The sequence below is a fragment of the Podarcis bocagei genome (assembly GCF_964188305.1).
Source record: "Podarcis bocagei genome assembly, chromosome: 3".
NCBI classification, from domain to species: domain Eukaryota; kingdom Metazoa; phylum Chordata; class Lepidosauria; order Squamata; family Lacertidae; genus Podarcis; species Podarcis bocagei.
The window spans coordinates 47,823,732-47,890,432 of record NC_138127.1 but is presented as its reverse complement, the minus strand read 5'-3'; the positions used below and the strand labels follow the sequence as shown (position 1 = coordinate 47,890,432).

Below are 66,701 nucleotides of genomic sequence, written 5' to 3'. Positions count from 1 at the left end.
TCTCAGTTTATACCAGGAGCCACTGTAGTCTAAAATGATCCTGTTTAGGGATGTATTTTATGCGAGATTCTCATTCTTGTGACCCAGGTTTGATTCCTGGGCGGCGCAAAAAGCATTTTAAGTGCTGCCTGGATAGTTCAGTTGGTTAGATCATGGTGCTGATAATGCCAAAGTTGCAGGCCTGATCTCCAGCTGCATATTCCTGCTTGGCAGGGGGTTGGACTAGATGATCCTCAGGGTCTCTTCCAACTCTACTATTCTATGATTCTACTCCATAAATAGAACCAAGAAAAAATGTGTAGGATTGTAAGCTTTTTGGAACAGGGACTTACCCCATTATTCGCTGGAGAGCATCGTGCACATTAATGACACTATATATATAAAATTGACACCATGCAACAATTATAACAGTAACCTACGTATTTATTTACTGTCCCAATAAACTTTCTAAATTGGTTTATGTAAACTCAATTGTACACTAGATGGCAGTGCTAAGAAAGAAAACGGCAAAATGCACCAGGTAAAGGATGGCGTCATCTTCCTTGTCCTAAATGTCTTTGTGTCATATTTTATCCAAACAGAAGGTGGGTGGGACTGGAAAGAAAGCACTAGTGTTGACATAAGTTTTAAAAAAAGCTTGTAGAATGGAGAAGGAATAAAGTTGCCATCCTCTCCCCACCCCCGCTCAGAAATTCAACTAGGGAAGCTTTTCCTATCACCGTATTTGCATAGCTAAAAAGACTCTGTCTTCTGGATTTACACTTGTCCTGCAGCTACTACTACAGACACAGCAGCAAGGCCAGGGAAAAGAAAGTAGACAAACCTAGGAAGAAGCTAACATATGAACTGTGGCTGCGATCATATCTGCAGTTATCCATGAAATCTCCAAGACAGCACAGCACAGCCATTCATGTGTTCTTGGTGCTGGTGTTTCAGCTGCATTTGGGAGACAGCTGGAATATTTGATCCAAACTTTGCCAACCTGGTGACAGGTTGTTTTGGATGCTGTCCAGACGTTTTGGACTCTTAACTCTCATTAGCTGGAAAATGTAGTGGGTGGGGCATGGGGAGGTGGGAAAGGGTGAAAACAGCCTTGCAGATTGCATTGATATGTGGGGAATTTAAAGACATTTCAAATTGTCTTTCTAAAAAAGCCTGTGGATTCAGCCATCTCCTCCTGTCCCCCTCCCTCCCCAGAACTGACCTGCTGTCTTTTTACAAGATTTCCCAGGACCGCATTATGCTGGAGATGTGGTCAGGACAACACTGAAACATACAGTGTTCTATACTTACTAAATTTTGGGAGAAACTGCTGGATTGTATAACTATGACTGATCAGAAAAAACCTAAAATTTTCAGCAGAGAATATTGTTCTGAACTATATACCTACTATGTGGAAGTTAACAACTGAACAACAAAAATGGATTTTACACGCTCTAATGGTAGCCAAGAGGCTGATATTGATGAACTGGGAAAGTAAAGACATTATCTCATTTAAACAGTGGATTGATAATATGATAACACTTGCAACCTACGAACGGACTGCTTACAGACGTAGACTCCGCTTGGATAAATATGACAATATTTGGAACGAATTCATACAAAATGTAGCAGGCTATTAATAGTTACATTAGTAGCAGGCTAATACCATCAAATTTATAAAAGAACGTATGGGTTTGGGTATTTTTGTATTTATTCATATAATGAGTTTCCCCCCTTTACACAGTTGTGTGTTTTGTTCTTTGTTCTTTTCTTCCTTTTTGTATCACTTTACTGCTTTATATTTGAAAAATGTTAAATAAAGCATCAATTAAAAAAAGAAAAGAAATTTGACTCCCCCCCCAAAGGTATTTTATTATGAAGGTTTTGATAATATGCATGGATTGGGCACACAGAAGAACTCCTCTAAATTTGGAGACATTTTTCGCATACAATACTCTTCTGCTAAATTGGGAACAGCCTTTCCATGAGTAAGAGAGGCTTTCAACTAGCGGAAGAGCACCTTTAAAACCATTCTCTGTTGTTACTGTACTCATGACTCCTCCAATAAATGTGGTTTCCAGGAACCTACGTTTTGGGACAACTCACCAGGAAGTTCCCTTCACAGATCCCATGGCACCAGACGGGGCCTTTGTAAGGCCATTGTGCCATTTTTCTTTTGTTTCCGTGGGGTTTCCACTTGGAGTACTGCCAGGTCAACTGTTTACTTTTGCTATTTTTTCCATTGTCACCATCATTACGTTTAATGGCAATAGAATGTTGACACATCATTCACAGCATAGTATGAGAAACCTGTGACTTGAAGTCAAATTTTAAGGACTTCACGGAAAATGGGGCCCTAGTGTAAAGGCAATTGCCCTGTGATAACTATCAGAGCCAGACAAATCAGAGTACACTTAAGATGATGTAAACTGGAAGTCACAACATTGCTCTGGTGTTCTAGGGAAATTTCTTGGCATTGTAGTGATTTTGTTTTTAATAACATTTTGTCCTTTTATTGCTGTCTGCCAGTAAACTCCAGGAAAGTCCAATACTAGAAATGAACTGGCATGCCGAGACATTTCACCGAACTTCCCATTGCTAATAAGGCAAGTGACCCAATGAAAATATTTCTACCCACTGTCACTTTGTGAGGAAAAGAAGCAAAGAGTCTGGAGGGGTTTTGCATACATTTGAGTGCAAGGCTAAGTCATTTGGGTTCTGAAAAGGCAGGGTGCTCATCTGCTTCCTGAGGGGAACTTTCAGGAAATCCTTTCATTTCTCAGTCCTCACAATGAGCTTAGAGCCTTAGACTATGCAAGCATTTATATTATAAACCTGTGAAGCGCTTTCTGCTAGGTATTGGAACCTGGGCTTAGCAACTTGATCATAAATAAGAAAGAGGTAGGGGGTGAGCAGACAATATTACATTCTTCAGGGTGGTTAACGAAAAAAGGATTGTGAAGAGCTCCAAAAGGATTTCTCCACACTGAGTGAATGAACAGTAAAATGACAGATGCAACAGAATGTACACATGTGTGAAATGATGCAGGTTGGGGCAAAAATATATATCTTAATTTCCCATATACACTCATGGGGTCTAAACTGACAGTGCCAGATCAGGAAAGGGAACCTGGGGTCATAGTGGATAGCTCTTTGAAGTTGTGGACCCCATATGTGGCAGCCATGAAAACAGCATATTCCATGATAGGAAACTTCGGGAAATAGAATGAAAATAAAACTTGCTGGTGTAATGCCATTATACAAATTTATGGGACAACACACTTGGAGTACTGTGTAAAGGTAAAGGGACCCCTGACCATTAGATCCAGTCGTGGCCGACTCTGGGGTTGTGGCGCTCATCTCGCTTTATTGGCCGAGGGAGCTGGCGTACAGCTTCCGGATCATGTGGCCAGCATGACTAAGCTGCTTCGGCGAACCAGAGCAGCACATGGAAATGCCGTTTACCTTCCCGCCGGAGCGGTACCTATTTATCTACTTGCACTTTGACGTGCTTTCGAACTGCTAGGTGGGCAGGAGCAGGGACTGAGCAACGGGAGCTCACCCCGTCATGGGGATTTGAACTGCCGACCTTCTGATCGGCAAGTCCTAGGCTCTGTGGTTTAACCCACAGCGCCACCCGCGTCCCGGAGTACTGTGTACCACACCTCAAAAAGGATATTGCAAAGTTGGGGGAAAGTTCAGAAAAGGGCAACCAAAATGATCCAGAGGGTGGAGCAACATTCCTTTGAGGAAGGATTACAACATTTGGGTGTGGTTTTTGTTTTTTTAGTACAGAGAAAAGGTCAGTAAGAGGGACATGACAGAGGTGTATAAAATTACCCACGGTGTTGAGAAAGTGGATAGAGAAAAGCTTTTCTCCCTCTCTCATAATGCTAGGACTTGGAGGCATCCAAGGAAGATAAAGGTTGGAAGAACCAAGACAGATCTTCACACAGCGCATTGTTAAATTCACTCGCTGAAAGACAGTGATGGCCGTCAACTTTAAAAGAGGATTAGACAAATTCATGGGCAACAAGGCTCTCGATGGCTGCTAACCAAGATGGCTATGTTTTATCTCCACTGGAAGAGGGAGTGTGCCTCTGAATACCAGTTCCTGGAAACCACAGGAGGGGAGGTTGCTGTTGCACTCAGGTCCTGCTTGCGAAATCCACACAGGCATCTGATTGACCACTGCGGGAAGAGGATGCTGTACTAGCAAATAGACTCCAGCAGGCCCTTCTTATGCTCTTAATTCTGACAGCAGCTTTAGGTTCTATGCACTTTGTTCCAGAATTAAGGCACTGACTCTTGATTGCTACAAGGTGCCTTCAAACGTGTTGGGCCTTAACTACCACCAGTCCCAGCCAGCTCAACCACGATGGGAATCATGGTTCAAAACATCGGGGGGGGGGGGGAACCAGGTTGACACAAGCTGCTTCAGAGGTAAACTTTTTACGAGCCTGTTGAATTTCTTTTTGGAGGTTGTTTCTGGAATGTCACTGGAATGCAGTCTTTGATCTCACAATGCACCCAGCCTACTTCAAGATAGTCCTGAAATATCTTCTCTTCCCCAGGGTAGGTCTATGTATCTAAGGCATGCAGGAGGTAGTTCCCCTGATTAAACCAGAAGAGGCATGCTGATTACCAGAGGTAGGTACCTCAGGGTGAAAACGCTCCCAATATTATTTTAGTTAATTAAGATTATTTACTTTATTCCTTTGCGTTCTTAAAGTGACAGCATATTCCTGGGGAAGTAAAGAAAATGGTTGATGGGGCCTCACGGGTACCCAGGAGTCACCAATTATAGAGGACACATTGAGCAGAGGAAGCAATCAAAAGTTGCTGGTTGGTAAAGCCTAGCCAAGTCATCATCAAGAATCTACACCCATAGAGTGACTGAGTGAATTTAGCATGTGGCTTCACGGTTGATATAATCCGTTCAGTGTGAGACTAAAAATTATATGACCCCCCCCCAAAAAAAGTATGGCTGCTACACACTGGGAGATTTGTGTGAGAGTAGGCATGGAGTTTCTGTCATAAACTACCTATTACACCCAATGTTATGTCTTCGTTCTGCATTGCTGACAAAAGAAACAAAGGCCTGGGTTCAGACACTAACAAGGTCAAAGTGAGATTTATTTATATTATTTATTTCATATCTATTTTACCCTTTATTCCAAGGAGCTCAAAGTGGCATACATGCTCCCCCCGCTCCCCATTTTACCCTCACAACCATGTGGGGTAGGTTAGGCTGAGAGAAGATGACTTTCCCAAGGTCAGTCAGTGAGCTTTGTGTCTGAGTGGGGATTTGAACCCAGGTCCTAGTCTAGCACTCTAACCACTACACCACGTTGCGTAGGATGGGCACATCTATTATAATTTGCTCCACACCAGCAGCTGTATTCTTGGTGTGTGGTACAACTGTGCAACCCTCTTACCTATTCTGAGCGAGAATTGTGATTCAGGCCTCTGCATTTGAGATCCCTCCTGGAAAATACTTGTCAGCTTGAAACCTGGTTATAGGCTATGCTAGTGGTCTAAAAGACAGCCACCCCCAAAGAAGTCAGGGAAATACCAGTGTGTTTAAAATGCTTAATTTGCGGTTCACACAGAAGGCTTTGTCATTTGCATGAGGTACTTCAGCGTGATATAGAACACCTCTTGTGACCGAAAGATATGAGTAACAGCTTTGCAATGCTGAGCAGATAAGAATAAAGGAGAATTTTCGTAATGGACATTCTTTGACCATTGACATATCTGCATTCAACGATGCTGCCTCTTGAGTGTCTGCATATGATAAGGGAATGCGACTTTGAAATCTGATTAAAATCCAACCCAGTCACCATTCTGGCTCCGATATTTAAAGCTGCCAAACAGCTGCCATTGTAGTTTTAGACTGTCTGATGTGCTCTTCAGAGCTAAGTGTTTAGTACCTAAGAAGGTGATGACCTTTGTCTTATTACCCTCCGCTTCGAAATTCAGGTTGCATCTGCACCATACAGCTAAAACATTATTATACCATTTTATTAGTCATGGCCTCCCTCAAAGAATCCTGGGAACTGTAGTTTGTGATGAGACTTGTTAGGAGACCTCTATTTCTCCCACAGGGCTCAAATTCCCAAAGTTCCATGGGAAGAGGGATTGATTGTTAAAACTACTCTGGAAACTGTATCTTTCTGAGGGAAATAGGGGCCTCCGACAACTCTCAGCGTCTTTAACAAAGTACAGTTCCCAGGATTCCTTGGGGGAAAGCATGACTTGTAAAGTGGTATGATAGTGCTTGATGGAGACAGCTTTCTGTCTGAAGCTGGCAAATCAATCCAGAATGTGCCAGAGCCAGAGCCAGTTTAAGATTTTGGGGGGTGAGGCTTGGCAAAGATCCCTCTCCACTATTGGTGCTCCAAGTGCTTCTGGGTCTAGCTACCATTTTAAGTTCCCACAAAGGAGTTTTACTATGGGGCATTGTGGGAAATCCAAAATGGAATCTAGACCGACCCACTCTGTACTGATTAGAGCACAAGAAAAATAATGTGGAGCCCAAGTTGAGCACAGTGGTAAGTGCAGAGAGGGAACTGCCAGGTCAGTGATACTAGTGTGAAAATGCCACCCCTGTGCACAGATACCTCTTTCAAAGACTTTCCAGTGGAAATTATTGTTCAGTGGAACGTATGCAAGTTATGTTTGGTGGTATGTAGTGATGTGCCTGCAGGTATTATTATTGTTTATTGAATTTATATACTGCCCTATACCCAGAGGTCTCAAGGCGGTTCACAGAATAAATACAATAGCACATCACTACAACATTGATGATATACTAGCACTATCCAAGTGTTCAAAGATGGGGATATAAAGTACGGAGAGCGGGCAGAGACCCACCCACCTCTGAATACCAATTGCTGGGATTCACAAGTGATGGGGGGGGGGGAGCTGTTGCACTCTGGTCCTGCTTGCAGGCTTTCCATAGGGATCTGGTTGGTTATGAACAGGATGCTGAACTCTGTGGACTTTTCACCTGAGCCAGCAAAGCTCTCCTCATCTACCTGCACTTGTTCCACCCCTAACCTTCACATATTGGGGCCAAAGGTCTTAAGGGGGAATCCTAGCAATGACTGCGAACTTTGCACAATCAAGGTTTCTGATCGCATGGAAGATTCTAAGCATACTTAGCTGAATGTGTGAAGAATTCCCCTTTGGGCTTCCCACTCAGTGTGGAAAAGTTGAGGTGGAGCCAGCAGAGACAAGGATATTGAGAAGCAGAGGCACATGGCCCATTTTACTCTGTATTGCTTCCTTCTGCATTCTTTGATGCCTAAATAGGGCTACTGTAATTGGTGCAGGGACAAAAGGTCATAGGTTGGGTTATATCCCCCAGGGTTATAAACACAGCTTTATCTCAAGGTAGGAGGGAGTGTAAAATCTCTCTCTCCCCCAGTATTCCTAGCATGGTCTGCTGCATACCCCTCTCCCACTTTCCTCAACCTCTGGGAAAAGAGGTGAATAAAGCCGTTAGACCCAACGTTCCTGACAATCTGTTAGGAGGTGGTCATGTTGTGTGGCTTGGTGCTTCCTCTCCTGGTAGGGCAGCTGTGTGAGCACATTTATCTACTCATGGACAACAGCTGCTAGACTGGAATGACAGTTCTAAGAATAGCAATTGCAATAACTACAAGAATAAAACAACGCTAAGAACAATGAATCCTTAAATAATTTATTTTTACCATTGGATTCTATCCCTTCCGCCCTCTCCCACAGTTATACACTTGCGCAGCTTTGGAGGTAAAATGAAATAAAAAGTAACCATACTTAAAAACAAAACTGTGCAAATTTAAAAATTACACTTCTGAAATACATAATATAAATATTTTTAACACGTCTTCACATTTAACAACGTTTACAAAACAGGGTGTAGGATTTTCACAGGAAATGGGGCTGGAGAAGAGAGCGCCATGGAAGGATTATATACGAAAGTAGAAGCACAAGCAGCACAGCAGAAGCAAGAGACTCATCAGGCCAGGTGGGGAAAGAAAGGACGTTCTAGACTGCGGGGCTTCAGGTGCCATTTTATTTAGTGCCTAACTCGTGCAGATCTCTTAGTGGCTTTGTGATAATGGCAAGGAGAAATTCTCCGATTGAAAAGCTGGTCCCAAACACTATGGAAATAAACGGGGTTTCTGCAGAACTTTCCAAACTGTACTCCATCCATTCCCTTTCACTCACTCACAGGTCCTTTGCAACAGCAATCAGGGAAGGAGAAAAGGGAATGGCTGAGCCCAGCTCTTCTGCCAGCTCCTGCTCCACATGAGAATGCAGGAGCTCAATTAAAGCCTCATTTCCCACTCAGTTCTGTAGAGATTTGGACGGCTTGGCTCCCATTTGGATCTAAAATGCACTACCAGGCGAGTTGAGCAAGCGGCTAAGTGGGCCCCTGGTATGTTCTCTTTGGCAGAGAAAAAGGGACATACACTGGTCACAGCAGGCACTGCAACTCCTCCACTGTTTAACTTCACCACTGTAGGTGCCCTCTTGCATTGTCCCCCAAGACAGACAGATGCCAGCCACAGTTTGCATGGAGCACAGGGTCTTAGCGTGCCTAAACAGAACAATCCCAACCATGTCCACCTGGAAGCACATTTGAAGAAATTCAGTGGGACTTGCTCCCAGGTAAGTGGGGTTAGGATTGCACCCTTGGGCATCTTCATTATGCTTTCGTTATGATTCCAGCCTAAGCCCTGTCCTATGCCAGCAAGTATGTATGAACAACATGTATTTAGGGGAACTTTTCATATCGGAAGAGATGCGTACCCAGCTGTTTTCCATATTTCTAAATTATGACAGCAGGGTTAGTAGCAAACAAGCAAACACAGATTATGAAATGGAGAAACAGTGGCCAACGGGCCCAAGTTGTTGATGGTGACTGCTGTTTTACATGCATGAAACTCTGGTTAAGAACAAAGAGAGAAAGAACAAAACCAGTTTCTTTAAAATATTTTTTTTAAGCCTAACAATCAAGTTTTAAAGGCTTCTACCATGACTTGCTAATAACCTTGTTTCATTCACGGCTTCCAGCAGACTCTGTTGGGTAGAGAGATGAGCATTTTCAAGGAGAACAAGCCCCAGGTTGTGTGGTAGTTGCAGTGCAGGAAACCCTTCATCTCAGGCAGGTTTCCTTGGATTTTGAACGCTTAGTATTCAGACAGTGTGCAAGAGAAGTATCAGCAGAAAGAGGGGTGCAAGAAACACAGTCTATTCATCTCTTATGGTTGCGTATTAGCATAGAACAAAGTCAGAGTACTGAGAAAGGAGTTTGTAGTCAAGTATTTGGCATAAGCATCCTGCATCTGCAAACTGTGTTTCTGTCCCAGGATACAGAATTCCAGAGAGCATATTGTTCTTTGTGCCACAATGTGCATTTGTACGTACACGCACAAGCAGGTGTACATGTACAATTCAGCTTATTGTTTTCGCCACAAAGTCACGTGTACTTTTTCCACAGACTGTGAATGAGACTGGGTTGAGTGTTTTGGAGGTTAGCACCATTTTCCTTTCACAAGGTAAAAGCCGGCGTTTATTCTCTCTTGCTAGCCATAGATCTGCTTGAACTGGAAGCACTCGTTGCAGTAGCCGTTGCACTTGTTATTGCCATAGTGGTCGCAGGCAGGGGCTCGGCAGCGCTCCTTGGGGAGCTCAGCTGCTGGAGGGTCCCCCCGAGGTCCCCCAAACTGGGCCTGCTGACCAACGTGTAGGCACTCCGGACACAGTTCCCCGTTCCTGGAAGCTAAGTTGTTCCTACAAGAAGCTGTGGCACACTTGTGCTTCTGAGAGCTTGGGAATGTCTGGCGTAAATCTCTGTGTTGTCCTGTTCGCTAAAAACAACGGAGAACATTGTCAGGTTTAATTGTAACAGTCACAGCCTTTATCTGAGCTTTAGTTACTTTTATTCATGTCATATTATTGACCAGAAGTTCCCAAAGGTGAAAACCAAAATGAAAACAAGCAGTGGTGTGCTTTTTAAGTTAGAAAACAATCATGCTGCTTCTGTGCAAGCGCCCTGGATAAGACACTGACACAGGCTGCATGAGAAGTGGCTTGCAGAGTGGATCACTGTGGCTTACAGGAAGAGGGCAGGACACAAGCCAAGATGACCCATTGCTCCTGCTAGCGCATTTGCACTGCGCTGACCTCTTCACCTCCTCTCCCTTCCCCATAAGCAACAGAGATGCAAAAGCTAGGAAGCAAATGCAGCAGCATATCTCCACCTGGTAATCTGCTTCTGGCTTGCATAGAACTAGTAGACTGCTCCCTTCTAGTTACAAAAGGAAAACTATTACAAGTATGTAACACTTTCTTGACAATTCTGATGGTTGCAAAATGAAGAATGGATGAAAGAATAATTGCCCTGTGACTTGGGCTAGGTCTTCTAAAAGAGTTTGGTGTTAGGCTAATCTAAAAACTCAGGTTTTCCAATTTTGGTACAGGCCAGATTTCTCTCTCCCTCTCCCACCCACCCCTCTCTCTCACACGATACAGATTATGTACGTTTTCCATTCCACTGTACTGTGACAGAGCAGCACCAGCACTAGGGTAATTTCTGAGATGTTAATATCAACAGGAGTTAACACTTCCGAGAACAGCTACAGAAATAACCCCCTGTTCCTTTGAATGTAGCATCTTTCTGGTTAGATAATAAAAGCAGGTTTTAATTTTTTATTGTTATTCAGGGGCCTGTATCTATCATCTCCAGAATCCTAGGCAATAAACTACTAACATAAAGGGATGATAATGGGAGTGTATTTTCCCTTCTTCTTAAAATGGACTCATAAAGACTTTTCTAGGAAGAAAGGCAAAAAGTTAAATCGGGGGGAAAGATTTTGTTATGTTGACTGACCTCTGATTGTCTCACTAGCTGGTCTTCGGTTCTTCTGGCTTCACGCAGCCTCTTGCTCTGTGCTTTTATAAAGCATTTCTGGCAGTAGCCCTCGAGCATCGTGCTCCCGATTGTGCCACACTCTCGTCCCAGGCAGGAAACGGTGTTCTGGTACACGGCAGCTGAGGCTCCCGAGTGCCCTGAGGCAGGAGAAGTCCGCTGAGACCTTCTGTGATGGGGCACCGAAGTATCTATGATGAGAACAAAGGAAGAAAGTGGTCACTTAGGAATGCAGGATGCTGCCATCTTCCTCAGTCTATTCTACAGTAATTGGCAGTGGATCTCCAGAATTTCAGATGGGGGACATTCCCAGCCCTACCTGGAGATGCCAGGGAATGAACCTGTGACCCACTGAAGAATGATGACTGGTCCATTAGGGTGAACAGGGTACTGCCCCACCAATCTCAGTCAGTCACAGCCAGCCCCAACCACCCTGCCTTCCTAGTTCCAACCAGTCCAGGGTGTGGCCCTGGCTGTCAGCTTCCACCTCCTTTGTCCCAGTGCTGCCACTGTAGAACTCAGAAGGGATGGCATGGAGGCAAAACTAGAAGTAGCTTGCTCTGCCTCTCTTTAGCTCTGCCTCCACCTATTGTTGGGCTTACCGCTTTCTGCCCCACCAGTCCCAATGGTCAACATCAGCCACTGAGCTGTGACTTCGGCGACCAAACTTTGAAAACACAGAGCGGGAAAAGAGACTGTTGTCTGTGCTCTACCTTACCCATCACTTGGCTATTACCGAATGCAATGTTACATGAACAGTAGAGGCTAAAAATGGTCCCTTTTGAGATATACTAGCAAGGGAATAGCTGAGCCCAGCTCTTCTGCCAGCTCCTGCTCCACATGAGAATGCAGGAGCTCAATTAAAGCCTCATTTCCCACTCAGTTCTGCAGAGATTTGGACGGCTTGGCTCCCATTTGGATCTAAAATGCACTACCAGGCAAGTGGAGCAAGCGGCTAAGTGGACCCCCTGTAACATGGAGCAATTTTCAGCAGGTGTGCCTTCTAGCACTGGGATACGGCAAGGGGAAAGAAGGACTGTCTGAATTTCTGCATACCACACAGCAGCTGGACGCAGAGAACAAATGACAACTCTAAAATTGAACTGTGTGGATTCATTTTTAAAACACTCAGTGTTACAGCATGGCCTGCAAAACACCCCAGGAACAATCCCCAGAACCTGAAGCCCCCCCCCATTGACCCCTAATTGAAAACCTGGAGAGCCACTGCCAACCAGTTACAATAATATTGAGCTAGAGTGACCCCACAGTCTGACTTCGTATATGTCCAAGCAAGTTATTCAGCTGCTCTCATATCAGCTGCTCTAGTCTATGGCTAGAATTTTCTCCTCTTTAACCCTTACATGCCCCCCCACTCCAATCCAGACTATACAATTTTTCCAATGCAGTTTAAATTGTTCGTTCAGTGAACATGTACATTTTGCCATCCTGGAGAGTTGCTTAGAAAACTATCAAATTTGTTCTATCGTGTTTCCACCCGCACCCTATAGTGAACTTTTAAATTGAATCTCTAACAGGATTTGAGAAAGGAATCTGGGGACATGCCCCAGTAACCAAATGCATTCCCAATACAGCAAACCCTTGAGGTTAGATTGCTGTTCTACATACTTCAGCAAAACATGAAAAGTGCATTGGAATTCTTCAATATTGTAAGTGACTAATGCAGCTGGAAGTAAGCTGAGCTTTTCCACTGCAGGCTTGCATTCAGTCTTGCAGTTCAGCATTACTAATGCTTTACAATTACACTTCATCTCAGTGCTTCGTCCTGTTTGCATCTTACATCTCCTTGCAAGCTGAGATTGAACATGAGCACCTTCTGTTCCACTGCTCGCAAACACCCCTCTCCCCGCCAGCCCAAATCTCTGGAAGGGAGAAGGAGAAGAGAAGCACATTCCCTTACACTCACCTTTGTTTTCCTGGTACTCAAAATAGCACAGTGTGCAAAAGCCTTCGTTTTGAGGAGTCCCGAAAAAGCTGCAGCCGGGCTTCCTGCACTTCCTGCTTCCCTTCTTCCACTCTTCTGGTCTCTGGGGCGGAGGGTGCGGCGGTGGCAGCTCTGCTGCGCTGCTGCCACTTGCCGTATGGCAGGCCTGCTGAAGGAGGCTCTGTGACAGATGGGTGGGGTCCGATGTGGACCTCTGATGGCCCGAAGGTGCAACACCTGAGCTGCTGGCACTTGACAAATGGTCTCTAGTCCTTTTGAAGCAAGAGCTGCACATGCCATTAAAGGTCCTATTGGCGCCCTTGAGGCAGAACATGCAGGTCACCTGGTCTGGCAGCCTCTGGTCGCCTGGGCTGTTGCAAGGGCTGAGCTCTGCAGTGTTGTTGTAGCAGCGTTCACAGAGCCCGTTGTATTGCACGTTCAGGGTGAAAGGACAGCCAGGGGTCCTGCACTTCATGGCAGTGGTTTCGCTGTACAGAAAAAGGCTGGGGGCTGTGGGGGGTGCAGAGCGAGGCCCTGACACTAGTTCTTCAGATGCCCGTGCAGCAGGCTCGTGGTGTTCGCTCTTAGGTGAGCTGGATTTACTTGTCCGGGGCTTCTCAGACCCCGTCCGGAAGTTCTGCCTCCTTGCCTTGCTCCCTTGCTGCTTCTGCTCAAAGCACTCATGGCAGTAAGGCTGAGTGCTCACAGACATGTAGAAAGGGCAGTTGGGAGTCTCGCATTTTGCCTCCACGAGCGACAGCTGGGGCAAGTTCAGCTCCACCTGATTCCTCTGACCCGGTTCCCTCCCAGCGGGCCGAGCATTTTCTTGCCACTTCTTGTATTCGTGCTGCACCAGCTGGAAGTAATCTTCCACTAGGTTAATCTCTTTGGGCAAGTTTGCTTCATCCAACCTTCAAGGCAAAAGAGACAAAGGAATTGGTATCACCAGGTGGGGAAAAGACAGCAAACCTTCTACAGTTTGGGATGACATAATAACACTGGAGAGCAGGAAGAGCTGCCATCCTACATCAGCAAGAGTGCATAATTGAAAGCAGCACAGCCTACACTTATGAAGCTGACAATGGTCTTTAATGTCTCTTTTAGCAAGATAAAGAGGCACTGTCTCAGTCCTAGTTACAGGACTGGGCTAGGCTGAAAGAGAACAAGCAAGCTGTAGTTTCTTTAAAATTGCCTCTCCTTCTCTCCCTGTGCAGTGCCAGATGTCTTCCCCATTAAGTGGGAAAGAACTTGACTCTCAGTTTTGACTGACAGCTATTCTGAGTGAAATTCTACACTGTGCTATTACAAATGTTCCACCTGTCCAAGCACATCAGCTTGCCAAACGGAATGATCTTCCCTTCCATCTTCCTGGGCATAGGTTTTTTTTTTGGGGGGGTCTCTTGACCCCTTCCCCCAAGCCAATTTTGGGGAGCACAGGGGTAGGATGAGGGAATGCCTGTTGTGCAAATGGAATTCCTTTTCTGAAAATTCATTTACTGGTTTTCTAACAGAAGATGTTAGGATCTTTATCAGTTCTGTACGTTCCAGAGCCAGCCTGGATGGGTTTTTTTGTTCTTATAGACATCTTTTAATTGTCCGGGATTAAATGCCACAGTAAAAGCAGAGAATGCACTCTTTGAAAAGGGCATCTGAAAGTGAGAGGCTGAATACATTGCCAACTTAAGAATATCTGTTATCAAGTTAAGTGCTGGACAGTGAGAAGATGAAGACTCACTTTGCAGCGTTAATGAGATGTGTTGTCCCAGAATCCCAGCCTTGCACGGGAATTTCTATCACCATCAGGTAATCTCTTAGCAGCTTTTCTTTCTCCCTTTCTTCAGAATCTGTTAGAAAGTGCACCTTCAAGTCTTCAAACCTGCCTCTTTCACAGCTGACCAATGGGACTGCCCGGATCTCTATGGAAAGGGGGGAAAAGAGGATTGTTGTGAATTAAATGGGAAAAGACAGGCACAACACAACAGTGAGCAATATTAAGACCCTAAGGCTGATAACCGAAAACCACCACCCAGAGAGGTAATTATGGAAATTGACTGGAATTACAAAAGAGCAAAGAAAGGGACGCGGGTGGCACTGTGGTCTAAACCACAGAGCCTAGGGCTTGCCGATCAGAAGGTCGGCGGTTCGAATCCCCACTACGGGGTGAGCTCCCGTTGCTCGGTCCCTGCTCCTGCCAATCTAGCAGTTCGAAAGCACGTCAAAGTGCAAGTAGATAAATAGGTACCGCTCCAGTGGGGAAGGTAAACGGCGTTTCCGTGTGCTGCTCTGGTTCACCAGAAGCGGCTTAGTCATGCTGGCCACATGACCCGGAAGCTGAACGCCAGCTCCCTCGGCCAATAAAGCGAGATGAGCGCCACAACCCCAGAGTCGGCCACGACTGGACTAAATGGTCAGGGGTCCCTTTACCTTTATAAAAGAGCAAAAGGTATGAGCCACTTCAAGGTGATTAAATTGCCCAAACGAAGTATTTCCTATACAAAAGGAGTAGATAATCCCCACTCCCCATTGAAGGCTGCATTACCTTGGGGGTAATCTTTTGGGGACTGTATGCCAATACAGTGGTACCTTGGTTGTCGAATTACTCGGCTCCTGAACAAATCAGCTCCCGAAAGCCGCAAACTCGGAAGTAAGCGTTCCGGTTTGCGAACGTTTTTTGGAAGCCAAACTTCCAACATGGCTTCTGTGGTTTCCGATTGAGTGCAGGAAGCTCCTGCAGCGAATCAGAAGCCCCGCCTTGGTTTTCGAACAGTTCCAGGAGTCGAACGGACTCCCAGAATGGATTAAGTTCGACAACCAAGGTACCACTGTAGTAGACAGTCTGCAGAATTGCATTGCGTGCTCTCTCTCTCTCTCTCTCTCTCTCTCTCTCTCTCACACACACACACACACACACACAATGCAGAAGAGAAAGCAATTCCCAGAGGGGTGGTCTGGAGAGCAAGAGTAACTCCCAGACTGCATCTGATGTATAACAGCATGAGAGAAATCAAAATGGATTTGCTGTTGGTTTGAAGAGAAGAAACAGGGAAACACCAGCGCAGAACACAATATACCGGTAATGTCTGAGACCTACCTGGGCCACTCTCTTTCAAAACAACCAGAGGGGTGAAATGCATACTGTCATAGGCCAGGATGATGGGGTATCGATAACACTCTTCTGCTGGCCAGTGGAGAGGCAAGTAAATTCCACCAACATTCAAAGGGGAGAAGCTTGAACCTGACTGCAAGCTTCTAAGCATTTTATCTGTTTCAGGGAAAGAAAAGCAAGGTTTAGTTAAACAGAGCAAGGGAAACATTTCCATTTTAATTTCCAAACTATCAGAAGAATATCAATAACTCATTGTGAGGAAATATTCAAGCTGATGTAAAAACAAATAAACCCAAACCCTAAATCACTTTCATAAGTGAGGTCATCAACACTTTTTGTGTCATAAACACTGTGTTTTCTTAAGTTGTAAATACTGTTAACCTGGGGGCGGTGGTAAATTGCCTCTTTCAGAGGATAATTTGTAGAAATGTAGAAATTTACAGGAAACAGTCGCCACGAACAGAGGTGCTCTTCATGTTATTGGTTGCCTACCTCCACTTCCATGACACTGAAAACCTTCTGAATGCTCTTCATAGAAGCATGGGTGTTCAACACTAACATTGGATTGCCCACTGCAAACAGTACTTCAAAAGCAAAAGACACATTCCTACCTGCGACAACTATGATTGGGCGCCGTAGGATGTTAACAAGGACAAATATGTGGATTTCTTCCAATGAGTTATACTGAAGGCCTCTGTGGGCGACTGATGTTTCTGCAGATGCCATTTTGATGAGGTTCTCCCATTCGTCCTCCCAATTCTAATGGAGAAAAAGAAAATACATCTATTTAGCTTTGGGTTGGTATCATGCAAGTTGGGAGGCCTTGCATGCAGATTATTTTTCCTTATCCAAATACTGAGAAAGTTAATTCATACGATATGCATTCCAGATGTATAGAACCTGAAACACTAACTAATTAAGGGCAGGGCTGCAGCTGATTTGATGTTGCATTCTCTCTTCTGATTTACAAATGCTCTCTTGCCTAGCAGGCAAGTGGTTACTTGCAAGCCTGCAACTTGAGGACTGTGAAACAACGCGGTTGCTTGAATCTTATTTTCTCGATATTTCCGTGAGTTGGAGGCACCAATGCAACTGCGTTGCACCACTCCACTCTTACCACCACCACATCCAAATAAGCAGCTGTGACGGCAGTGTAAAGAGGCAGTTTCATCTTAACATGTGAAGCTAGTATTGGCTGTTTCCAGGTTTGAGAAGACTAGTCTATAGCCTGCTTGGGCTAGCAACTAATAGAAAGGATAATTTATCCTTTCAACCAGCAGGTTCCTGTAGAAAGAAGCAAGAGCAGAGGCCCCCACATGACGTAGATTCTTGGATGGGAAGTCTATGTCTAGCTGTATGTTTCTAAAAAGCAGGATGGGTGTTTTTTGTTTTGCTTGGGTGGTAGCAGCGCCTCTTCATAACAGGAAGAGCAGAGACATGCCAACTTTTGGAGATGTGGGTGGTCCATGGAAATAACCCATCTCTGAGGAGATTACTTGAGTTGGAAACTCCACAGTAGTGAAACGCTTTGTTAATAAATTGGGAAATCCAGTAAATTTAATGGACTAAAATGTTTTAACTAGTTGGCAGCTCTGAAATTTTACTTTCTTAAGCTCACTACCATAATTGCCTCCCATCTTGTGTAATTATACACAGGAAGTCACGATCCGCCCAACCATACCAAGGTTTGAAACGTTATTCGCTACATAAATCAGTCCAAAATACCCTGGTGTCATAGCAGAGTCCCGTTGCCACAAATTCCTGCGATTTCAGTGTTTCTCGTTGCCAGCGCAGTTTAAAGTTGCGCGTGTCCACTTCCCTGAGTGCACTAAACAATGTTTTTCTCAGGACTAGGTCGACATCTTGGACGCCCCACATGTACTGGGATGCAGCATGCATCAGGCAATTCCCATCCCCTACAGAGAAATGAAATGGGTTAGTTGTTTCATACACACAAACACAAATAAATAAATAAATAAATAAAGACCAAAACATAATGGACAGCATACATATTTCAAGTTCGTTAAAAATAAAATATCTGGTTCTCCACGAACCAGTAATACTTTGGAGAAGCAATTAACGCCTCTTAGAAATCTCCCCTCAAGCCATCTACTTTTACCTTGGCTTAGTATCCTTTGAATTTTGGGAGTGTGGGATAGTCTGTTCTCCTGCTCCCGGTCTGAGTAAGTGAACACTGCCAAATAGCTGTATTTTTCTAATCCAGCATTCCCCCACCAAGTATGTGTGCGTGTGTGTGTGTGACGATAATTCTGAATGTGCGACTCCAATGGGATTATGCTACATGTAGAAAACAAGAACAGATCCAATGTTCTGCCTTTCTGCGCAGAAATCTTGTTGGTGCTGAAGGAATTCCGCGTAGGTTGGTAGAACAGCTTTGATCCTTAAAACACTGAGAGCGTCAAAATAGTGTTTATATAGTGTGGACAGCTGATATGAATGAAAAAGTTGACAATCTGCCCCTGAATGGAGAAGTGACTGAATATAAAACGCAGATGAAACTATTCATCCTATAAAAATGTCAATATAAAAATAAACTCACGCCACTTTGAGTGCACAGTTCCCATTTGTGCATGTGGATCACGCTGTATGAGTTTAATTTTCAACCACTTCCCAATAGCTAGTGTTCAAGGGTAAAAGGATATTAGAGCTTTGACTAAATCTACAAAGCTTAAGAAAGTCCATTTAATTAATGATACAGCTAGAGGAGATTTCCCTATTCCAACTGCCGTTTGTTGTTGTTGTTTAGTTGTTTAGTCGTGCCCGACTCTGTGTGACCCCATGGACCAGAGAATGCCAGGCAGTAAATTGCCGTTTACACCGGTTTAAGGGGAAGTACAGACTGAAAATACTCAGTTCAATTGCTGATTTTACTTTATTTTTTTGCTGAAAAGGCACCATTCTCTATAAAGTGTTCAGAGCTGACATTAGTCAACACTATCAGCACTAGATTTTATGGGCACAGCCTTTTCCTTCCTAAACAAGCTACTGAAAATTGAGAAGCAAAAGAGAAAGTGGATTTATAAGAAATTGTTTTACTATGAATGTGGTTAGTTGGGTTGTGTAAAACATACAAGTTTCTGGCACTCATGGAGAATTCTCACAAAAATATAGCAATGCACGCAGCACTGTGTGAACTTTCTAGGCACAGATCACTCCAGCCAATTGTTTCCAGACATGGGCTTTGCGGCAGAACGCTCTCATTGAGGAAAAAGCTGCCAGGATTGCTATAGAGCAGTGGTTTTCAGCCAGTGTGCCGTGGCACCCTGGGGTGCCTTGAATGATGGCCAAGGGTGCCACAGGCAACACTGGCCTCTGTCCCTCTTTCCTTCCCTCCCTCCCTCCCTCCTCTGATGCCCCCTCGTGTTTCTGCCTCCCAAAGGCTTGCAGAGCTGTTTGTTGCAGCAGCCCTGGCTACAAGCTCCTGGTGCCTCTGAGGCTGGCAAGAGGGTGCTGGTTGCCGAGAGGTGAGGCGGCCTCGGAGCAAGCAAGCAAGTGGGTGAGGGAGCCCAGCCTGCTGATCCACGAGCCCTTGCTGTTGGGAATGGATGGACAAGTGGAAGGCCGGGCAGGCAGGCAGGCACTGAGCTGGCCTTTCTTGTGCTTGCTGTGTGTGCAAGGCCTGCCTGGGAGCTGAGTGCCCAGTGTTGAAGGGGAGCCTTTCCACCATCCAGGTCTGGCAGTGCCCACTGCTCCTGCTGCTGCCTCCCAAGGTAAGGTGCTGGCCTCAAGTTCAGCTTTGGCCAGCCTCCACTGGGCCACTAAGGCAGGGGGCATCTTCCTCCCAGGCCCCTGGGGGGCAGTGTGAGGAGACACATCTCTCTGGGGCAGGGGCGGCGGCAGTAGCTGCCCGGAGGGCTCCCAAGAAGAGGGGAGAGGAGACTGAGAGAACATTCCACAAGGGAGGGTGTTTGAAAAAGGGTGAGAGGCTGCCAGCTGTGCAGGCAAGGGGTGACATAACTGGGCTCCTGAGCCCCACAGGGGTGCCGCCGAAAGAATGCAGTTGGTCAAGGGAGCCATGGACTCAAAAGGTTGAAAACCTCTGCTTTAGAGAGAGGAACTACAGTAAAGCACAGGGCTTTAAACTTTGCACTCTCGGGCGGAGGGAGGAAATGACTTTTGTTGAAAAATTAGTATCCCTTCCTTTCATTCTTGGCCCAGAAAAGGGGATGGATCCTGCAGCCAACTGGCTAGGAAAGGTGGGGACAGAAGAATGTCAGGAGAAGGATGGGAGTGTCAAGCAACAGAAGGGACCCTTTGCCTGGTTTTTAAAGAGATATTTGTTTTTGTCGTGGTTACACCAAGGTTCCATTCCATTTTGAAAAATGGCACCAAAGGCCTAAGTAAACAGTAAACAGTACCCCAACCAAATCCCAGTTTCACAGTCCTGACTAGTGCTCTTTTTGTTTGTTTGTTAGAGCAGGATCCTTTCCTCCACTCTACCAAAATCAAGACCAGTCCCAATGTATTCTGCTGCCAGACAAAAGGAAAAAGACAAGATGGTGAGTTGTATCCAAATGTTAGTCCATCTCAGAGTAGAACCACTGAAATAAATCGGCATGACTACCTTGTTTGTATTAATTTCGATGGGTCTGCTCTGAGAGAAACTTAGTTGGATACAACCTGACATCTCACCCCATTCCATGTACAGAAGCCAACCAGACTGGCAGCTCCTTCAACCTGACTGGCAATATTATTTAAACCCTGGCGAGGGAAGCAGGATAGCTTTGGGGGTGCAGGACAGAGCTATGTGGCATATACACCCTCTGCCCACCCGAGTGCTAAAACAGAAGCATTTCTTATAAAGGGGTAAGTCCTCACTTTTCTTTTTCTTTTTCTGCTTTAAACAGAATTATCTAACACAACTCAGAAAGCTGGCTTGTCTTTGCATAATCATATTTAAAACCAACAAAAAATAGATATTAAATGCAAGGGTCAAAAAAAATATGCTTGCAAGGCTGATTTATAGTCTTCTGGCTTTACCAAGCATAAAAAAATATGGCATACAAGTAGGACAATTATTACATCCTGTAAAGAATTTCCCTTTGCAAAATCTAGAGCAAAGATAAGAGGGTTTTTTTTCCTTGTGTGCGCTTGCTTTCAGTTCTGCACACTGAACCGCCAGTTCAAAATTCCCTAAGCATTTGGAATTCCCCAGTGTTAAGCTATTTGACTAGTAGTTGAGTAACAGCTATTGTACTTCTTGTTCCGATGAAGAGACATTTGAACTGTGAAGTACACAGTGGACTTTCCAAGTAGGCGTGGCTAGGGTAAGTTGGAATGCCTATTCATTAGAGAAGCGAAATTGCTAGTCAGTAGATGTTGGAATCTTTTTAAAATGAGATGTTTCCTCCAATCTTTTACGTTAAAAATACAATCCTCAAATGCATGTCATGTTTGAAATCAAATTCCCAGAACTGTATGCAATCTTTCTACACTTTTGCTAAAATTATTTGTGATGAAATAACAGATGCATTTATTTCTTGGGTCTCAAAATGGGCACAGAGCTAAACCCCCTACAAATGGATCTATGACTGTAAGAACAACCAAATGCAATGCTATTGGCTATGATGAAACTGCTGTTTCTTTTCTTATTAGTTATTTTACTATTTATTTAGGGCACAAACCACCTCCTCCATGTGGAGAGAACCCTTTGTGTGCATGACAGGGGTCCCGTCTATATCATTCTGCAGAGCCATTAGCTCAAGGACTTCTGTGTAACATGCCCACCCACTGTCAGTCAAGTGAGGTTTCATCCAGGCTTCTGATGGGAAGCACAGGAGGGACAGGAGTCAGCAGAACGCCTGTCGAGATCCATTCCATGCTCACAAAGATGCATGCATGTGAAAAGGAAATGGATCGGGTTGTTTTATTTTGCAAATTTCCTTCTTTATTCTTGGGGGAGGGGCTGAATAGGGCGTTCCTTTAAGTCTTGTGGTGGAGGTGGGGGAAAGGTTGGGACTGGAACTGTTCCCCGACCACCTGACAAAGTAACAAACCCATATGGGTCTGTGCTTTCCAGGATCCATTATTAAAAATCCAGTAGTTGGGTATTAAAAAAACAAAATCCAAGTCCTTCTCTCTATTTCTCTACTTTGAAGTGATGCAAAGTAGAAGATCTTTCACTACTGTTACACTCTCATCTAGTACGTTTGTAGTTTAACACATTGGCTGTGTTCACACATTGCGTGTGGATGTGTGGGCTCCTGGGGAGAAGGTGACAGCAGCTTTGCTCCTCTCTGGTCCTTTTATTGGCTACAGCTCATGAAGGAAAAGAGAGATTACCCACAAGACAGAAAGAGCAAAACTACCCAACACATTGCAGAAGCCATAGTTTGGCTTACTGCGCTGTGCAAGCCAAGCCACTGAAAGAAAATGCAATAGTTCAATAGTTCACACGATCAGAACAGAATATACACATTGGAGATAAGGAAGTGTAGTCCAGGTTTTAACTCTGTTTCAGGGCTCTAAGCGAAAGGATCTCTCAGAGAGGGAAAGTAGAGGAATACCAGTATAGAACAGCGACTTGTCTACTTTTAAATAAGACAGCCCATGCAAAGATGTTTGCCTTTCTTTGGATGCAACTGAAGCATCCATAGGGACAACATGGGTGCTTGCAGACTACCTGTTTACCCAGCATTCATCCTGATGTATTTGACGAAGATTAGATGACATTCAATAAATTTATTCATTTAATAAATGAGTAAATTTATATCCCACCCTTCTTCACAAAGCATCACACGTGGCAAACACAGGAATAATAAAACAATTAAATTATCTAAAAACAATTCCAGTATGGATGCAGATGACCAATCACTCTGATTTAGAAGACTAGATGACACTGCGTAAGCAAGTGTCGCCCCACATGTTCCAGTGCATTTTCCTGTCACTTTCCTTATCATAAAGTTCAGTCTTTTGGGGAAGTTGGTTTGTTGTGCAAGAGCTACAAGCAGCTTGAATTGCACAACCTGGATTTGCTGGGATGTGACGGAATCCCACACAAAAACAGCAATAGTCTGGAAGGGCCCCAAGTGACCCACTCCTAAAGATCCCACAGTCCAGTGAGAGGTCCTGATCCACCATTTGAGACCTAACACTTACTCTCTTAAGTTTTTGAATGAACTGTGCGGTTTTGATTTTAACTGGTCTCAAGGTCTTGAGTTGCCGCTCTGCCCTTTCACTTGATATGATTTTATAGTAATTCTGCTATAATTATCTAACTACCGTATTTTTTGCTCTATAAGACTCACTTTTTCCCTCCTAAAAAGTAAGGGAAAATGTGTGTGCGTCTTATGGAGCGAATGCAGGCTGCGCAGCTATCCCAGAAGCCAGAACAGCAAGAGGGATTGCTGCTTTCACTGCACAGCGATCCTTCTTGCTGTTCTAGCTTCTGAGATTCAGAATATTTTTTTTTCTTGTTTTTCTCCTCCAAAAACTAGGTGCGTTTTGTGGTCTGGTGCGTCTTATAGAGCAAAAAATACGGTAAGTTTCTATCCTACCATTTCTCCCAATGAAGCATATCAAATAATTGTATTTTATGATGTAGATATCGTATATGTTGAAAACTGTCCAGGGATTACTGTGTACTGAAGGATGGTTTATAAATCTGGCAAATAAATAAAAAGAATGCACAAATGTTATCACTCTCATCTTCTGGGAGCATATGTGTTAAGTTTTATTTTAGTCCTGGTAACAGGAGGTGCTGTGGAGCTGCCCTCCGTATGGTTGTGTTGCTGCTGCTTACCTGGATAGCACAGGGGTGAGGTCAGGGCTCTGTGCAGGCAGCAGCAGGAGCACTAGACTGGCTCTGCTGGTGCACCTGCATAGCCTGACCTTGCTGCCGCACTGCACTGTCCAGGTAGGAGGGAGCAAAACTGCTCTTGAGAGGACACCTCATTACATCACTTCCTCTTGCCTAGCAACATTTAGCCCATATTAATTTAGACAGAACAACTTGTACAATGAGGAGAATTCAGGAGATGTAAAAAGTTATAAAAGCTGTTGGTGGCTCTAGACATTGCAGGAAGTGTCAAAAAGGGGATGTGTGAGCGACGTACATCCTCTTTCCACACTACTGATGTCATATCTGAAGCAGCAACTTGTGCTTGGGAATTCCAGATGTTCACCTAACTCGTTCCTTCCCACAGAGTTGTGCTAATTGCTGCTTCAGACATCACATTTATTACGTTGGAAGCAGGGCCCAAGTTTAGAAATGAGCTTGGAACCCACTGAAGTGGTGGGCACCACCAGTGAAGAGATTTGTCAGTGCCCTGATCTGTAATTATTATACGGAAGTCCTATCAGGACAGGCATAAAGGCGGCACAATTCAGGATTATGGAGACAGAGTCTTCGCCATCAATCCTAGAATTAATTTAATACCTGATTGGGCAAGAAGCATGTAATGACCCAATGCACTGCAGAAGGCAGTCCATGCCTTGAGGGCCACATTCACAGGGCACATGAAACTGGTTTCACTGTCTCTTTAATTGTGTTGAAAATTTATACTCTGCCTTTAAAGCCCTCAAGATAACTGAAATCAGGATATCTTAACAAATACAGACATACATGAATATTTGCATTCTTATATCACAAGGCCAATGGTTTGCATGGAGTGGCTCACCATACAAAAATGGCAATTTACTCCGCACAAGAACAAGGCAACAATATAGCGACCCAACTGTGTGAATGTGTATCAAACAATACTTGCTATCATGTGGAGCAATTTAAAGTTACCTTTAAATTGATAAAGAGTGGGTGGGCCACTCACTGGCTCACAAACTGACTTGAAAATTTAAATTTTCTGAAATTAGGCCCCAAATATATAGTTTTTAAAACCCTCCAAAATGAATTATGCAGCATTCACCATGTCCTGAGTAACTTGGAAGAAGGGTTTCACAAATATGTAACCTGATACACATCTAATAGTTGCATGGATAAAAGGTAACACTAAGAACCAATTGATTCCAGTTCCTGGTTCAATGAGAGCAACTCTGGAGGGTAAAAGGAAGTGTCATAAATAACAAGTGGAGGAAACACAAAAAGAGGATGTTCCAGTCGTTTGTATATCCTCTTTGTATGTTCCACTGAAATATATACAATCCAGATCAGTGTCTTTTTGTTCACATTCGGCAGCATTGTTCAGAAAGTATGCAAGCATTGCCTGTGAGCCAGGAAGGTTCTTTAGGGCAACAGTACATAAGTCCCCGAAGTTAACGTAATATACATCTATGCCCTAGTTTGACATTAGGCAACCATTTCACTTAAAAGAAGAGAAAAATAGCCCCTTCGTAATTTAATTTTAAATGCAATTTGAACTAAGCACACTCAAGGTCCATTGAGGTAACAAATGAAGCAGATGCTATTTCTGTCCTGCCAGAACAAGGAGAAAATAAGCCCGGCTTACCATTTGTCTTCAGGGGCACAAGTTTTTTAACTTCTCGACACCAGTTCAGTTTCTTCTGACGTTCTAGTGAGGTTTGAGTTGCTTGGTCAATAAGGGCCTTTTGAAGAATCTCCTGGAACTGTAGGCAAAATTGACACATTCTGAACATCTCTATGGTGTATCTATGCATAGTCTTAAAATGCTGGATTATTCCACTGGTGCACTTGACAAGGTCTTCGGGCATTCTCTCCCTTATCTTCACAGCTTTCAGCATGTTGCTCAAGTATAAAGCTTGAGGAATGATTTGCGAGCCAGCCATTTTGCAAGAAGAAACCTGAAAGAGGAAAGAACACTAGTAAAAGAAGGGTTTTTGAAAAAAATTATCATTAAATCCTCCTTCGCCTCCCTACCCCAAATTCGGCACAAAACACAGACCTTTTTCATAAATTACATTAAAACAGGAAGTTCAGCCTCAATAGCTTCTGTGACACAAGTGCATCAGCAACAATGAGAAGGTTCTTTGGTACGGATGTCTTAAAATTACCACTCACATTTACTACTGATTTATCAGAAATTCTAAGCAAACAGGCACCTGCTACTGAAAATGAAATCTGCATCGGAGGAGTGCCCTATGTTAATTCTAGAGCTAGTGAACTGCGGTGTGCCCAATGGCGCAGAACTGGAGAGCCTGGATTACTCAGCTGTAAATCTATTGAGATGACAGCAGAATTTCCTCTTAGCTCAGAATCCCCCCTGTCTGTTTCTCCATTCCATATTCCCCTTATGATCAAACTAACTAGAGCCTCTGGGTTTTTTTCTGCTGGATTTTTTTCGGGGAGTGGGGGAGCTTTACTTGTAGCACATGGCATAGGTTGGTTTCTTGAACAGTCTTACAATATACAGCATGAAACCCCACACACAACGAACTCATTTAGACGACATGGATAATTACACGTCATAGTTTAGAGAAGTAGGAAAATACCCACCTAGTATTTGAGTAACTGGTTCAAATAACCTTAAAAAATGTTCAGTCCTACAGTTCTGGAGCAGTGCATAGGCAATATGGATTATTTTAGTCAAAACTGTCTTCTTTGTTCCTCAGTTTTTTGTTTTTAGCCTGTCTACTATTTTGTCCTCTCTGTGGTTGGTTTTTTTTAAAATACTGTTTTCATATGACATGTGAATAATTCTAATTCACACTTATCCACACTGTCCTGGAATCTTCTAATGAAAGGTAGTTTAAAAATATTTTAAATAAATAAGCAGGTTCCTTGTTTAGGCTACTTATTTAGTCTAATAGGCCAATGATAAAGGAACAGTGAGAACTCGCATTTTAATTGGCCTTGCATTTGCTCTCAGCAGTAGCACTCAAGACTGCACAACAAATAATGCACCTAAAAGGTTGCGTTTTCACTGCCTCCCTCATTTCTCCTCTTTCTCTAGGTTCTGGAACTTTCATTTATTTATTCTGCAAGCCTGCAAAGCTTAAGAGCAACAAAGGCATTTTTGCTACTAAAAACTTAGCAAAATGTATTGTTGCACACCACCCCAATCTCCGAGCAGTGTGAGATTCCATGGGTTCCAAGTGCTTATCCAGGCTTCCATTTCCTTGGAATGAGGGACAGTGGAGACTGGGATGTCTTTATTATATATGGTTTATTACACATAAATACAAACTAAACCTACAATGGAGGGGTTCACAGCATTAACACCCCTGAAGGTCTTTCTTCTTCCATAGCCACAGCCTTGGCTCCAAGTAGAAAGCAGGCACCTTCCCCCGCCCCCAAGCTTCTGCCTGAAGCCTGCTTCTAGCTTCGCTCTCTCACGCATACCTCTGGCCCTTGTCCTCCTCACCAACAGCTAGGCAAGGGAGGGGAACCCACTCTTTTGCCCTCTGGCACAAAACCACTTTGTTACCCTAAGGACCCATACTTAGGGAGCTATTAACTCACCAAGAAGCTGGCTATTCCAAGATTTTCATCCTCCTGGATCCAGGAACTAGAAGGGACCCAGATATATAGCCTAACACACACACACACACACACACACACACACCACCACCACCACCACCACCACCACCACCACCAACTCAGAACAGCATTACTTAGAAATGGTGAAAAGTTGCTTTTTTTACTTTAAAGAAAAGCATGTATTTCAAAACAAGGTATTAAGGATAATGGGATGGAAGGCAGCTGAAGATGGACAGTACCTGCCCTAAAATGGAAAAATAGTTAAGAACTGTGCAAACTACTAATCCAAAGTCACTTGGAAGGAAATAATATAAATGTGACTTTCTTCTGAATAAGCTATTAACAAAAAAATAGGAAAAGCATCAGTAACCAATAGCTTGGGTTTGATCCAGATTCAATCATACTTAAGAGTAAATCCACTGACAGCAGACTAACCACTGATTTTAGGGGGCCTACTTTAAGTACAGTGGTGCCTCGCAAGACGAAATTAATTCATTCCGCGAGTTTTGCCGTCTAGCGAATTTTTCGTCTTGCGAAGCACGGTTTAAACGGCTTAACAAAGTCGCAAGACGTTTTCGTCTTGCGAAGCAAGCCCATAGGGAAATTCGTCTTGCGAGGCAAATCGCGGACGAAAAAACCTTTCGTCTAGCGAGTTTTTTGTCTTGCGAGGCATTCGTCTTGCGAGGTACCACTGTATGATCAAATCCACATCCTGCCCCATAACAATAATGCCAGTGCTAGTTCCCTTTCCACAAGAGTTTTTGTCCAGGAATCTTATGCACATTTAGACTCCCTGAGCTACAAACACACATTACATTTCTCTGTGCATTTTGAACTGTAGAAGTGAACAGATGTGTATGCAGTTAACATGTTCAAATGAAAGATGTGATCCTGCAAGTACTTAACACAAAAGGACAATTTTGAGTCAGTATTGTCCCTGGTAAAGTTTGTATGTGTAAAGGATGATGACATCAGTAAGGGATGCTTAGGACAAGCACTGGTTGTTTCCAGTGTTAAGTAATAATAGACTATCCAATTTGTTAAGCTCAATTAGAACACTACATAATTAACATTCCTATTCTGCCAACAGCTGTTCTCCTCCTTAGTGCAGCATGTGCTATGGATTGGAGCACGTCTGCCCATTTTGAAGTTATCCAACAATCAGGGTTATCCTGCACATGTTTACTGAGGAGTAAGTCCACTGATTTCAATGAGACTTCCTTCCAGAGACTTACCCTCAGACTCTCAGCCAATTTTACCAGCTTACATATCACCAACTCGTCTACAGAAATCTCACTGATATGAATGTTTTAAAACCGTGACTATAAGAACTACTACAATGATAACAACAACTTAAAAACCAAATCAAGCTGCAAAGAAGTTGGACTACAATAATAGCATCCCACAAGGAGAGCAGCTTTTGTTTCTAGTGGATGGCTCTAAGAAGAGGGGTGACCATTTTTCCTGAGCCCCCCTTCCCCCTGCAGCTTCCCATACCACCTTCCAGACATGGTCTCTCAACTCTTTGGAACAAAATTTGGTGGCGGCGGCGATGAAAGTGGGGAAGAGGAATTAGCTAAAATGGCCTCTCCCGCTCCTACATTAGCAAATGTGTCCACTGGATCAAAAGCCAGGACTGCAAAAGCCAGTTTAAGCAGGCTGCCCAGTAACTCTGCGGAAGACAGTCTGAGTTCCATGGAAGAAACCAATAAACCAAACAAAAGCTGCATAGGACTGGAGCCTTCGGAAGCCATAAAACAACAATCCAACTCTACTACTCACAGATCATGATGCCCACAAAGTAATGTGGGCAAGTAAAGAAGGCAAAATGTTATACAGCTGGGCAGTTTACTGTGCAGCTCATAAATGGAGGCTTTGTGCACTGTCCCCACAACATTATCCTCATCAAATCACCACCCTACATTATTTCCCCATTTAATCTGGATTTTATGGATTGGAATTTTGATAAGGGCAACACCATGCAGATGCTGGGAGAGAAAAAAACACCTCGCAGGTACAATAAACATGCAAAGGGCCACTGTCATTTTGAAAGGGAGCACGTTCAATTTTTGAAGCACCGGTCAATATTTCATTGCTAGGGTCCACAGTGTACAAACAAAACAGCATTTACTGCAGAGGCTCGCAGTGGTTTTTATTAAGCAAGTCCACTAGAGAATTATATCTTTTTCTGCTGCTTCCATAATGGACCTTGAGATTGTCTGAAAGCAGTGTTAGAAACCGAGATATGAAAGCTAGAAGCTAAACGGCACCTTAAACCTAGGTTATGGGCACAACAACATGAATGTCTAGGTGCGATTTTTTTTATAGCAAGAATACAAAGCTGAAAATGAATGAACTGCAGCTAAAACATTGTGTTCATTTTTCACATAGTCAGATCAGCTGAATCAAACTTGGAGATCAATGGAGTGTCATATGCTGCAACCAGATTGTTGCTATATCCTTCACTCACCAGCCAATCTTATCCCACATCCTGAAAAATATCCCCACGCTGTTACATCCTTGCACTGAACTGTCTCAAATGTCTAAAGTTCTAGCCACAAGCATTATACTCACGTACAAAGTCCTAAATGCCTACGTTGGGGGGGGGGGTTAGTACTGTACAGAGAAAAGGTGAGTAAGAGGAGCATGATAGAGATGTATAAAATTACGCAAGGTGTTGAGAAAGTGGCCACAGAAATTACAGACAAGGTATTGACCCCATTATTTGGATATTATTTTCTCAAATGCATCATGCAGGAGGAGACTGCTTTTCAGTCGTAACTTTATATCTTGCACTCTGGTTCCATACAAGTTTATCTGGAAGCAAGTTCCACTGATATCAATGTGACTTATGTTCAGATAAGTGTGTCTTGGATGGCAGTTTAAGGGTGTGTAGTAAAGTGAATGCATATCTTTGTAATGTTGGAATATTCAGATGTGACTACAAATCCCATGTCTTGCAAATTTCTTGGGGCACTCCTGGAAACAGCTGGATGTCAATGGCACAGCACACGTTTTGCATGCAAGAAGTCCCACATAGGGATTGGCATCTCCAGGCAGGGCTGGGAAAACTGGCTGAAACCCTGAAGAGAAGCTGCCAATTAATGCAGAACAGCACACATAGACAACAGTGAGCTAGGAGAAAAAATGGTCTCATAATCTATGTCCTGGTAATATACCGGTACATTCCTCAGGACAATCCATGTCTGACTATCTACAAGCATTTTCAAACACAGTTAGGGAAAAGTACAGTGGTACCTCGGGTTAAGAACTTAGTTCGTTCTGGAGGTCCGTTCTTAACCTGAAACTGTTCTTAACCTGAGGTACCACTTTATCTAATGGGGCCTCCCACTGCTGCCGCACAATTTCTGTTCTCATCCTGAAGCAAAGTTCTTAACCCGAGGTACTATTTCTGGGTTAGAGGAGTCTGTAACCTGAAGCGTCTGTAACCTGAAGCGTCTGTAACCCGAGGTACCACTGTACTATGCTCCACGTCCAGTCCTTGATATGAAAATGAAACAGCATCCCTAACACCCATGGCTGGGGACCCATTAACATAACATTCATTAGCTAGGACTAATTAGTGCAGGGTCCGGTCTGTATCTGGGTTGAAAGTTCCACTCTCTTTATCTAAAGTTTGGAGATTCACGAATGTAAGCCCTGTTGGGAGGCGCTAAAAAATAATTTGCTCAAGTGAGGGGGTTGGTTATTGCTTTAAATAACCAAAATAATAAACAAAAATCCTGAAAATGCAATCTTATGCACGTTTCCAACACAAATAATTTGGCAATTCCCTTGTAACTATGTTCAGGATTACAGCCTGGAGATGTTACAAAAAATTCTGGATTAGTATGAATGGTGCTCATGTTCTTCCTCAATGTCCCTTTTTTGTGGTGTAATAAATAATCATTAGAATTAAATAGCTAATGGTTTTACTTTGAAAATGCACATACTGCAGTGTTCAAATAGCTTATGCAAGTCTTTGCTTTAAAAATGGGAAATAATGCATATTTCATAACTGTTTGTATGAGTTGTCATGCAGTTATGTAACTTTAGCAACAAACAAGTATTACTTGAATGCATCTAGCACTTGTTGCAAGGGCATACTTGTGCCAGGGTTCAAGCCCAGAAGTTGTTTTCAGTACTGAACTTCTAGAATAGGTAAAGTACTGTAATAAAGTCTCTGAGCTTGTGTAGATTACAGAGCGAGGAAAGCGCTAGGATACCACTTTAAACAGTCATGGTTTCCCCCAAAGAATTCTGGGAGCTGTAGTTTAAGGGAGCTGAGAGTTGTTAAGAGACCCCCCTCTATTCCCCTCACAGAACTACAATTCACAGAGTAGTTTAACCATCAATTCGTCTTCACGGGAAACTCTACAGCATTTTTTTAAAAAAAATGGAAACACACAAGCAATAACCGAAACTACCGAAGCATCCTCAGAACTAACCTGCTCGCTGTTTGCGCCTAACTGGAGCAAACTAACTAAGAACTCCTTCTCTTTGGGATGCTATACACATTTCGCATTCAACAGAAACGCAACCCAAGACGGCGGAGGATCGGGGGGGGGGGGGGGGAGGGAGAGATGCGCATATCTCCAGCAGCATCTCCATAAATGCAAGCAAAAATAGACACACACCCCCCGGCTGGCTCGTCGTCCTCACCGACCCCGCGAGCAACCCCACAAACTGCAAAGCAAAAACCCCAACCCAGGGCATATGACTTACTCGGCGAGCTGGAGGCTGGGGGGAGGCAGTGACCCTCGAATGACTCCGCCAGTAAATCCTTCTCAGCACAAACGAGCCGGACTTGGAGAGATGCGGCTCGGGGGAGCCATGAATCCCGCGAAGAAGCTTCGGGATCTCTGCTGGCCTGGTCCGAGGGTGCTGGCTGGTCCAAAGGCGCCTTTGTTAGCTGCCCCCTCACCCTCCTCCTGCTCCTGCTACAGTTGTTGTTTTTGCTTTGGCCGCCGCCTCCTGCTGTCTGCGTGTGGTTCTTTCTTTCCGCTGTTTTACTATGTGGAGCAAAACACACACACACACACAGTGTGGATGCGGGGATTTCCACGGCCGAGGGACTTTCCGACATGTGACACCAGCTGCCTGCCAGAACAACAGCTGCTTCCAGGGCGAAGCGAAGCGACCCGGCGCGCTGCAGGCACAGCCCCTCCAGGGGGCGCCCCGAGAGCAAGCGACGCCTGAGGAGGAGCACGTACAAGCACGTGACTTCCTCCCCGGCCTGCGTCTCTGTCAGCGCACGCGCACGGATGACCTCCGCAAATTCCCCGCCCATTTTTTCCTTTTCCTTTTGCGTTTCTCAGGCTGGGGTTCTCCCACATGAATCACCTTGGGCTTCCCCTCCTACCCGCGTTAATCCTTTTTTTATTTTTTACTTCCGTTCAGTATTTTAATCTGTTTAATTTTTTTCCCCATCCCCCTCCGCCACGTCCCAGCTTTCTTCGTATTTTGCTTGATCCGAAATTGCATTCACACAACCGAAGTAATATTCATAATGAAGCGTTCTGTTACTAGGTATTCCAATAGGGTGTATGTATGATTTATTGGATACTGTATAATACACACATATATATCACAGCTTAGAACCCGATAAATTTGTGAGCCACAGTCCTCTTCGTCAGATGCATGAAGTGATAATCCTGAATTAGCAAGTGGAAGGAATTTAGAAGGGTGAAGTCAGAAGAAAATGAAATGCAAAAAAGAGCAGGCAGTGAGGATGCATTTAATTTCCTTCTAATCACACTTTTGCAGCCTCAAGCTGCATGTTTGTGTATGTGTTGTATATACACACTTAGGCATCTGATGAAATGGTGGACTGCGGTGAAAGGTTATGCTATAATAAATTCATTACTCTGAGGTGCCACAAGACTATCCTGGCAATGGTAACCTAAATAAAGAGTACATTTATGCTGCTACTACACCACAGACACACTTGCACATGTCAGAGCTCTCAGAATGGTAGCATATGGGATTTTTATTTGTATTTTTTTCTTGGCAGTGAAAGAGATCTCTGTAAGTACAAGATTCATTGCAAGACTCAAGGACCAGTTATTTATATATTTTCAAGATTAAAGTAACAGAACGGCAGCATGTTTTAAAGGCAGCCTGAGTTCCATTATAGAAGCCAGAACAGTTGTGAACACAGGACAGTGAGCCTTTAAAAATGAAGCAAAGAAATGCACACTACTGTATTGGCGTGCAAACCTGGTCCTTTGGCCCATTTACCGTAAATGTTCATCACAATTGCCATTCAGTATAGCCAAGGCTGTGTTTTCACCCCAACACTCTTTGGAATATTCTCCCTAGTGCTCTCATATGCCTTCAACTCGATTAAATATGGTGTGTACATCCACTCAAGGAGCAACAGGGGTTTGTTCACCCTGGCTCATCTCTGCAAAATGAAGGTCTACCAGCCTTGCGTGTTGAGCATGCTACTTTATGGAAGTGAGTCATGGGCAACTTACAACCACCAGGAGCGATGTCTTAATGCCTTCCACATGTGCTGTGTCAGGAAGACTTTGAGCATCACATGGCAGGACACAGTCTCAAACCAAGATGTGCTCTCCCAAACCCACATCCCCAGCATGTTCCCACTCCTGTCTCAGCGACGTCTATGCTGGCTTAGTCATGCCCACAGAATGGAAGAAGGCGGGGTCCCCAAGGTCATACTCTATGGGGAGCTGGCTTCAGGAACTAGGCCCATTGGCAGACTGCATTACAAATATGTCTGCAAACAAGATATGAAAGCTGGTAACATCAACTCCGCCATGTGGGAATCCCTTGCAGACAACCGCAGCACCTGGAGACAGACAGGTTGTGTATCCACAGCAGTGATCAGAGGAGGAATGACCATTGGGAGGAGCGCAGAGAGAAGAAACATTGTGATGCATCTGCAGCAGCACAAATGGATGCCTTCATTTGTCCCAGCTGCAACAAAACATGTCTCTCCCGTATCAGTTTCTACAACCACAGCAGGCACTATAACTCTCCAACGGTTTGATTTCATCTTAAAAGGCGCATTCCTCCATTGTTTCCCGAGACAGATGGATGCCAACCAACATAGCTAGTGAATTAGCTAGCAATACAAACCCTCCAAGTGTCCCTATTTTCTAGGGATGTCCCTGATTTAGAGAAGCCGTCCAGGTTTCTGATTTGATCCTGAAATGTCCCGCTTTTCCTTAGGATGTTCCTATTTTCATTGGAGAAATGTTGGAGGTCATGAAATTATCTGACCCCCAAACCGTCTGAAGGCAATCCTATATAGGGAAGGTTTTTTAATGTTTAAAACTTTTTATGTTTTTATATATGTTGGAAGCCACCCAGAGTGGCTGAGGCAACCTAGTAAGGTATAAATGTGTGGGGTATAAATAAAGGTAAAGGGACCCCTGACCATTAGGTCCAGTCATGGCAGACTCTGGGGTTGCGGCGCTCATCTCGCTTTACTGGCCAAGGGAGCCGGTGCACAGCTTCCGGGCCATGTGGCCAGCATGACTAAGCCGCTTCTGGTGAACCAGAGCAGTGCACGGAAACGCCTGGGGTATAAATACTGTAGTAAAATTATCATTATGTTATGGGATGTCCCTATTTTCATCAGAGAAATGTTGGAGGGTATGGCAATATAAATCCAGTACAGAAAATAGAAGTATGGGGTCAATGTTAGGTTTTCAACACTGCAATGTTGAAAACATCACGGTTTGACAATAAACCGTGATGTTGAAAGAAGTTGCTTTGGCCCCAGCTGGCGATGCGCCGGGTGAAACTGTCTCTTTACCTGCTTAGGCTGTAACCTTGCTGTCTAAAGCAGCATTTTTATATATTCTGTCACTCCTGTTTTATATAATAAACCAACCTTTCTTTATTTCTTTGTGTGTGAGCTTCTTGTGGGCATAAGATTAAGGGTTAACACTCATCCATAAAAGCACTCCAGCAAAAGATCCTAAACCCCACAGCAGTGTGTACAGTAGATACATGAGGGCTGGCTGTGCACATGTGAGTCCAGTTACACACTCGTAACATGGATGTGGTTGTGAAATTAGCACATGCAATCTTTGAACATTGCACCATACACATGTGACTTATGACACAGCCACAGCGTTCACAATGGAGGTTTCCTGGTCCCTTTTTATTTCTGGAGGGTATGAGAAATGAAGGCGGCAAATGTATCAGAAAGGAAATGACTTTGTATGCAGTCAAGAGGAAAGGTTAAACCTGGCCAGGTGAAGCTATTACTGAGTGCCTGGATAACGCTTAAAATGAGATGTCATTATACAAATTGCAAATCATGAATCTACAGGGTTTACAGACTTGCACAACTACATTCTAAAGCCTCAATACATTGAAAGGTGAACATGTACATTACCATTTATAGTGAGGATTCATGTATTTATTTTTACAGTAGAACGGCTTATAGGATGATGACTAGACTTGTTATTGTTAGAGCCAGGCACGTTTGATACTGACTTGTTAGAGCAAAACAGCCCTGTTCATCAAATGCTATCAAAAATAATTCAAGAGGCAGGATAGATTATTAGGCTGTTAGTCATATAATAAAAGTAATAGACATTAATAAGAACTTTTCTCATAAGGAAAGCAGTGTAGTATAGTAGATAGAGTTCTGGATAAAGGAGAGAAGGATTCAAAGCCATATAAGTCATGAAACTTACTGCATGACCTTGGGTCAGTTACTGTCTTTGAGCTTGACCTACCTTACAGGGCTGTTTTGAGGATAAAAATAGGTTGGACTCTCCTGAGTCCTATGAAGGAAAAGTGGGACAGAAATGAAAAGTGATAATAACAATTCATATTTAATTAGAATAATAAACATACTTAATTAGAATGAATTTATGGTAATGCCCCCCCCCCCGAATCCTTATAGCGTCACATATTTTGATGTGAGTCAGAATGCATGCCATTATCTATGTCCTGCACATCTGGATTGAGATTGAGATGAACATCCTTTGCATGTGCTGGAACGTGAGATTATATCTCATCATCATTGCATTATGAGTATTTACTCACTAAAACTGTTTAAATTATAGTTAGATGTAATTCAGCATAAATTATATTGTGATTCAGTAATCAAATATATTTCTTATGTCACACTCACAAATGTTTGTTTATCAGAGGCAGAGTGGTGGTGTGGTTAGGGTGTCAGACTCGGTCGTCCTGGGAGACCAGGGTTCAGATCGCCACTCACCCATGAAGCTCGCTGAGTGATCTGAGGCCAGTTCTCACTCTCAGCCTAACCTACCTCATAGAGTTGTAGTGAGAATAAAATGGGGAGTAGGCGTACTATGGACACCACCTTGAGCTCCTTGGAGGAAAGGTGAGATACAAATGTAATAAGAAATGAATAAATAGTCCACCTTGCCTCCAAAGAGCTAACAGTAGCATATGTGATCCTTCCCCTTGCTCATTTTTTATTGTCACAACAACCCTGTGAGGAAGGTTAAACAAAGACATAGTGACTGTCCCAAGCTCACCTGGTGAGTTTCATGACTGAGGAGGGATTTGAATCCTAGCATTATAGGTTCCAATCCCACATTCTGATCACTGCAACACACTGGTTGTCATATTGTACCTTTTTTGCATTGTGTGTGTGCAATGTTCTCTCTCTCTCTCTTTCTCTCTCTCTCTTTCTCTCACTGCTTTAGGGATGACTGATTCTTCCCTGTTTTACTGCATTGGACTTAAATCTGCAACCTCAGGATATCGCCAAAGCTACCATGTACAAATGTAGGTGTTAAACAGGCAGTATGAACAATACAGGAATTAAAGAATGTTACAGTATGTTCCTATCAATCCAGCTTTTCCGCATCTGTTTTCTCAGGCTTTTGCAGAAATAATTCCAACTTCTTTAAACATTTAAGCTATGGAGGCAGATGAAATGAAGGAACTTCCAAAGAGAGAGAGAGAGAAAGCAATCCAAACCTCTTTGTGCTGTGCTGGTGCTTGTCTGTGTTTGGATTGGACCTCTGTTCCTTTCCTCCGCCTAGCTCTGCAATCTCCATTGTCTTGTGCCCATGGAGTGATGCCAGCATCACTCTGCCAGTGTGGACCTCCCTGTGCTACTATTGAGCCCTAAATTTATTTGTTGATAAATTGTAGTTCAGCAGTGTCATGCAGCAGTCTACCTTGGAAATTCTTTTGCTGCAGAATGGTGATACTTTAGGAGATGGAAATGTTCTATTGGTTGTTGAATGATGTCATATTTGTGACCTCTTATCCTTTGAGGTAAACTCTGACCTAATTGTCTATATAAGACAATTAAAAGGGCATAATAGGCCATTTATGACATAAATTGCTTGATCATCTGTGTAATCTATGGCTTAAGGATATGTCAAAGGGACTTTGTGACTTCTGTGTATGAGTTTCCATGGTGCTTGACAGAAACAAGAAGTAACCTTTTTCTTGTGTCTCAGATTTTTGTTTGTGCTACCAAAGCTTGTTGTTTTGAGCTGTGCCGATAAGAAAGGATCACTATATGGAGATCCCTTAGAGATCCATAACTTGTGTATTATTGTTTCTGCAATAACTAAATTCCAGAGATTTTTATACCATGAAGATAGAGTTATATTTTTAAAAATAATTGTGCTATAGAGATCTTTGCAGCTGACAGCATTCATGTCAACAGTTCCTTTCGGCAAAATGCCTTCATATGACCCATATTTAGTAGGGATAACTGAGGAGAAATTTGAATGGTTTTTTAAACAGTATTTGATACCTCCTAATCAATTTCATTTCAAAATAAAGAAAAGGGCGGGTATTCCTACCAGAGATGGGGAAAAGCTCCTATATTTTCACAACCTCTCCAGCAATTCAGTGATGTAGTTGACTGAGTGTGTATTGCCATCAGTGTACTGTAAAATGTTTAAGGAACAGTCTCCCACATGTGAAGGAACTGATTTGTATAGCTTAGAATTCCAAAGTGCTTTCCAGTCTATGTCCTCTATAGAAATATTTGTTTGTTTGTTTGTTTTCTATACAGATATTTAAATCCTTTTCCCAAGAGGATTTTAATCCTGATAATGGGTCTGTTGCAGTGTCCAAAAGATTGTCGATTCTCTGACTTCCTCCATGCTAATCTTTCATAAACAATAGTAAAACTTGAAAGCCTCGTTATCACCTCATTCACTAGTCAGGACAAGAAGGGTCCATCAGTTACCTTGGTGCTCTGACAGATGACATAATCACGCCTACTCTGAAAATAGACCTGGAACTGTGTTCCTTGCATTTCTGCTCTACTGTGCCACTGATCTTACTATGTTTTAAGTTTTGTTCATTATTACTTGGACAATGTAAGCCAGGCTTCCTCAACCGCGGCCCTCCAGATGTTTTGAGACTAGAGTCCCCATCATCCCTGACCACTGGTCCTGCTAGCTAGGGATCATGGGAGTTGTAGGCCAAAAACATCTGGAGGGCCGAGGTTGAGGAAGCCTGATGTAAGCTTTTCAATATATAAGTACACTGTTATTATCTGAAGTCTATTCCCTAATTTTATTTCTCATGCAGTAAAGTTTTAACTTTAACATTTGTATCTTGTGTGTGCCATGGGTTTACACAAGCTGTGGTTAAGGCAATATTGAAATAGGGAACCATTGCACAATAACGAATCTTAGATGACTCTGACTGAAAAGCCTGCTAGATAGAGATGATTCCTTTTAAACTGAGTAATAGTTAGCTAATAATTGATCACACATGCAAACATATTAAGTTTAGCCTATTATTAATCCATTAAAAAGCAAGTTGCCTTTTTGAGTACAGTACAGTTTCTGTTTCCAGATTGTAAAGGGAGTGTAAGATATGCTGAAATCTTTCTGTTCTTTATTTCATTTTGTATTATTGTTATCCATATTTTCCCTTTCTAGATCATGACAAATTCAAATTAATAAAACATGCAGAAGAACATGGACTTGGATCTGCTTAAAAAAACCTAACAACACATGAAATTCATACATATCCAAAATATCTGATGTATATTTTGCTCTAGGAGGCTTAGTTTGGTCAGAATCAAGTATACACTTCCACCATTAGCACTAAATACATTACTTCTGGTAAATGAGCCACCATAGCTGCTAGAGGACCATGAAAATTTGTGTCCCAGGTTTTTTAGACTCGTCTACCCATGTACTATCTGAAACCAAAGGGCCGCATTAGTTGCCAGATGTGAAATATATTGGCATTATTTTTAGCTTTCCTACCCCACTACTTTGTATTGATGAGATAAGAGTTTGTATGTCTCTAATTGGACCTAATTATCAATGAGATTACCCAGCAAAAGCAAGCACACAGCTCTCATTGAGTTTGCATACATACTTAAGGTACCTATGCAAGAGGCTCGTTTATAATGATATTTAGGGAATGATTCATGTTCTTATGTAGCTGCATTGTTTCATACTTTCTGGATCTCCCATGATCATATTATAGTTGTGTTCTATATTATAAATCAAACACTGCTTAGAGTTGTTTCTTTCTGTTTCCCAATGTATTTCTTATCAATAAAAAAAAATCTGGTGTTGCACAAGCAAATTTTTTTTTTCTGAAAGTGTGGCCCAGAGAAAAAAGTTTGAGAACCACTGGTATAGAGCGATAAGTCAGATTTGCAATATCTATCTACTTTTAGTTTCACGGTGCCCATGGCTGTGTGAAATGAATCCAGTTCTGAAAACAATATGCAACTTGTCCAATGGTCACTTTTTGTGTCACATTTATGTTTCCTAGGGCTCCTGAGTAAGAGCCAATTGCTGAACTTTTGAACTGAGTTATTCTCATATTATATGACATCAGCCTATTCTGATGCCACCCCCTCCTCCCTTGCCTTTTGAGGCCAATATCATGTGCTGATCACATGTTCCAGTGGCTGGATGAACAAGAGTAAGTAAAAAACTGAACAGAAGCCCTATAGAAGTTTTGCAATACAAGCATATGTGTGTGTGTATATATATGTATGTATGTATGTATGTATGTATGTATGTATGCCCAAGTTGACAATCCTGAGGGGAAAATTTCTACCATGGATCAGAATCACTTCTTGGAAAAGAAACCACATTTCTCATTACCTAACTATTGCAAACTCTGAATGCTGACCTTCAGGGATGAACTCATATGTTATCTGATGAGTGAATGGTCTAATGCAGAGGTTTTCAACCTTTTCAAGTCCACAGATCCCTTGACCAACTACATTCTTTCTGCGGCACCCCTGTGGGGCTCAGCAGCCCAGTTGTGTCACCCCTTGCCTGCAGAGTTGGCAGACTCTCACCCTTTTTCAAACACCCTCCCTTGTGTTCCCTCAGCCTCCTCTTCCCTCTTCTTGGGAGTCCTTTGGGCAGTCGTCACCACTGCCCTTGGTCTCTGAGCTTCCCCCTCCCCACCTCAAAGGGAGGTGCCTCCTCCCTGGCCAGCCCCAGAGGCACCATTTGCCTGGGGAGCATGTAGCCAGGACTGCTGCAACAAACAGCCACACAAGCCTTTGGGAGGCAGAGACACGAGAAGGCATCAATGGAGGGAGGGAAGGAAAGAGGGACAGAGGCCAGTGTTGCCTGTGGCACCCCTAACCATCATTCAAGGCACCCTAGGGTGCCATGGCACACTGGTTGAAAACCACTGGTATATTGGAAGAGGAAGGATGAAGAGCAAAACTGGATGATTGAATGAGTACAGTGGTACCTCGGGTTAAGTACTTAATTCATTCCGGAGGTCCGTACTTAACCTGAAACTGTTTTTAACCTGAAGCACCACTTTAGCTAATGGGGCCTCCTGCTGCTGCCGCGCGGCCGGAGCACAATTTCTGTTCTCATCCTGAAGCAAAGTTCTCAACCCGAGGTACTATTTCTGGGTTAGCGGAGTCTGTAACCTGAAGCGTATGTAATCTGAAGCATATGTAACCTGAGGTACCACTGTAATGTCTTTCTGAGACTCCTAAGGTTGTATCTGTCATACCGAGCAACAATCAGTCAAACTGATTTTGAACATGGGTTCACCTGCCATTCACACTGGTGTGGTGCCACTTCTGTGTGGATTGTTGCTGGCTGAAATGGGCTAGCTGGTGTATGAACTGTGCTGCAAAAACAGCAACTGTATCTCCACAAAGCAGCTGGTCCTTTTTGCAAGGGGTACTTCCTCCCTCACTTCATGTTTGACGCTGCCATTGCTGTGGGAAGCTGCCATATCAAAGTATGCTTAGAGCTTCATATCTCTTAAATCCTGTTAGCAAATGTCTTACCAGCGCCTGAACCAGACATAAAAGGGAGGTGTCAGAATAATGGATCTTTCAGCAAATGAGACAACAACACCTGCAGAGCCCACAAAATGAACTGAGATGAAAGTGCAACTACGAAGGCAAACTTCATTCATTTTCTGCCCCCACCTTCCCTGCTTCTGCCTACTTGTAGACATTTATTTAACGACTCAGGAAAAGGCTGGCTGAGCGATCTATCTGACTCGTTCATTTTTGCAGTTTACGTGGGAGTGGAGGGAAGCAGCCAGTCTGCGTGGATTTTATCGCAGATGTTTGGGCTGGCATGAAAGCTCATTCAGACAGATAAGTGTGCCATCAAGATATAAAAACATCGTTAGAAGAGGAGTTTGTGGACATGTGCTCAAATGCTTATTATGGGATTTTATCTTACGCTGCCCACAACTCCAGGCTAACCCTGTTGTTATGTAGGAGGTGGTCACAAGCTTCTATGCTCCATCATTAACAAAGTCAAATAAAAATAGCAACAGAAACAAAATTGAGTAACAATATCCGCTGTCATGGAGAACTCAATACAGTGGTACCTCAGGTTACATACGCTTCAGGCTACAGACTCTGCTAACCCAGAAATAGTGCTTCAGGTTAAGAACTTTGCTTCAGGATGAGAACAGAAATCGTGCTCTGGCGGCGCAGCGGTAGCAGGAGGCCCCATTAGCTAAAGTGGTCTTCAGGTTAAGAACAGTTTCAGGTTAAGTACGGACCTCCGGAATGAATTAAGTACTTAACCCGAGGTACCACTGTAAGTCCTTTGCTCCCCACCAATCACAATTCTTCTCACTGTTGAGTCCTACCGCCCCCCACAACACACTCACACACATTGGTTACCAGTGTGATGAAAAATTAAATAGTGTTGGCTGGAATGCCAAGATGAAGTTGAAGAACTCTTTCTACACCCTCTGCACACAATGAACAAGCAGGCTACGCGAAAGGGCTCACAGTGCCTTTTCTAGCACTAGGTCTCTATAACCTTGTGATTTGGAGGTTTGTGCACAGAAGCCATTAAATCTTCTAGGGAGGCAATTGCCCTCTTCATTCGAAAAAGAGCACTTATCAGCATGTACAATGAGTGAGCGGCAACAGACCCCGCCTCCAATCTCTATGTGTTGACGTCAGAGCCAGCCCAGCTATTAGGCAGGATGAAGCCGCTGCTTCAGGTGGCAGAAGCCCTCCGGGCAGCACGCCCCACAGATGCCCACCTGCACTGTCACCTCCAGCAGCAGCAGAGGACCGCTGCTGCCATCAGTGCCAATTTCTGGCAAGATCACATCCATTTTGGGTGAGATCTCAAGCGGCAAAAAGGGATGTGCCACCCCTGGTTGAAGTGTCTGCAACGGGCACCCACATGGGGCAGGTTGCCAATCATTTTGCAGTTTACACAGACACACTTTGCAGATGTGAGTCCCAATATGAGGATGGTGGAGGACAGAACTTGCTGCCACACATTATGGGGTCATCATACCTGTGAGTAGGGATGGCTGTATCTGACAATTTTGGATTCTCTCTGTTTCTCATTTTTTCCAGTCTCCACATTTACACATCAATTTGTGAATTTCTTTCTTTTTAAGCCCTCATCAGCCATTTAAGTGTGGATTTCTCCATGCTAAAGCACATTTCCCCTTTGTATCTTTGTATTTCCTTTGTATTTACCCTAATCATAATACATGCTATTTTCAATAAGATACACATTTTTATGCACACTTTACTGTTGATAATGCATTTTTTTTTTACACATGACTTGGCCAAAGAACTGCATTGTGAAATTCAGAGATTTGCAAATTGCAATGGGTGCTTCAGTTTCAGTTCTTGTTTTATTTTTGAAAGTGCAATTTAGGTAAATGCTCCTTTAAGTGCAAACTTCCTTATTCCAACCTGTTGGTATGAGCCCGAATGTGAGGAAGAGGGCTAATAGCATTGATAAAACTGCATACAGGATGTATTCATTGGTATATCTGGGTGAGTAATCCTGCAATGCATACATGCTGAGTGCAGTTTTATGAACGTTAGTCCTCTTCCCAGGTTGATGTGACTTTTCCCAGGCAAAGTTTATTTTAGGGTGTGTGCTGCTGGCAACTAGCACTTTACTCACAGCAGGAATAGAAACCAAACCCTGCAGAACAAGAGCTTAACCACACGAGCAAAGGAACAGGCTGTTGTAGGGTCCCTGCCATAATATCAAGGGCCACACATGGAACTTCAACTCAGCAAGGCTTTCCCACATTCAGTCCCTGGTTATAGGCTCCCGAGAGAGAGCTGGGATCAACCATGTCTGGAAACCACTCATTTTCCTTTACTCTCAAATCCATAAGGTAAAGGTAAAGGGACCCCGACCATTAGGTCCAGTCATGGCCGACTCTGGGGTTGCGGCGCTCATCTCGCTTTATTGGCCGAGGGAGCCGGCGTACAGCTTCCGGGTCATGTGGCCAGCATGACTAAGCCGCTTCTGGCGAACTAGAGCAGTGCACGGAAACACCGTTTACCTTCCCGCCAGAGCAGTACCTATTTATCTACTTGCGCTTTGACGTGCTTTCGAACTGCTAGGTTGGCAGGAGCTCAAATCCATACAGCACACCAATTGTTCTCCTTGAGGTTATCCATCTGAACCGCAGCGTCAAAGAATGAGATTTTCAGAGCCTACCAAGGTGGCCTGTTCATACTTGCCACAATTTTACTGGGAGAATGCCAGTGTTGTTTTATATGTAATTTATATGTTGCAAGCAAATATGGATTTTTTAAATAAAAAAACCAACAATATGAGGAATGCTTTGGTACTGTTCTTTGTGACTATAAGGACACACCCTTTGTCACTGTGTGATGAATGATGGTTCAACCATTTAGAAACACATTATACAGGATGCCTGGCAGAGACGATATTTACTTACTCAGAATGAATATATACAGGGAATTTTTCAGCATTGTGTCATACAACTGCTTTCTTCAATTAAACTCATATCCTGGAAGACCGACCCCTTTGTCTCCCCCACTGCCCCACTGACTTCTACATCCTGTATAGTACAAAGACAAATCTCAGGCAGCACATGGTTTTTCAAGTGGCTTTATTTTCCTTTGAGCTTGCTGATCTTGGACAGATATTTGCCTATACTAATTAAAACTTAAGCATATGTGTTAATATTAACCTAGGGCACTCCTAATACTAATTTTTCAAAATAAAAAATCTACCATTTTCCAATATGCATTCTTCAGTTCCATTGTAGATATATATAACTCTAGCTCACTTCTAGCTCTTTCATTGCATGTGTTTCCTGACAGCCTTCTTTCTGTTTTTTTTTTAAATTATTATTATAGTCCCTACTGAAATTGGTGCCTTATTTATTATTACATTTATGCCCCCACCTTTCCTTCATGGACCCCATGAGGAAGGTTACAATCAGACAGAATGACGGAAGGTTACATGCCTGGGGTTCATCTGAGCCCGCGTTTTCCAAGTCCTAGTCTTAAACCATACTGGCACACTGGCTCTTCTTAACAGTTACAGCAAAATGCTATTGATTATTATTGCATATCCTGTCCTTTCTCTCAAAGGAGCCCAAGGCAGCAGCAAACCGAACTTTAGGCTGGGAGATGGCAAAGGGAAGTTTGCTCAATGCAAGGAAACTTGCTATGGCAGAAGCAACACTGGAATCTGAGCAAAAAAACACCATTAATAACCCAAATGTAGTGAAAAGTTCCATGGAAATTTTAGCAGACCAGAACCTTGTGGTTATGTCTCATGAGTTTCCACAAGGCTGTGTAAGTTTGTTACATGCCACCTCTAGCCCTCTGAGCCAATCCCAGCAGTTCTAGATGGTTTTTGGAGAGGGCTGATCATTCAATCAGGCAGGCAGAAATGTTTGTGCTTAAGGAACTTAGTGCTGTGTCGGATTCCACCCTGAATATGCAGCTGTCGGGGTGTATGGCTTGCAGACACATTGGGATTTGAAGGCTTTGAAAATATATGGAAACATTTTTTTAAAATTGCTGGGCATTTCACTTGAAGGGCTGAGCACTGGTTGTTCTAATAGACCCTCCTGCACTGGTGTCAGGAGTAAATCTTTTGTCTTTGCTTAAACAAAGCTGGAGTAGGAGCCAGCTTAAACTGGGCTGCACCCAAGGGAGCATGGGAGTGGGGAGATAAGAGCTTTTCCTTCTTCCTGTGTTCTGTTTTGCTGAAACTCTGACATAAATATGCATCCAAAACAGGCAATTCCGTACTCCATTCCCTTGAGGCACACAAGGTTTTAAAATATTTAAATTCTTTCCCATACAGATAAACTGAGGCATGTGTTCATACTAACAAACCCCTCCTCCAATTACGGTACGTTTGCTTTTTAAAAAAGGATTACAAGGATTTTACACTCCCCCTCCCCTCCAGTATGACAAATCTTTTCCTCCAGATGTTTGCCTCTGTCAGCTTGCCCGTAGATCAGATGGTGCCAGGCTGCTTTCTTTGATCCTAATAACATAAGTCACATAAGGAGTCAGTTATCTATTTTTATTTTTTGTTGCTGGCAAAGCTGTTTGAGGCTGATAATTATTTAAACAGCAGGAAAGTTGTGTGCCTTCCTTAACAGATGCATGCAAAGGAAACATGCTTCAGAATTGAGGGTAAAGAAAACTTGCATTTCATCTTGCACAACAAATAACAGATGCCCTCTATAATTGTTGTGAACGTTGTGGTAAAATCCTCAGGCCATTATGCAAGCGCTTAAGGAAAAAGCCACTACTGCTTTCTTGCATACATGCATGTGTGCATGTTACAGATTCTACATTTTGAGTGTTTGCCTAGCTTCTGCCTCTGTAAGCAAATATCAACAGGGCATATACATGCATGCAGAGATGGAACCTAGAATATAGTATAAACAGCATGCAAGCTAACTTTTGCTACTTTTTGTTTAAACACACACAGACATATGCACTCTTACAGTTTTTTTCTTCTCCTAAAGGGGAATGCCAGACTTGGGTAAGAAGACCAGGTGACTAAGTGTTTCCTTAAAGGGAAGCCACTAGCTGTACATTGAGCAAGCGAGGCGGGAGGGGGAGAAAACCCTCTGAACGAGCCTGAAATATTCTTATGCAAATTGAAGTTGCACAAAAGTGCATTTTCTGGTGGAAGATTCACGAGCTACAAAATTGCTTCTTTAATTCCTGGGAAATTTTGCTGAAAATTTGAGGGTCTTTGTTCCAGTAAGCCTCTTTTAGGTCATGGTGTAATGGCACTTGTTCTCATCAATGCAAGTTTGACAAAGTCTTTCTTGGACATTTCACTTTTTATGCTCAACCTTGTCACTCTCACTTGGTTTTGACCAGTTTGTCTTGCAACATGGATGACATGGCATGTTTACAGAGAGGTTCATTGAGTTCGGTCAGAGTTGCCATGTAAACTCGACAGGGAGAAAGCTGATAAATATGTATTCATCCGCTTCAGATACCAACCATTGCGATTTTTTATGAAGTCCAAATATATAAACACTCCTGCACCCAGACCAAGCAGGATCGCTCTCCCATTGCATCAGCCGATATGGCGTTGGGGGGGGGGAGGAGATCCTGCTTAGCTTTTTATCTTTAAGTGGTTAGACAGTGGTAGTTGGGTGGTAGGAAAGACTGCTCTTCCCTACCCTACTGCCACCAGCCCACTGGCTTAAAGGAGAAAAGTGTGAACCACCTCAAACAGCTCCTTTGCAAAGGGCTCTAATCCCCTCATTAGCCTATGGTAAAGGTAAAGGGACCCCTGACCATTAGGTCCAGTCGTGACCGACTCTGGGGTTGCGGCGCTCATCTTGCTTTATTGGCTGAGGGAGCCAGCATACAGCTTCCAGATCATGTGGCCAGCATGACTAAGCCGCTTCTGGCGAACCAGAGCAGCGCACGGAAACGCCGTTTACCTTCCCGCCGGAGCGGTACCTATTTATTCACTTGCACTTTGACATGCTTTCGCACTGCTAGGTTGGCAGGAGCAGGGACTGAGCAACGGGAGCTCACCCATTTGGGGATTCGAACTGCCAACCTTCTGATCGGCAAGTCCTAGGCTCTGTGGTTTAACCCACAGCGCTACCCGCATCCCTATGAGTGGGAATTAACTCCTGCTGATTTTCTGTGCAGTACTATTCACTACGGGAACAGGATGTGTGGCCAATGCAATATTAAACCCTGTCTTCTTGCACATCAGCTGATGCCATCAGAGACATCAGCCAATGGGTGTGCATAATTTGGGGGAAATGGCCTCTTGGGCTGCACTGGACCTCCTAGGCAAGAGGTTCCCCACCTCAGGTTTAAAAGATTACTCAAGTTCTCCAGAAAACAGCACACAGAAGTGTAAACATTTCCACTCATGTCACGGCATTTATTTATTTATTTACAAAATGATTAACCTCTCAACACAAAAAAGAGGTGCACAAAATCTTGTACAGAAAACATTTGTTCAACACAGCAGCTTAAATGTTCAATTCATAAATCTGCATTGAACAACGGAATCAAAATAAAAGGTTGATATCACCACTCCAGGAGGTCTTGTCTGATTAAGAATGCCTTTGACATGCGCAGGAACGCACAACCTTTGGCACCTGTTTAATATCAAGTGGGAGCACATTCCACATTTTCAGTCCATATTCTAACAAATAATTTAAAATTTAAAAATGTCCTAGATATGCATGCCAAAGGCACATACTCTTTCAGTTATTTGACTGTAATGCTCTTAGGCTACATAACACTGCTCTTATGAAATTAAACCTAAGAGGAGGCCTTTAAATTTTGCTCCAGTACCTGCTGAAATCTGAAATGGCACCCCTAAGTACAATAACTTTGGGTGCATCCACACGACAGTTTAATGTGGATTCAGAACAACTCATGCCTGCATGTTTTTTATCTTGGTGTCTGCACGATAGTCTCCTCATCCAAATACTAAACTGCACTTTTCGCCGTTGAATCTGCTTCCCACCCCGATCCTCGCATAACCTGAAAAGCGAGGGAGGTCCCGCATAAATTTGTACTTTGCCCAACTATAGATATGCATGTAAATTTTTGGGTGCTCTCTGTCACCACACCCGCTACTTTCATTTGCTTTTTGCCTGTGCACAATGCAGTCATTTTCTTTCTAGCAGCCCAAAGGAAAAGATTGCCTGTTTGCAGGAGTTGCTGAAGGCACATCCACATTAAAATTTTATTTTTGATACGCCTGCTTTGTGCAGATCTGCTCATGAGGAAGACAGGTATATTAAATATCAATATCAAGCTGAACTACTTCTGCATGCATAGAATTGGCAACACTCGCCAATTCAGATATAGGGTGCCCACTCAGTACCTCATAGCTGCTCCTTGTGAGCTTGTGAAAAGACTGTTCATTGTCTTTTCATGAATCCCTTTTGCACAAAACGGAAGTAATTGTTGTAAAGTGCTTTGAGTTTGTTTGTTTTTTAGAGTGACAAATAATTAAATAATTTTAATAGTAAAAACATTGGCCCATTGAAATAACCTGGCAAAACAGCCCAAAGATGTTCCCTTCTGCTCTCTCTCTCTCTCTCTCTCTCTCTCTCTCTCTCTGTGTGTGTGTGTGTGTTGAAGAGAGGTACACACTCGGAGGAGGAGATGGAGGGCAAATTTGGATTATTACCACCATCATCCAAACATTACCACAGAACTGGCACTACAGATGGGGCTAGGAGGAAGGGATGGCAGCTGCCCTAGAGTGGGAAGGGGTGAATGACAGTCCCATCACAGCAGATCAGGAATGACAAAATCTATATTTTAGGGTAAAAACTTTAAAGCCAAAGAAGGCTGGAGTGCTTATCTACAGTTTGCCAATGTGCACAGAGAAAAAAAAAGCATTCATTTTCAGGGAAATGTGCATAAAATGAATTTATGATTTGATCTTCCTGTACGGTGCATTCCCTAGCTATGAAAAGGTATGAATGCATAGTCACAGAAATAGCTTGAGACATGCTTGAGAAACAACACTGAAGGGGGGGGGGGAATTGAGTGCAACCTCTCCATCAAGGAAGAATACCTTGTGTGGGTGGGAAACAGCTTTACACATATCCAAGGCTGAAAATTTAAACTGCTCATGTGTGGACACTCTTGCTCAAATCTGCACGCAGACTCATTGGATCTTGTGTGACATAATGCCCCTGTATGGATGCACCCATTTAGCTCCTAAGTTAAGTGTCAGCAGGATTTTCCTTGGGCCCTCCTTTCACCAAATGTAGATATGGACGCAGTATTCTGTAGCAGATGATTCAGATCAACCTTACCTGGCAGCTGAAGTGGGAATTGCAAGGCAAAAACAGGCCTGCTCTCAATCATGTTGGACAGGTGCAGACCGCACGAGACCCCAGAGCGCAGCCCCTGCCATTTCCTCCCTAGGGGTGGGAGGAGACCAGAATTCATCGTGGATACTATACCTGTATAGTGAGCAGAAAATCAATGTATTCACTAAGAGGGAGCATGGCAGTGGGGGTGGGGGTGGCTGCTGAAGAGGCAGTAGATCCAGCCTCCAGGAGTGTGCAGCAGCAGTGGGCAAAGCATTTGTCGGAGGATGGATGTGCTGCTCTTGTGAAGCCTGCTGCCCAAGGTAGCTGCCTCATCTTGCCTTATAGGTGGGCTGGCTCTGCCTAGCTATCACCCCACCAACTGTTTTTCTCTCCAGGAGAGAATGGATACGAGTATATTTTTCTCAAACTGGGGGAAGGAGCAGCTTGGGTACATAATTTTTAGTGGGAAATCCACAGAGGAAAAAAGAGTTAAGAAGGTCACCCCTCTGTGACATTTGCAGCCTCAGTTGGCTTCATGTTACAGATGACTAAATATAGTTCAGTACATCCTTTGATTGCAAGGTTCCTGGCATGGGGACTAAAATGTCAGTTCTGAGTTTTAAGTTACTGTGGCCCCAAATGAATGTTACCTAATAGCAGTGAGTGAATTTTTGAGGGCACTTATTGGAAGAAAAATCAGCCCACACCTGCCTGGTCTCTCTCTGTTGGCTTTCTTCCTTGACACACACACAATCAACCCAAGAGATTGCTTTATACTGAATCATACCATTGGCCCGTCTAACTCAGTACAATCTACACTGACTGGTATATGCAGGGGCTTTTTTACGCATTACTTATGTAGAGAATTGCATTGAGAAATTTGGAGAAGTGTGAACTTTGAAAGATGGCTCTGTTTTAGTTCACATGTGGTTTTGGAAAGTGTGAATTGGGTGGGTTTGTGTTTAAATGTGAACTGGATAGAACTGCAGCTTACTTGCATAGCACCAAAGCCTGGGATTCTGGTGCAGCAGTCACTGCATTCCAGTAGCATAGAGGGGGTTGCAGGTACCCGGGGCAGGCAAGCCACCACTACCGGAGCGATCCCCCACTGGAGCAAAGCCAGGCTGTGCTGCCCCACTTGCCTGCTGATGCAGGGGGAAGCCCAGCAGGCTGACGCAGTCCTTGGTGGGCAAATCACCCTGATGCCCATGGAGAGGAGCGTCAGGCTGAGCAAGGCTGCACCTTTGCCTGCCTCCCACCGTCCGTGCCTACTCACTATGGGCCTGGGCTGCTCCCACCGTCACACGAGGAGTGTGGTCTGCAGAGTGAGGAGCAAGCCAGCGCTTGCCAGGCAGCCATTCAGTGAGGGGGCTGGCCTCGGCGCGGGCTAGCCCTTGGAAGCACAAGGAAGGTGGATGGAGTTCTCTGCCCAGTCTGTGCAGAGCCTCCATGGTTGCCAGCCTCTGCCGGGGATGCAGCAGTGAGGCCCGTATAGGCCAGGCTCTGGGCCCAGAGACCTCTGGCGGCAGGTCAGCAGGCAGGCAGGGAAGGATGAGGAGCCTGGGATGGGGCCTTGGTGGCAGTGGCATCCCCAAAACGGGATGCTCTGTCACCTTTGCCAGGGCATGATGGAGATCCCTGTGGAAGCCAGTGTCGGGGTGGGTGGGTGTGCGCACTGGGTTGCACCCCCTCAGAATTTTGCACCCAGGGCCACTGCCCTGGTCCCCATGCTATGCCCCCCCCCCATGTATCTGCAAGTACAGTAGCTCATTATTTTCCATTGTCACAAAAATAACTTGAAGGAATGGGAAGGAAAGAAGCTGTAGGTTGGACACCTTAAAAACTTGGTTTCCAAGGTTTGTGATTTGTACTTCTTCAAATACTGTGGTGGTGGGTGGGGTACTTCTAGACTTGAAAGCATGTGGAAAAGCTTACTTTAATTCACTGCAAATTTGTATTCTTGTCGGGTATATTCCAATAGAGAACAGCCAAAAGCAAGTCTGAGTAACCATTGACAACTCCAGTTTGCTGTACATCAACATGAGTCTTTATAGACTTTGGGTGGTTAACGCGCAAATAATTAGTTCCTCTATGAAACAAAAAATATGCTTAACAAGGCTCAAAATATTTCCCTCTGCCCATTTTATTTTGCCTGTATCCACAACATCATCCAAGGGAAAGGCTATGAAAGTCAGGCCCCTGCCAGAAGGGGTTTCCTTAATTAGAAAAAAAAAAAGATAAACCATTTAAGTAGAAGAATATCATAAGCAGCGTACTTATTATTATTATTTATTAATTCTCTTGCCAGCTTTTTGCCATCAGGTTCCTGGGAGTATTACAGCAATTTAAAAATACAATATTAAAAACAGTTTAAAGCAAACATTCATAAAAACTTATAATGAACTTATTAACTATTTTAAGCTTATATTTTATTGAAATGGAATCTGACTTTGTCAATTCACTAGGGATTACTGGAACAGCTCTACAGGGTCCATTTCTTGTGTGTAGTAAAGGGTATTGGATTTCAGAAGTGGCTTCTAGGGTGGGGTGGAGGTGTGGAACTGCTCTGTTAGGTGTCAGGTGAGTTAGCAGAGAGGCTGGTATGGAGTTCCAGATTGGCTTTGTTAGTGTACTATTTGCCACATGCAATCTCCCTGGTGCCCCACCCCTCTCCCTCCATGAGACCTCTGGGTTATTTGCCTGTGATCTGGTTCAGATACTTGCAAGCCTTTTGCCTGGATAAATCTTAAAGGCATGATTCAGTACTAGTCACATACAGGGTTTTACATTTGGTTTCCTTTTCCTTACTCAGTAGAAAGGTATTCTGAGCCCATCAATTCCTTGCCTTCATTCTGGGATTGCAAAAGAGGAAAACGGTATCAGTGATTACATCATGTAGACTGAGTCATGTGGTCCAATTACATTGAAACATGTATTTAAGACTTAAATGTTTTTTCTTTGTTTGCATATAAATAAAACCACTATTTTTTGAGGGGGGGAACTTGCCCAATTATTATTAATAGTGTGAATCTTCCAGTCATTTTTCATAACATATCAAGAGGCTTTTTAAAAAAGCAACAACAAGGAAACAGCAGATTGGATTGCTAAGGGAATAACAGGACAAAACTATTTCTGCTTTTCATTTTCTCAGAACCACATACAGGTGTGGAAATGGATGACTGCGTAAATGCAGAGGGATGTTCAGGTGTTCAAAATAAGTAATACTGAGCAGTAAAATCAAGACCGTGTGAAGAGTTGTCAATCATGCCCCAAAGAACCCAAAATCTTGTCACACTCTTAAGTCACTTGAAACTTGCTGAGGGTATTAATTTTCCCCCTACCTCATGTAGCAATTGTTATGTGCTGTGCCAGATGCTGTATATTTTTACAAGGATGCTGTGGACCACCTGAATGGTGTTCAGTTTGGCAACCCCTGTTCTAAGTAGTTAACGCAAATAAATAAACAGTAATCTGGTGTCCCTTGGAAAAGCTGACAGGGCCAGTTCTAAAGGCTGGCAAGATAGCAATCTCAGTCAGTCTGTTTTGTGGTACAGTTAAATGCCAATTTAATTCAACTCAAAGGTAGAAATTTTTCTGTCTCAGGCAATAAAACAGACACAGTATGTACCTTCTCTGACAGAGAGAGAGAGAGAGAGAGAGAGAGAGAGAGAGAGAGAGACCTAAAGGTAAAGGTAAAGGGATCCCTGACCATTAGGTCCAGTCGTGGCTGACTCTGGGGTTGCGGTGCTCATCTCGCTTTATTGGCCGAGGGAGCTGCTGCACAGTGTGGCTAGAATGACTAAGCTGCTTCTGGTGAACCAGAGCAGCACACGGAAACGCCGTTTACCTTCCCGCCAGAGCAGTACCTATTTGTCTACTTGTACTTTGATGTGCTTTCGAACTGCTAGGTTGGCAGGAGCTAGGTTCTGCATCAGTCATCAGTATGTTTTTTAAAGTTTTCATGGCAATACACCAATTTATAGGGCATATTCCTCCCAAGGTATAAACTTGTTGCCTAATACAGATTTTTGCAAAGCAAGTTTCCCTTAAGATGCCCAATTTAAATGCAAACTGAATCAATTTCCTCTCCCATTCCTACTGCTTGCTGAACTCTTTTACCTGCCATCAGGTCTGCCTTAGATCCTCCCATCTCTAGCATTTCACCAATTAAAGGGCCAGTATAATTGTTTAAGAATCACAAAACAGAGAAACCAGTAGGAGAACACTTCAATCTCCCAGGACATTCTATACAAGATCTCAAAGTAGCTGTTTTACTACAAAGGAATTTCAGAAATAGACTGGAAAGAGAAGCTGCTGAATTACAACTCATTACCAAACTTAAAACCATGGAAAGACCTGGGCTGAACAAAGACATTGGATTCTTATCTCACTATACATGACTAAACCATTTCTCACCTTCTCACCCCTTGCCTTTTCCTGTAAGACCTATTACAGTCGTTAAGAGTCGTCAACAGGCTCTCTCAGCTATCTGCCTATCTCCCATTCCCACCACCCTTCTGAGTAACACCCCTCCCCACCTTCTCACTATATAAAAGGATCTGGCAACTTCTGTTTCAGTGTATCTGAAGAAGTGTGCATGCACACGAAAGCTCATACCAAGAACTAACTTAGTTGGTCTTTAAGGTGCTACTGGAAGGAATTTTTTTATTTTGTACATTACATTGAAATGGAAAGAGGTTCTGTATGTGTATTGCTAAAGGGACATGGAAAATTCCATTGAAGTTAAGAGCTCTCTGACTACCTAACAGGGTGATAATTAACTGTTGATGTATCTCTGCTGCTCTCTCACATGATCTTTAACTTAGATCACATGGGAGGGTTATTCAGTTGCAAATCTCCCTTTTGAGGGAGTTGTCTTTGTTCTCAAGCTGCTGTAGAGGAAAGGTGTGCAAATCATGCCTCTCCAGGGACACAACTACATAAGGTTTTTTGTTTTTTTTAAAGCTTTTAAAATGCATTATGGGACGCGGGTGGCACTGTGGTCTAAACCTCTGAGCCTTGGGCTTGCCGATCGGAAGGTCGGCGATTTAAATCCCTGTGATGGGGTGAGCTCCCGTTGCTCGGTCCCAGCTCCTGAAAAACCTAGCAGTTCGAAAGCATGTCAAAGTGCAAGTAGATAAATAGGTACTGCTCCGGTGCAAAGGTACACAGCGTTTCCGTGCACTACTCTGGTTTCGGCAGAAGCGGCTTAGTCATGCTGGTGACATGACCCAGAAAAACTGTCTGTGGATGAAAGTTGGCTCCCTCGGCCAGTAAGGCGAGATGAGCGCCACAACCCTAGAGTCGTTCGCAACTGGACTTTACTGTCAGGGGTCCTTTACCTTTTAAAAATCCATTTAAATGCAGATGGCACTGTAGAGTTCTGTCTTTCAGCAATGTGATTTCTCATTATGAGCTTTACAAAGCGTTTTTCCTGAAACGTTTTTTTTTTTTTTTATGTGTCTAGATCCAGCCAAGGAAGAACAGCTTCAGGCTGGAATGCAGGCTAACGGAGCCTGTGTGTGGAGGTTTTAGGTCTATTTGGGGTAATTTTATATTTGTATGAATCTGAATCTATGCTTGGATAACTATATGATTTTATGCAACTATTTGGATGTAACATACTGTATTTGTTATTTTGTCTGTTTGAGGAAGGTTCTGTTAGTAAAGCTTTGGAGCCATATTTTGGTCTGGACAATTTTTATTCCAAGAGGAGTCAGTTTTTATGCATCCTATTTTATGCAGTTTTTATGCAACACAGCAGGGCAATGGGTGCGGCAGTCAGTGGCGTAGCGTGGGGGGTGCAGGGGGGGGGCCGGCCGCACCGGGCGCAACATCTGGAGGTTAGGGTTAGGGGGCGCAAATCCACGGCTTAGGGGGCGCAAATCCACGGCTTAGGGGGCACAAATTACTTGCCGTGCCCCGGGTGCTGACAACCCACGCTACGCCACTGGCGGTAGTAGCTCTATGAGCAGATCTCACCACTGCTGTAAACGAACATTGCTGTGCATATGTCACCAGTGAAAACTCCCTGAGATATTTTGATCTCTAAAATCAAAGTATCAAAACGTTGCCATGGTTAAGGAATTCAGGGTATACAAAGATGACTTTTGCAAGCCAAGGTGGCAGAGATTTAAGCAAGCTCTTTATTTTTCCACTGAAATTACCGGGATTAAAAGTTTCAAAGTATAGGTGGATTGTATTCCCTGTTTGTATACTCATGACAGTTATTTAAATCCTGTTTTCATTTCTTTAAAAAAATGTGATTCAGAACTTTATAAAAGAGCTGTCAAACTCTAAAACACACATATACACACACGTTAAAATAGTTGTTAATTGCTGTGGTATTCCACTCAGGAATGTTAATTTTTATTAGTAAATCAGAGACATTACCAACATACCTGCCCCAGTATTGTCTATTAGATCTGGTTATCCAAACCAAACTTTCAATTTTGTTCATACTCGACTCCTATCCTAGCCTTTAAACACTATGTGTTTGTGGTTTTTCATTAAAGTCATTCAATCTTTACTGGTTCCTCATCACGAATCTCAGGTCTGCCTTATCAACTTCTGCAAGCTTAAGGTAAAGGCACCTCCTATCGAAGTTCATAGCACCACTATGTATCATCAGACAGGATGGAATTTCCCCTCCTCCCAATGTATTTTGGTCACGTCAGGGTGGGAGTACTAGAAATCATATATGAGAGAAATGAGGTGGGGAAACACGCTGGAAGCCCTTTGAGAGAAATATAGTGGCTGACAAGGTTTTCCCCCTGGTTAAGCATTGAGGAGGTTTTGAGTGGGCTGGAGCATATGTGGTCACAGAAGCATTTTAAAAATAACTAGAGAATTCTGAGGTGGGCTAATTGTTGGTGCGGGGGCACAATGTGGTCTGTCTGACTCTGAACTTTCTCTAAAAATAGCCACATTGATCAGTCTCACCTACTGCCTCATTGCCTGGCTTGCTGTTTTATCAGCTGCTTCTGACATAATGCCCAGAATAGGAACTTGTGCATCATGTGGAAGATTCTGGGATACATTTTGCATTAAATGAGTCCTGTGTTGAAAGTTCTGGGTGGAAGTTTTTTGGCATATTTGCAGTGGTGTTAGGGGGGATTAAATTGGGGATGGGGTGAAGAAGTAAAATAAAATAAAATTGGGTAGACATGATAATGATAATGATGATGATGATAATAATTTATTATTTCCCCAGCCACTCCGGCCAGCTTTCAACAGAACCTTAAACATGACAAAATTCTTTAAAATTTTGAGGGTGGGGAACTTTACATTTGTAAGAATCAGCACTGAAGAGACTTCTTTTTTCTCCTTTTGTTCTTTTTCAAAACACCCCCCCCCCAGAAGGAAAGTGGTGGAGGTGCTCCTACGGTAATTCCAGTAGGGAATGTATTGTGGAAGCGGTACAGCTCATGCTCAGAGGCTTCTCATGTGGTGTCATGTTTATCCAAATTCCAGCCTGTGTACTTTTCCTTCATTTACTCTGGATTTACCCATTCCACAGAAAATTCACCGAGTGGAGCTAACCTGGTCAACATCCAGTCACTGGTGGTATGGAAACTTGTTTGTGGGATTTTGTGTGTGTGGTGGTGTTTCGGTGGCTGGCCTTTACCACCAAATTCCTACTTCCATTGGTTCCTCATCCGAGCACAACCTAGCCATTTTGTTTAGGGCAGCCCATATAATGCCAAGTACCTATTTCCACTGGTCGCCACATGCTGGAGGTATATATATATCCACATTTCAACCACCTGGTTCAGAGTACGATACTGTTGGCAATAGGTGGAGGTCTGGAGCAAACCACCCCCGCGGTGAGTCAGAACAAGAGAGAAAGCAGTGTGGGGGTTGGTAGAGTCCCTACTCTGCATAAATCACAGGTATTAACATAAAAGCTTCACCATTCTAATAAGCGGAGGGCAGACTGGATCCATTTATGAACAGAGCCCTAAACTCAAGGGAGTAAGGGCTCACCAGGTGGTCTCTGAAGGCAAGACACAGCCTGGTTCTGTTCTGAAAATGCTTGGGCACCTAGAGGAGGTAGAGAGAGAATGTGTGCTTTTGTTGTCAATAGTATTGAGGGCCTATGGGTTATTCTTAGGTTTCTTGGGTGTTACCTTCCTAAGCCCACAAATGGAAACGGATAACCCACCTCCCCAAAAAGCCCAACCTCCATTTTCTCTATTGTGAAACGTGGTAGCTAACGTCTGGTAATAGTGCTCATGTACTCTTGTCCACTTCTGGTGAAAAGCTTTTTTAAAATCCATATAGAGAGGTATAAAAATACCTCCATGCTTGTCCAGAGTGGAAAACGTTAGTGGAGGGAGCAAGAGAAATGATGGGGATGGGGGACAAAGCAAGAGAGCATGAATACATTCCATCAAGGTGTGCCCATTGGTGTGGATGACAAATGACTGGATAATAAAAAAGGTAAAGAACCCCTGACAGTTAAGTCCAGTTGTGAATGACTCTGGGGTTGCAGTGCTCTGAGTTTTAAACTGCCCGCTCGAAAGGGGGGCAGAAGGTGGGGAGATAATTTTGGCTCTTGCACAAGTAAGTTGACTTACAAATATTCCAGAAACACAGACTCAAATAACAAAACTATGGTATTAATACATTAACATTTCCGACCAAAGGAAACTGCAGGATGTCTGATAAACTCCCTCAATCTTTTTTATTAACTCTTCTTCTGAACAATGCATCATGCACACTCCACGTGGAGCTGATAGCTCATGTGAAGATTACAAATGGCAAAAGAGCTGGAAGAAGATAGGAAAGAACCCTGGAAACTACAGACTTATTTTAAAAAGTTTGGAAAGTGTTGGTAATGGAAAAGCTGCTGCATCATATTGCTAATTCTATAGGGAAGAAGATATTGTGTCAATGAAAGGAATACTTTTCACAGCTAGGGATGTGTGAATTGACCCCTGTCCTTAGATTCAGTTTTGACTTACTGATAAAATGTAAACAATTGCCAATTTAATAGATTTCAACAACAATAACAAGAAGAACAGCAAATTTTTGGGTTATATCCAGTGCTCCATAAGTATATCTGCACCACCCAGAGCTGATTTTGAGGGCGCATAGGGGTGGGAGAGTGGAAGAAACAGGAGAAGAAGATTAGTTACAGATAGGTAGCTGTGTTGGTCTGCCATAGTCAAAATAAAAAAATTCCTTCCAGTAGCACCTTAAAGACCAACTAAGTTAGTTCTTGGTATGAGCTTTCGTGTGCATGCACACTTCTTCAGATACACTGAAGAAGGAGAATATTCTTCAGAATATTCTTCTGAATATTCTTCAGATACACTGAAGAAGGAGAAGAAGAGGAAGCTCTCCTCTGTGCATGGATGTCCGTTGCATTTGCGGAAATGCAGTATTGGATATGATCCATTGTTTTTGTTATTCATTTATTATTAGTAGAGACTGTGCCCCTGCCCCTGCCCCTGCCCACTTTGCTCCCTGCTCCCATGAACCTCCTCTCCCTCACCAATCCCCTCCACCTCCATTTATGCCTAGCCAAACCCCTTCCCTTTAAAAAGGTAAAGGGCCCCTGACAGTTAAGTCCAGTTGCGAACGACTCTCGGGTTGTGGCGCTCATCTCACTTTACTGGCCAAGGGAGCCGACTTTTGTCCGCAGACAGTTTTTCCGGGTCATGTGGCCAGCATGACTAAGCCGCTTCTGCTGAAACCAGAGTAGCGCATGGAAACACCGTTTACCTATTTATTTAGTTGCCCTTTGACATGCTTTTGAACTGCTAGGTTGGCAAGAGCAGGAACCGAGCAATGGGAGCTCATCCCGTAGTGGGGATTCGAACCACTGACCTTCCGATCGGCAAGCCGTAGGCTTAGTGGTTTAGACTACAGCGCCACCCACATCCCTTCCCTTTACACCTCACCAAAAAAACCCCACTTCGATCTCACCATAGCTCCATGGCTTGCCTGGGCTGTCCACCTGCTTCGCTCTATCCTTTTCCTCCTCCTTACATTGCCTGGACCACTCACCTGAACTGCCTGGCCACCTGCATCTCTCTCCACCAGATCTCTCATCCTCCTCACATCACCTGGGCCTGCATCTCCATGCTCCAGGTCCTTCCTCCTCTCTTCTTCTCAACTTGTCAGGGCCTCCTGTCCAATAACGCAGCTGTTAATAGCAGCTATCTGAAACCAGGTGAACTGCAGCATGATAGCATCCTTACTATTTTGTATATTAGAGAGAGAAAAATTAACATTATATAGTCATACCTTGGTTTTGGAACAGCTTAGGTCTTGAACATTTTGGCTCCCAAACGCCGCAAACCCGGAAGTGAGTGTTCCGGTCTGCAAACTATTTTTGGAAGCCAGACGTCCGACGGGGCTTCCACAGCTTCTGATTGGCTGCAGGAGCTTCCTGCAGCCAATCAGAAACCGCGCTTTGGTTTTCGAATGTTTTGGAAGTTGAATGGACTTCGGGAACAGATTCCGTTCAACTTCCAAGGTACGACTGTAATTGTATTTCATATTCCTAAACATTCCTTTTATGAGCCCAGAGTGGTTAGCAGTAAAACTTCATTAAAACAAAATTAAAACAATAATATGATATATGATCCAATAGAACAGACAGCATTAAATTATATAATGGACCAAGCATTTTGTTGTTGTTCCTCCTTCTCCTTCTTTCTCATTTCTCCCCTTTATCTCTCCCTTAACTTTTCTCCTTCAGCAGTGTATGAGAATCCCCATAGCATCCATAAATGTGCCTTGTGAGTTTTATTGACCCTCCTTAAATATCCCAAGTAAGCATGGTGACTGGTGGAAACTAATCACCAGGGCCATCCCTAGGGATGTGTGGGGTCCAGGACAAATCAAACTGTGCAGGGGCCCCGTTGTCGTCATAGCTCCCTGCCTCTGCCACTTCTTCTCTTTATGGCAACGGTGGCTCTTGGACCAGGATGCGACCTAGTTGTGGGTCTTGACTTACCTATTCAATACGGTGCTTTACAGCATTTCTATTACAGAGGTGGAAAAACCAAGAAAACAAAAGGCAAACAAACGCCGACACACCTTTTGTATCATGTACAAAAGTCTCTCCAAAGTGTCATCTTTTAGTCTAAAAAGGATTGTTAGTGTCACTTCTTGTAGGATATGTACCTTTTTTTTTGTTGATGGTTTTGAAATCATCAAACCACCATCTCAACAGAGATCAGCGGTCAACAGCAGCTGGGAATGTCAGAGAATTCTGGCAAAAAAATGGGAATGGATATTGGCGATGCTCACTTACTTGTCGGTTGTCTGGAATGGAACTCAATCCAGCGAATACAATTGGTATGTGCGGTTGTTTTCAGTCTGCAAATGATACACAATCTATGACTTCCATTTGCATTGCATTCCTTTCCACTGAAATTAATAGTGTGGAATAACATAGTTACATATTTAATTATATAAAATTCCAACACAGCGGACAGTGGGATGAATATTTTGTTGTTGTTGGAAGCTAAGCTGCAGCAGAATGGAAACAGCGGTGCAAGCGACCAACACAGATCTGAATGGAAATCGAAGCTTACTTACACACCTAACAGCAGCCAAAATGAAATAATCAATAATCTCTCACTTTATTTATTTACCAAAGCTCAGGGCTGTCCACATTTCCCTACATTCATTTTATCTTCACAACAATCCAGGGAGGTAGGCTAGTGGCTTGGTGACTTGCCTAAGGACAGCAAAGGGATTCCCTGGCTAAGCACCCATTTGAACCCATATCTCTTTCACCCAAAGTCAAGGACACTATCCATTACACCATAGCTGTTCTTTTTAAAGTGCTGGGATGACTGTAACTGTGAATCATTCATTCATTCAAACAACTTCAGTTTAAAATTCCAGGTATTCTTGAAATCTATTCGATCACTTTCTGTTTTGTTCTTGTCTCAGGGGGTTGCAGGGCCTCCCATTGAAGACCTTTCAGCGAGAATTTATGAATGGGGATGTGAGGAAAGGAAAGTCTTTTGGTTTTTTTCTTCTCTCAGGATGAGTTTTGACCTATTGCCGCGGCTCCTTTGTAGTGGGTCTGAGAAAACCCTGCTAGTCTGCATTACAGAGTCAGTCAGTAGCAGCTGACTTGAGTGTCTGCAGGAAGTGTGCAGCCATGACAAGGCTGGAAAGTACAGAATGAACAGAATAAGTGGCAACTTTTTTTTTTAAAGGCAGGGAAAAATATAACTGGCATCGTGTGTATCTGTGTGTCACAAGATCAGAAAATCCAGTGACATTCAGTATTTCTTGCACAACCATCTGAGCACTAGACTTTGTAATATCACTTAAGGGATTATAAGGAAAAGAGCACTGATTCATTCATATCCCTTATGCTAAGAGATGAGACACGTTTGACAAGAACGTTTTCTACTCTGAAACATTGCAGTTTCACTGGATGTAGCAGATGGCCCTGATTTCAAAAGCTTCATCCATTCAAAAGCTATTTCCTTGTTTTTTGAAAATTTGATCTGGAACAGATGAATTTGGGGCGGTTTAAAGACTCAGATTGTATAGCTTTTCCTTTTCAGTTTGAATGAATGATGTGGCATTGTGCTTGAACCTAGAAAAAAGAGAAACAAACATATTTATATCCTGCTACTCAAAATACCGGTACTATTTTTTTCCCCTTAGAAAAAGGCTCGCAATTCAATAAAAATCCCTAATGAAACAACAGTTAAAATACTTCAGGTCAAACAAGAAAACCTGCATAACAGCCCCAAATATCAGCATAGTAAGTCCTCATATAAAGCCTTTTGGAACAAAAACACCCTCCTCCCCCGGCTCCACCCAAGTTTATCTAAAAGCAGGAACAGAGGAGACTTTGCAAATGCCCCTGGGGAGAAAGCTCCACAACGGCACCCAGGCCCATGGGCTAGGGGGACTGTGTTAAACAGGTGTGATGCAGGATGTGGTTTGGATATTTCCCCCCATCTTAATTATTTCCTGTGGGTTTTCAATAGCGCAAGGTTCTAGCAATCTAAAGAAAATCACCAAGCTAAAAGGTAGAGGATACATGAAAGCACGCTTCAGAGGAAAACCCCTTGGGTTAATTACACATTTCCCCTTTGAACAGAATAATCTCTTTTTGGGGAGGACTGAATCTAGCTGCTGCTGTCCTACGAGAGCCACAGTTCTTGCGAATCCAGCATAAGCCATTTGCTTCTGCAGAAGTCCTTTCTGGTTAGGGCATCAGGCATCAAGTGGTGTAGAGCAGATGTACAACATGAGGCCCAAGTTTTACAAAGTGTCTTCTAAGTATCTTCCTCCTATCTCTGTTGTGAGCTAGAGGATGATGAACTGCTTCCTCTTAAAAAGAGAGGAACTGAGTGATTTCCATCTTGAGGTTTGGGTGGTTGGTGTTCATCTTTCTAAACTTTTCCTGTCTTAGACAACATGATTTTCATGGTAATGTCAACGCTGTATTTGTAAAATAGATTTAAAGAGAAGCAAAATCTGTGATACATAATTTTTTAGGTGATTTATCAACCCAATGTTTTATCACCTAGTTAACTTCTTGCTAAGAAGAATAATCCTACACTTACGTTTTGCTGGGGGAGGGAAGAGATGTGCCGCCATCATACTGGCAGAATGACTGCCACGTCTTACGCGTTATCAGCCCTGGAGGTGCTCAGGAATTCCTGAAACAGAGGGGAAATAATGCATCCCCCATTATCCCTGGACACACCAATATCTGCCATCCCCATCAATGGCAGGGGCTACACCATATGCCATGTAGGAGGGAGCCAATCTGCCAGTAGCAGTGTGCACGGTGGAGTGGACCTGCAAAGTCACCCATCCACCATTGACATCTCTGCAGCTTACCTAGACAGAACTAAGGTGGCGCAAGGTGGAAGCGAGGTTGGGGTTGTGTAGACACACCTGCGAGTGCCAAATTGGCTTCAGTGGCGCATCCTCTCAATTCCAGTCTCGCCACTGCCCTGCCTCATCCACGTTCAGGTAAGTGGCAGTGACACTGGTGTTGGGATGGTAGTGCTGCCTCACCACATTGGCTGCTGCTGCAATAAGTACAGTACAAGCTGGAAGCCTGTCCGTCAGATCGCTGCAACCCCAAAATGCAAGAAGTGTGAAAAACCAGCAGTTACAGTCACAGCTAACCTGTAGACACTCACATGCGTAACCTTCAAATGCCCCAATTTTCCAGGGACACCCCAGAATTATAGAAGGCTTCTGATTTGATCCCAGAATGTCCTGATCTTGAGGTTACCAGAGCATAGACAACAATAGTTAGGCTATCCCTGTGCAGATAGTGGCATAGTTGGGATTCTGGGCCACTGAAGCCCACTGAACATCTTATCTTCCCCACTCCAGTGGGGGAAACACACCCAACTAGGTAGCACCACCAAGCAAGGGAACTCCATGGAGGTCAATCACAATACCAAAGCTATCACTTTGTGTTTAAGGAAAAGCCACTTTTCAAATTAAATAGGCTTCACCCTCTTTAATCAGCCTCCAGCTCATATACTGATTAAGGCTGTAGCTAAAATACATTTGCTAGTATGGCCCATTGAATACAGTAGGGCTTACTTCTGAGTAATGTGCACATGATTGCAATGCACATCTATTTCAGCTCTAAAATGTTACATTAGTAACTGTAATTGTTATAATGATCTCCATCTTGTGCCAGATTACTGAAACTTTATATTGCAATTCTTAGACAAAGGGCAGCATAGAATTATAACAAATAATTTGAAATTAATAATCTCATAAGATATTTTTCCTTTTCCATGAGATCTCAAATCTCATGTAAAATAATCTGATTTTCTGTGGGGGGGGGAATTCCAGAGTGATTAAGGAAATGTGATTATTCAGAAGACAATGTGCTGAACAGAGCTGAGGTTATTCTTGGACAGTAATGCGGTTAGATGTAGGCACTAATTATATTGTAATGCTGGGAGACCATTGAAGAAGGCTTTATTATACATTTATTTTTTTGCTTATTCCCCCAAAGCCCAGTTTACAAAAAATATAACACAGAGTCACTATTTTTGTAAGCTTAACATACCATATGGGGCAGACCCATTTGAGGGACATTTAGCATATGGCGTCACTCAAAGACTCCTGGGAACTGTAAATTTCTCAGAGTTCTGGAAATTGTAGTTCTATGGAAGGTAATTAACAATTGGGGCGAAGTGTGTCTGCCCTATAGAGACAAATGAAACACAGTGAAGTCATCTGTAGCTCTGGTTGCCCTTACAGAGGCAAGTAAAATAATGGGCAGTTCCCGATTTGTTGTAGCCTCCTAGCCAGCACACCTTCTGCTGTGTTGCCAGGACTCCTACTGCCAATATTGTTGTTGTTTAGTCGTATAGTCATGTCTGACTCTTCGTGACCCCATTGACCAGAGCACACCAGGCACTCCTGTCTTCCACTGCCTCCCGCAGTTTGGTCAAACAAATGCTGGTAGCTTCGAGAACACCGTCCAACTATCTCGTCCTCTGTCGTCCCCTTCTCCATGTGCCCTCCGTCTTTCCCAACATCTTTCCCTGGTCTTTTCCAGGGAGTCTTCTCTTCTCATGAGGTGGCAAAAGTATTGGAGCCTCAGCTTCAGGATCTGTCCTTCCAGTGAGCACTTAGGGCTGATTTCTTCAGAATGGATAGGTTTGATCTTCTTGCAGTCCATGGGATTCTCAAGAGTCTCTTCCAGCACCATAATTCAAAAGCATGAATTCTTCGGCGATCAGCCTTCTTTATGGTCCAGCTCTCACTTCTGTACATCACTACTGGGAAAACCATAGCTTTAACTATACGGACCTTTGTTGGCAAGGTGATGTCTCTGCTTTTTAAGATGCTGTCTAGGTTTGTCATTGCTTTTCTCCCAAGAAGCAGGCCTCTTTTAATTTTGTGGCTGCTGTCATCATCTGCAGTGATCATGGAGCCCAAGAAAGTCAAATCTCTCACTGCCTCCATTTCTTCCCCTTCTATTTGCCAGGAGGTGATGGGACCAGTGGCCATGATCTTCGTTTTTTTGATGTTGAGCTTCAGACCATATTTTGCGCTCTCCTCTTTCACCCTCATTAAAAGGTTCTTTAATTCCTCCTCACTTTCTGCCATCAAGGTTGTGTCATCTGCATATCTGAGGTTGTTGATATTTCTTCCGGCAATCTTAATTCCTGCTTTGGATTCATCCAGTCCAGCCTTTCGCATGATGAATTCTGCATATAAGTTAAATAAACAGGGAGAGAATATACTCCTTCCCCAATTTTGAACCAATCAGTTGTTCCATATCCAGTTCTAACTGTAGCTTCTTGTCGCACATAGAGATTTCTCAGGAGACAGATGAGGTGATCAGGCACTCCCATTCCTTTAAGAACTTGCTCATAGGCGCCGACTCCATGGGGCCTGAGGGGGCCCGAGCCCCCTCAAAAATTCGTTTGGGGGGGCTCCGCCCCCCAATAATCTCGGGCGCCCCTCCAGCAGAGCGCCACCGCCGCCCCTCCCCCAGCCCAAAATGCACAGGGTCGGGCTGCATGCCTCCTGCCCTCCCTCCCGAGCAAAAGCTCCACCCAATTTCCTTCGGAGCTGATTAATAGGCACAGCACGCTCTCCCCTATTCGCTCATGAGGAGGCGGCGCCACTTTATCTGCATATTCATGAGCTTATTTATTATTCATGAGCTTTCGCGGGCTCCCCCAATATTTTTTATAAGTCGGCGCCCCTGCTTGCCATAGTTGGCTGTGGTCGACAACAGTCAAAGGCTTTTGCATAGTCAATGAAGCAGAAGTAGATGTTTTTCTGGAACTCTCTAGCTTTCTCCATAATCCAGCGCATGTTTGCAATTTGGTCTCTGGTTCCTCTGCCCCTTCAAAATCCAGCTTGCACTTCTGGGAGT

The 66,701-nt window shown here is 43.6% G+C and overlaps 1 protein-coding gene across 1 annotated transcript; it reads right to left on the bottom strand.

Annotated features, from left to right (window-relative positions):
- Positions 1 to 7,674: 7,674 nt before the first annotated feature.
- Positions 7,675 to 32,474, bottom strand: TNFAIP3 (TNF alpha induced protein 3). Its single transcript, XM_081187404.1, has 9 exons — positions 32,051 to 32,474; positions 25,377 to 25,689; positions 17,680 to 17,870; positions 16,566 to 16,713; positions 15,940 to 16,110; positions 14,584 to 14,764; positions 12,831 to 13,759; positions 10,868 to 11,097; positions 7,675 to 9,845 (listed from the first exon to the last, which is right to left on the bottom strand). The coding sequence occupies exons 2-9, from the start codon at positions 25,672 to 25,674 to the stop codon at positions 9,561 to 9,563; spliced, it is 2,433 nt and encodes an 810-aa protein (XP_081043530.1). The 5' UTR covers positions 25,675 to 25,689; positions 32,051 to 32,474; the 3' UTR covers positions 7,675 to 9,560.
- Positions 32,475 to 66,701: the final 34,227 nt, after the last annotated feature.

Bases quoted from the DNA above. Each gene is read 5' to 3' on its own strand.
- TNFAIP3 (XM_081187404.1), bottom strand. From the start codon at position 25,674: ATGGCTGGCTCGCAAATCATTCCTCAAGCTTTATACTTGAGCAACATG. The intron at 16,111-16,565 runs GTAGGAATGTGT...TCCCTGAAACAG, and splicing joins CCCAATCATAGTTGTCGCAG to ATAAAATGCTTAGAAGCTTG. The intron at 13,760-14,583 runs GTGAGTCTTCAT...TTTGCCTTGAAG, and splicing joins CATCTCATTAACGCTGCAAA to GTTGGATGAAGCAAACTTGC.